General features: G+C 30.1%; 9 protein-coding genes across 9 annotated transcripts in view; 2 read left to right on the top strand and 7 right to left on the bottom strand.

The window, feature by feature from the left end:
• Positions 1-1,878: 1,878 nt before the first annotated feature.
• Positions 1,879-11,548, bottom strand: LOC123294196 (FMRFamide-related peptides; the record flags this gene model as incomplete). Its single annotated transcript, XM_044875305.1, has 2 exons — positions 11,518-11,548; positions 1,879-2,604 (listed from the first exon to the last, which is right to left on the bottom strand). A coding segment is annotated over exon 2 (720 nt), but the record flags the coding sequence as incomplete, so codon positions are not given.
• An 8,399-nt stretch (positions 11,549-19,947) lies between these two features.
• LOC123292244 (proteasome subunit alpha type-3) lies at positions 19,948-22,868 on the bottom strand. Its single transcript, XM_044872820.1, has 5 exons — positions 22,725-22,868; positions 22,450-22,651; positions 20,992-21,242; positions 20,276-20,388; positions 19,948-20,205 (listed from the first exon to the last, which is right to left on the bottom strand). Exons 1-5 carry the CDS (start codon positions 22,743-22,745, stop codon positions 20,028-20,030), a joined length of 765 nt encoding a protein of 254 aa, XP_044728755.1. The 5' UTR covers positions 22,746-22,868; the 3' UTR covers positions 19,948-20,027.
• Positions 22,869-23,977: 1,109 nt separating this feature from the next.
• LOC123293797 lies at positions 23,978-24,972 on the bottom strand. The gene is made up of 4 exons (XM_044874708.1): positions 24,751-24,972; positions 24,409-24,584; positions 24,145-24,216; positions 23,978-24,080 (listed from the first exon to the last, which is right to left on the bottom strand). The coding sequence occupies exons 1-4, from the start codon at positions 24,903-24,905 to the stop codon at positions 23,986-23,988; spliced, it is 498 nt and encodes a 165-aa protein (XP_044730643.1). The 5' UTR covers positions 24,906-24,972; the 3' UTR covers positions 23,978-23,985.
• A 1,200-nt stretch (positions 24,973-26,172) lies between these two features.
• LOC123294195 lies at positions 26,173-27,817 on the top strand. Its single transcript, XM_044875304.1, has 3 exons — positions 26,173-26,290; positions 26,549-26,800; positions 27,465-27,817. The coding sequence occupies exons 1-3, from the start codon at positions 26,173-26,175 to the stop codon at positions 27,815-27,817; spliced, it is 723 nt and encodes a 240-aa protein (XP_044731239.1).
• A 728-nt stretch (positions 27,818-28,545) lies between these two features.
• Positions 28,546-31,954, bottom strand: LOC123292293 (ubiquitin-conjugating enzyme E2 J2). The gene is made up of 4 exons (XM_044872887.1): positions 31,627-31,954; positions 30,567-30,801; positions 29,582-29,719; positions 28,546-28,757 (listed from the first exon to the last, which is right to left on the bottom strand). Exons 1-4 carry the CDS (start codon positions 31,746-31,748, stop codon positions 28,572-28,574), a joined length of 681 nt encoding a protein of 226 aa, XP_044728822.1. The 5' UTR covers positions 31,749-31,954; the 3' UTR covers positions 28,546-28,571.
• Positions 31,955-33,596: 1,642 nt separating this feature from the next.
• LOC123291576 (serine/threonine-protein kinase Pink1, mitochondrial) lies at positions 33,597-38,940 on the top strand. Its single transcript, XM_044871910.1, has 9 exons — positions 33,597-34,086; positions 34,577-34,691; positions 34,890-35,242; positions 35,510-35,692; positions 36,614-36,736; positions 36,808-36,950; positions 37,150-37,427; positions 37,777-37,878; positions 38,528-38,940. The coding sequence occupies exons 1-9, from the start codon at positions 33,761-33,763 to the stop codon at positions 38,741-38,743; spliced, it is 1,839 nt and encodes a 612-aa protein (XP_044727845.1). The 5' UTR covers positions 33,597-33,760; the 3' UTR covers positions 38,744-38,940.
• Positions 38,941-42,155: 3,215 nt separating this feature from the next.
• Positions 42,156-43,747, bottom strand: LOC123291577. Its single transcript, XM_044871912.1, has one exon. It carries the CDS (start codon positions 43,643-43,645, stop codon positions 42,494-42,496), a length of 1,152 nt encoding a protein of 383 aa, XP_044727847.1. The 5' UTR covers positions 43,646-43,747; the 3' UTR covers positions 42,156-42,493.
• A 1,568-nt stretch (positions 43,748-45,315) lies between these two features.
• On the bottom strand, positions 45,316-47,558 carry LOC123293473 (probable low affinity copper uptake protein 2). Its single transcript, XM_044874312.1, has 4 exons — positions 47,539-47,558; positions 47,190-47,454; positions 45,888-46,111; positions 45,316-45,510 (listed from the first exon to the last, which is right to left on the bottom strand). Exons 2-4 carry the CDS (start codon positions 47,447-47,449, stop codon positions 45,380-45,382), a joined length of 615 nt encoding a protein of 204 aa, XP_044730247.1. The 5' UTR covers positions 47,450-47,454; positions 47,539-47,558; the 3' UTR covers positions 45,316-45,379.
• An 11,590-nt stretch (positions 47,559-59,148) lies between these two features.
• The window catches only part of LOC123294194 (neuroligin-4, X-linked-like), a gene marked incomplete at its 5' end in the record, with an annotated part of 21,072 nt that continues 19,272 nt past the window's right edge, over positions 59,149-60,948 (bottom strand). The window contains 2 exons of the mRNA XM_044875303.1: positions 59,149-59,403; positions 60,518-60,948. The exon at positions 60,518-60,948 is cut by the window's right edge and continues 172 nt beyond it. Of these exons, the coding sequence (XP_044731238.1) occupies positions 59,156-59,403; positions 60,518-60,948 (679 nt within the window). The remainder of the gene's footprint in view (positions 59,404-60,517) is intronic.

Here is a 60,948-nt window from a genome sequence, read left to right as displayed (position 1 = left end):
ATGAGAAAATAAGAATAATTTATTACAAAATAATTTCTCGTCGTTCTAAGTTTGTTGTTTTCTTGTACGGTGTATTCTCGATAAGTATTTTTAAACAATTTTCGAAGTAAAAAAGTTCATATATTTTTTGTATTTTTCTCGACAAATAATTACCAACAGAAATTTGTGGAAGCAGTTGAATTTAAGGTATTTCCAGCATGAAAGTACCCCTACTTTTCGACAGATTTGAACTAGTTTTTTGACATACAGAGTGGGGCCATTTTAATCTATTACGGCTACTAAGTCGTTCTGTTGTTAACCAATCAAAAAAATTACTTAGACACAAGCTGCAGAATGTGATGGAAAACATCATGTTCTAGTATAAGATTGGACCCAGTTTTCAGGGTTTTCTCAAGGTAAGAGTCAGAATAACACTTTGAATTAGCAAGTTGACACTCATAAAAAACCTAACATTTTTTATTCAAAGTATTTTTTTCAAAAATCGTTAACTTTCGGTGGAAATGTGACATAAAAATATGTCATTATTGCATTTAATCGAATGAAAACACGCTAGCTACAGAAAAATGCTTTAGCTAAAAGTTTCCATGGCCAATAGAGAACATTCGAATATGTCCATGAATTTGTCCTAAAATTATCGATAAACTTTATACTTTCGATTAAATGCAATAATGACATATTTTTAAGTTGCATTTCCCCCGAAAGTTAACGATTTTCAATCAGAAGTTTTAGTTTTTCTATGACGATCAACTTTCAACCTTATAGGATCTAAATGAACTGTTAAAGCAACCCGAAGAACTAGGCCCAATCTGATGTCAGAACCTGATGCCCCCATAAAACTCTACAACTTTTTATTTAAGTTATGATCTACCCTGTACAAAAATTTTCCATGTTTTGATTCACTTAGTAGAAAAAAGTGTTCTAAAAAATATCTGCTCGCAATTATTTATCGATTTTTGTCCAATGGCAATTTGGTTTAACCGACAAAGATTTGTAATTATGACAAAAATTTTCCAGCATAATTTTTGTCAAATTTTAATGTAAACCAAAATTACCAAAATAAAAAGTATCTATTTTTTGTTTGTTTTTTAATTAGATCTAGCATTTTCTAACAGCTTTCAAAAGTTTTACCCCCATTTTATTTTAAGTGTTTTCTTATGTACTTGAATGCCAGTAATGAATCAAGAAAACAAAAATTTCAAGCGTCAGAGGATTTTGAATAATAACACAAGTAAAACACATGAAAATTAACTACCAAAAAAAAATTTAAAATTAAAAAATAATAACTTTGAAGTCTGCAATAGAGAAGTTGCATTGAAAGAATAATTTATCTAAAGTACATCTAAGTAATTTTTTTTTATTAATTATTAATAAAAAATAGTTATATTTTTAAATAAGTAAAACAATTTGTAATTGGTAGTGACGTATTTATATCCATTGAGGCTGGGAGCCAATCGAAATCACGCTAAATTCACATTTTTTCGCTTGTTTCCATGTAAAATTATTATAGTTAAGAAACAAACCATTTATCATCTTGCATGTTATTTTATAATTTTTTGTTCGATGGCGTTATTAAAGCGATATGTTGACGTCACTGACGTTTGAATTTACAGTTTAGAAAAACCATTTACAATTGTAATATTACATAAAAAATCAATTTAAAAAAGTTATTTAGTAATTTTTAGTAAACTTACGAAAAATTAATAAATTTAAAAACATGAAACTTCTCTTCGAAAAAAGAATTAAGTAGTGACATCCTGTTTTGAAGGTAAAAAATAAATAAAAAATGAACTTTTTTGTTTGATTAACTTTAATTTTATGCATTTTTTTTTTTTTTTAAATATCAAATTTGCATATTTCTATTTTCTATTAATTTTGATCAATTTTTTTATTATTATGTTTCTCATCAAAATTTTGCATTGGTGGTTGTTGTTGCAATAATTGATTTGATCCTAACCATAATGGAAATTGCGGATATTTTTGTTGTTGCAAACAAGCCTGAATATTATATAAGGAACATTTTGAGAAATCTTGCCGTCCGAATCGCATAAAATTCGAATTACGTCCGAATCGTAAAAAATTCTGATTTGATGCACGTTTATCATCATCCGTGGCTTCGGTTGTACTCCGTTTGAAACGTATTCCAGCTTTTGTGCTTTTTAAATAATCATCAAAATCTTGAATTTCTTCATCGTAATCTTGTGCGTAATCATGATGATTACGTTTACCATATCGCATAAAATTCGTTTGATCATTACCCCCACCACGTCCATACCGCATAAAGTTTGTGGAACTTGCTGGTTGACGTCCATATCGCATAAAATTATCATGTGCTGAACGTTTTATAAGGTTTTCATCGAAGTCATCGTAAGTTTCGTCCGGTTGCGATGGTTTGGAACGACCAAAACGCATGAAGTTTTTATCGGTAACACTACGTCGACTTGCTTCGATATCTCTGGTATCGCTGCCGCCACGTTCGCCATGTGAACCTTGCCCGTCTAATAAATACACCAATTTTTCAATGTTTCCACCTTCGTCTCGATGTGCGCAAACGTAATATTGGACTTGTAAAATGGCAAATGTTATGAACCACAAATACATAGTTATCTGAAACGAAGGAAAACTTTGTTATTAACCGTGGAAATTGAAAAAAAAAACTATTCTAATTAAAGTTTTAACCTTAATAAATTATTGAAAACAAAAAAATCCCGTTGTGCCCGACTAATTAACGATGTATGAGCACGGTTGTGGGGACAAAAATTAAAAAAAAGTAATTTTCAAAATATCAAAAAATTGAAAATTTTGTTTAATTATTTAGTTTTCGAAATTTCGAAAGCAAGGCCGACATCGAAAAATTGTATTCTTATTTTTCGTTTACATTCATGAAGGTGTAACAAAATTCATCATAGTTGAAAATAAGGTATAAATAATTTCAACCACAAGTCTAAAATTGCCATGGCACTCGCGTTTTAAAAGTTTTTTTCTCACTTTTTTGACGACATAAAGAAACTTCATAATCTGAGCAGTCTTTTTCTTCAAATAGTTTGTACAAGGTAAGTAATGAAAGATAATTGAAGCAACTATGTGAAAGTAAATTTCCTTATCTGTATGATCTTATAAAATATACAATCCTGGTACTATTTGTCAAATCTATTTGCCATAATATTCATTTGTCGTCACTATTTTAGCCACTTGTTGTAACAATTATACCAGATGTCCCCCCTCAACAAAATAGTGGACATAAAATATGTATAAACTGTGTCCACAAAATAAGGTGACATTTTAATTTAAACTGCGCGCGTATGTTGTGCATTATCAATTCAACAAGGAATATTATTTGAACGTTATGCGTCATTTACGTAACGCTATACGCCTAAAACGGCCGGAATTATGGAAAGACAATTCATGGTTTTTACATCACGATAATGCACCATTCCATACTGCACTCATAATTCGTGATCATTTCGTCAAAAACTCAATCCATATCGTTCCGCAATCACCGTACTCACCTGCGATTTCTGGCTGTTCAGCAAGCTCAAAAGACCACTCCGGGGACACCGTTTTGATACGGTAGAAGAAATTCAAGTCGCAGCAAAGTCGAAACTGAAGGCAATCCCGGAAAGTAACCATAACCAGTGTTTCGAAGATTGGGAAATCCGTTGGCATAAGTGCATTGCATCGGGAGGGAATTACTTTGAAGAAGATGAAATTGATTTAGAAGAATAAATAAAGAATTTTCAAAATAAATACAATGTCATCTTATTTTTTGGGCACAGTAGTACATTAAAGCAATGCATAAAATCGATTCTTCGAAAATTCTAACTAGATATAACCCCAGTAAAGTAAGAGACCACCCTATCTAATATAGGTAAAGTGAATATTATTAATCAAGATATATATTATTTATCTATGGTTTGGTGAGTTAGTGACGATCGCCTTGCGGTTATCTAAACTATTCCAACTAGAGATATAGAATGAATATCTATCTGGATGCATGAATGCGAAACAAATACTATTTACTCGAATAGTGAGTAGCTCGAATTTGAAGTGTGTATACTGACTGCTCTGTCAAGTCAACTCTAAATACTCTAAAATGCAGTATTGTGGAAATTATTTGATTAATTTTCAAATATAACACACCTGATAAATATATGTATATCTATAAAGATAGGGTGTCCTTTTTAAGTTAAGATATTCTTGAAACTCGATAAATAAATTTAATCGAGGAAAAATTTTAGTTTCAACGACATACATCTTATACCGGCATCGAATTTTGATCTAAGCTTTCAGGTTCAATCAAAACCTCATTCTAATTCATAACTGACAAACATTAGATGAACGCTTTAAATTGGAAAGTTGTTCTTTATAAATACACAAACATTTTTTGTTTGAAACATTTTTTTGTAAATCGAATAGTTTTGACAGTAATTGATAGCAAAAATCAAGCTTTTAGTGCGTTTGTTCATTCAATTTGACCAAAAATGGTCTTTTATTAGAAAAACAAATCAATTTTATTGGATTTATTGGAAGAGTGTCTAGATTTCGGAGGAAAAATTATACGAAATAACAATTTTGGGCAAAACTTTTCAGTCCATTTTTGCCTAAACTATACAGTTTACGGGAAAATGTTTCAACCAAAAAATGTTACTTTTTTAATCAACAACTTTCTAACTGAAAGTGTTCATCTATCGATTACCAGTTATGGAACAGACTGAGCTTTTCATTGAGCTTGAAAACCTAGGTCAAATTTAATATTTCCGTAAAAGGTGTGCCTACACAACCAACATTTTTCGCTTGAAACACTTTTATCGATAAAAGTTATTTTTAGAGTTCCATGTATATTGTCAACTTAAAAAAAGACGTTCTGTATTGTACATGTTACTATTTGTTCATATAATATCTTCGGCGAAACCAATGTGGGAACAGATACATTTGTCCTTCTTGGTCGAATTCCAAGAATTGATAAGGGACGTTTAAAATAAGATTTCTATGGATTTCTTATAACTATTGTTATTGAAACTTCTTCATTGTTTCACCATATTTTTTAATTTTATAATACATTCGTAAATATTGGGTGATCCTTAAAAAAGGGAAGAAAAATTAAAAAATTATGAAAAAGTGGTCCACAATTAGCGCAAGATTTGTATGTTTATACATTGGCGTGATAAGTTGTTGGCAGTGAAAAAGCAACATCTAGCATTTTACAAAAAATTTATAAATGTTTTTAACTGATCATAGTGCCCGACAAATTCCCTGCTGCGTTTTTTCAGACTGATCTTGTTTATTTAAAAACGCAGTAATTTCGAAAAAAAGTCGTATAGGGAAAGTTTGATAGACTCGCCAAAAGAAAATCGCTTATTGAGTATTAACACAATTCATCATTTATTTTCCTATATAGATAATGGTTCGTCGATGTGGTCCCAAATGAAGGTTAAAATCCCTTAAGAAAATGAGGGTATAGTAAAATTTACTTTTTAAATATTTTATTTAAAAATTAATTGAAACAAAACTTTTTATATTCAAACTAAGCAAGTTTACAATTTAACTACTTTATCAGATGTTTTACAGTGTTTTATCATATAAAATTGAAATTTATAGACCGTGTGCTCATAAAGAAGTTCATTCTTTGTCTGCCCTTTAGAGGATTGATAAAAATAAATTATGGTAAAATGGAATAATGAGATTTTAACTATGATTTCGACGAGTTTTTTTTTTAAACAAATAGCAAACAGCTTACAATTGTCAAAAAGATTGAAAATTCGTTTTGTGGGACACACTTAGACCATAGGGTCCGTTGTGATACCGTAAAAGGGTTGGTCCATTCCCGGCCACTACTCCATGAACCATTTATAGCTGTTTAAGAATAGCAGGAGAGCTTTGACGTTGACTGACTTTAGGTCGGAGAGGTCGTCAAAGAGAGGCTGGCTCAAGTAAGTCCATCTCTTCATGACAAGAGCTGAGCAGTGGCAGAGAAGATGAGACATTGTTTCCTCCTCTACACCACTGTGACAGCTTCTGCAGTAGTCTTGATACACTGCCAGGCCTAAGCGTTCAGCATGCTCGCCGCCCAAACAGTGTCCTGTGATAGATATGATATGAGAACTTCGGAACGCCTGCGATTGTACTCAGACCATATCTGTCTTGTAGTACCACAAGTACGTTCTTCCCTCGATCTAAGATTGGCCTTTTTCAAGATATCCTCTTTCAGGAGCAACTTGCAGTTGGCAAATGGAACTCCCGGGTATTTATTGATGCTTATATCCAGCAGCATTGTGTCATTTCTGGCAAGTTCGTCGGCTTCACAATTTCCTGGAATGTCTCTGTGTCCCGGTACCCATACCAGGTCTACATTCATTCGTTCCGCCAGCTCATTTAAGGACGTATGGCAGTCCTGTGCTACCTTTGACGTTAGATAGACTGACCTGAAGGATTTTAGAGCCGCTTGGCTGTCGCTGAAGATTGTAATGTCCCTGTTTAGTTTTTTAAACTATTATTTTAGAAATTGCCCAGCAAAGCGAGTGGGTATCTGTTAGTATAATATAAATGTGATTTAAATTGTTGTGTGTGTGTGTGTGTATGTGAAATCTGATAAAGTTTTTATCAGTATTATCAATATTAGTTGTTTACAGATACAAGAACTTAATATCTAGATATAAGATATATTATAATGCATATAAAAGTTTATCATGTATTTTTATTGTAAAATTAATACCGAATGTTAAGTTAAGTTTATTTGAAAACTAAAACTTTTCTTTACAATTTGCTATAAGATTAATAAAATATAATTGTAATAATAAATATTTTTTAAAACAATACTTAATTAATATTATTGAGAATAATAGTTCTTTATTTACGACAAGAACGACAGTTTGGAAAAACTATAAGTAGGTGATTTCGTTTCTCGAAATCACCCCTCAATCAAAAAAAAAAAAAAACTTTATTTTTGCTTCAAAACGAATTGAATAGGTTTTCTACAGATAATCTCAATCAATATTTTATTAAAAATTAAATTTCTTTGATCGATTAAATCTAAAACATACGGAATTCATCTGAAATGTAATTTTTGTAAATGAAAAATTAAATTTTCAAAAATCAGTGCTAGATGCTTGATTTTCAACCCGGAACTTTTCGCATTGGAAGTGATTAAAAACTTATAATGGGAAAATATGTCTTCAAAACACTGCTAGGTACTTTGAGTTTTCTCCCACAGATTCCTAATTGATTTTAAGAAATCAATTTTCTCGATATATATTGATTTTGAGTGAAAAAAGATTATGTCAACAATAATTTTGTATATAGTAAGGGGTTAATTGTATATTTCGCCGGCTAGTTGTTTTACTCTTGCTTTCTTTTAACTTTTAATAGTATTATAAGACATTTTGATAAGCGTATAATAAATTTTAAGTTTAGTTTTTATGACGGTATTCAAGTATGTCAATACGGGGAAAATGATCCCCTTTATTTTGGATAAAATGATCCCTATTTTGTGTGTGAAATTATAATAAGAAATGATCCAAGATAAAAGAACAATTAATATTTTTTGTGAACTGATAAAAAATACAATGAGATTTTTTTACCCACCCACATCTTACAAGATTGGTAAAAGGATCCCTTTTGAGAAACATTAAATAGTTCTCAAAACTTGAACAAATTAAAAGAAATTGGCATGCTATAATTGCAACACTCGAATAACAAAAATTATTAGGGTCATTTTAGGACACCTTCTCCTACTCAGTTCCTCCATTTCTATCCACGCTTTTCCTCTATATGATCTCAGCATATAAATTAACACACGGTATATTAACGATACTAAATACAAAGAAAATATTCACATTATTAGATCGAATACAAAAAAAAAAGCTTAGAAAAACCAAATCAAAATAAATTGAATGATCTAATACATAAATTATCATACATAAATTTCCGTATTAGTACAGTAAAAGATGTTACAAAAATCGATTAATCGGTTAATTTTTTTCTTAGGTGCCAAATATCATTCCTATATCATGAATTATTTGCGAGAAATTAAATGAAACAATCTATGCGAAAATTGATTTAAAAATTTACAAATAGGCAACTTGTATTACGAATATGTGATATAAGTTGCCTATTTATTAATTTTTAAATCAACTTTTATGTGAAAAGTTTGAATTAAGTTAGGCAACTTGTATGACGAATATGTAATACAAATTGCCTATTTGTTAAATTATCGAAATAATATTATACATGTATAACTAATCCGTAAGACAAGTTGCCTATTTATTAATTTGTATATCAACTTTTATGTGGAAAGTTTGAATTAAGTTAACAATTTATTGTTTAATAAATAGAAACATTTACACAATCAACTTATGGTTTACGAATGTCATTTGACGTTGGTTTTAGCAATTTCGTTTTTCTTAATCTGTTACATCATTGACTGTACTATATCTTTTAAAATAGAAAATATACTTCGAATCGAATAAGCATACGATCTCGACGTAACTAACTAAGTAGGCATTGTAAACGACCGATGGGAATTAAAGAAAACCGTAAAATATACATACCTATCTATTTACAAAACTCTTTTTACATTTCATATAAATTTTCTCAAAAAGTTTTTGAGAAAACTTGATTGAGAATTATTATGTGTCTTTAAATGATATATAGATATATCTTTTGTTTTGTTTTGGAACTTGTTGCAACATTATTCACTTATTCAAAAACAGAAACCTTTCGAAATGTCGAAAAGCTAGCTAAAAAGTATTCAATCTTTTGTAAAGGATGTTCCAAAATAAACGCAAATAATTTTTATATAGGAAACTTAGTTTTAATTCATAAAATTTGCAGTATGGGGCTATGTATAGAATAGCAATTACTGGAAAACTTAAAGCATATCAAGTAAAATGCCAAGAGCTTGATGGCACAAAGTTTTTTTGTCGAAATTTTCCTTGAATATTTTCATGTAGCTGAATAGTGACGATAAAGATCTCAGACTTCGAAAAACTCCAATAGTGATAAACCCCAATGATTTGGGTGGTCTATCATGGCCAAAAAATGTCAAAAGTGAATAGCTGAATGTTAATACTTTCGAAAGCAGAGATTTTTTTAAAAAATAATTTTTTTTCGGAAACTTTATAATAGAAAAGTTTTCTATATGTAACCAACTTAGCTAGACACCCGGTATACAATACAATATACCTTTTTCTAAATATAATAAAGTTAATTTTCAAACAATTTTTGTTTTATCCCTAATTTGACACGTAAAGGTGAGTGGAGTGTAGTTAGTCCTGTTGTAAACTATTTTAAGATTTGTTTTTCTTATTTTCGATACATTATTACGAATTATTTTTGTTATTCAGGTATCTCGAAATTTTCTCCAACCTTCGTAGAATTTTAAGTATATCAACAATGTTTGATTTAAAGGGTCAAAATTTTTTTATATGTAGACTTTTGTATTCAAAGAATATGTGGTTAATATTTTAGCTTAGATTTCGATGAAAATTTTTAAGAAAAATCATTGAAAATCGACAAAAAATACATTAATCTTATGGAGAAATCTCGAAAAAGGATTGATTTGGAAAGTTTTTGATAATTTTCATTTCGAACGATTGCAAAACAAATTTTTCTTGGAAAGTAAGAGTTTAATCACGGGGACATCATGTTCTGACATTAGAATGGACCGAGTTTCTTTAATAGCCTTTTTAGATGACATCGAAAAGAAAAAAACCAAGTGTCTCCATCCATATAAGGAATGTACGAGCAGAGTAGATTTAGGGTTGAAATTATTTTTATCTTATTTTCAACTTTGATGATAAATTTTCACTTCATGAATGTAGACGAAAAATGAGAACAAACTTTTTCGACATCTCAATTGGTTTTCGAAACTTCAAAAGCTGAATAATTAAAGAAAATTTTCAATATTTTGAAAATTCTTAATATATAACAATATTTTTAATCCTAATGACAGAAAAGGAAATATTTCCCCTTTTTTTGTCAAATTTTCGTCTAAATAATGAAATGACATCATAAAAATGTCAAAAAACAAGCTAAAATTTTATTTTTTTGAACATTTTCATGTTTTTTCTGTTTGAGAAATTAGTTATTTTTTATTAATTTCAATAGATCTATCCTATAGTTCGAAATGATCTTTATCATAGTCTAATTTTAGAACATTTGCTCAAAAATTTGTTAAAAAGCGAAAAAAAGAATTTATAATTTCAAAAGTAATAATACGCATTATCTATAAATAATTAATTAATTAAAAATTATTTTGTATATTAAAGTGTATAAAATTTAATTAAATAATTAATAAAATTAGTCCCGGCGTTGGAATCTTTTGTATATATTATAAAGACAAACTTAAAAAAACTCGCTGAAGCCAAAAACTGATTCGGAAAAATGATTAAAAAACACGAAAAAGACTCGCAATAAATGAATTTTCTTTGCCCAGTCTACAGGAAAATTGTTTATGAAACTTTTCATTTTACTCTAATAGTTAAATTCATTGAAAAATAATCAAATTTATAAAGACAACTTAAAAAAACTCGCTGAAACCAAAAAATGATTAAAAAACACGAAAAAGACTCACACAATACGAGTTTTCTTTGCCCAGTCTACAGGAAAATTGCTTATAAAACTTTTCATTTTACTCCAATAGTCAAATTCATTGAAAAAATAATCAAATTAATTAGTAAATTTAACACAAACTGTTTCTGAATTTTCTATCTTTTCCCGCAAGTGTAAAACAATTTTGATCAGAAATATTGTACATTCCAAAAATAATGAATCTTCTGTAGGTTTTGAAAAAATGTTATTTTCCAACTTGGCATTTTAATCTTAAAGTTATAAGACAAAATTATCAAGTAATGAAAAATGACGTTGAAATTAGGTTTAAGTTTTAGAAAAACTCGTAGAAGATGAAGCTAGGAGCCCATCCAATCGTAACTTTTAATTTTTTAATCCGTATTTTGGGATAAAAGTATTCTTCTTTACTTTTTCACATCCTACCAGAATATTGAATTTAATGCCAGACAAATTTCTAAAGCATATGGTGCGAGAGCAGTTTATTTTAGGATGACTGAATTTCGGATATTTCTTTCTTTATTGAAATTAGGAAGGAATGAAGAACGTCTTACATCTGAGATCGGTTGCGTTAATTAACGATGGATTCGCGCTAGTAAAGCAACATATTTTTGTCTGGCAAATTAAAATTACATTTAGTTTAAGTTTCTGTCTGGCACTTATAATTGATATTGTTAAAAAGGCATGCAAAATTGTCTTAAAATGATTTCAAATTTAGTAATTTTAAACGCTGTAAATTCATTCCTACCTAATTTCAAACACAAAATAAATATCCAAAAATCCAGCCGTCTTGAAATCAACTTTTTCATGCGATGCACTTATATTAAATATGTACAGAAATATTTTCCAAAAATAATAGCTACTTTAATCGCAAAAATGTGTCCAACGCCTGGACTATAATTTCAGAACAAAATTAAAAATTAATGTTATAAAATTAATAAAAAATTTAATACATACCTTTTTTATTTGGAAAAGTTTATATAACTCGATTCAAACAACTTAAAAATAAAATAATTTAAAACAATAGCGCTCCGCGAAAACAGATTTTGATTAAAAAATAAAAAAGTTTGTAATTTTTTAATCTCTTCTATTCAACAAGTTAAAAAAGTCGGAAAATATTTACTCTTGAATTGTTTTTTTCACCAACAATACATAAAAAAAAACCGAGACGAAGCGCGTTCGTTAATCAGCAACGTAATAACGGATCAGAAGATATAAAATGTATGAGAACAAAGTTTTTCTTAACAAAAAAAGAACACCAGCTTGTTGCTGCTCGCTTGTTGCCGATCACTGTTGCTGGCTATATCTTATTCTTGTATTTTATGAGGGTAAATCTCTTCTAAACTCTAGCTTGACTAAGAGATTAACGCTGATTGTAAAACTCAGATGATATAGCATATATATAAATTTTCTCCGTTTGTTTTCCTACCTCCCATTTTCTTTTCTAACTCCATCAAATAACGTTTTCGATTGGTTGAAATATATTTCCTTTGAAAATGCGTTGTCGTTTTAATATTATTATCATCTCTGTCGGCCCTAATAAATGTACGCGATATATATTCCCATACAATACGTATATATGGGCTACGAGTGAGCTGGTGGTTTTTTAGGCATATTGTTTTTTATTCCTGCCTATATAATAATTTGAAATATTGATACAAAAAAAAGACAGAAATCAGAATTAAAAATTTTGGAATTAGAATGTTTTTTTTTTTTATATTTTAAAATTAAGAATGTACAAGCGCCAGGGCAATTTTGGAAAAAGGATTGATTTTTTTTTGTAAGAAGTTGGGCTAAGTCTAAATTAATTCTGGAAATTTGGGGGGAGGGGGTAAAAAGATTTCAAATGGCAAAATATTTTTGCAAGACGTAAATGCAAAGAAATGTTAAAATTCTAGAGAATTTAAACATAGCAATGAACATTTAAAAAACTCAATCCCAAAAATTTCTATTGGTTGTTAATTAAATACTCAGCGCAATCCCCATTTATTCTGCCATATTACTGCTCCATCTATGATCATCATTCTATTCCATAAATTAAAGATTTCTGTAAAAATTTATAATACTAAATGTTAAACAATTCATGGCCTTCTTTTCTGATGTACTAAATAAATTATGTCTATTATAATAATTACATTCTGGTCGGGCAAACAACGAGGGTAATTTGAAATAACCCATTCTGGGCTCGTGGACATTTCCTGATCCTGCAGTCGAACAACCACCAGTTCGGGTCTTCGAAGTTTTCCCTGACGATTTTCCCGATCGATCATTTAAGCTAAGACCCTCCCAAAACGCATTACATTCTGGTCAGAGAAATACCCGGATTGGTTAGTCAGGCCCTAATATCAAACCGGGCAAATTCAACGAAACCCTATCAGGTGCCCCAAATCATTTCTACCAAGGGTTTTACACTTTAAAAAAATTGAAAATTTTAGCTGTGGAAAACAATTCCTTTGAGTTTAATGGAAGGAATAAGTGAGATCAAGAGAGGTGGAGGTCATAAAGCCGTGGTTTTTACTTTTAAGCCCAGGGAAGCGGGCGAGTCATCAAGCTAGGTTAATAATAATTACAGTCATAAAATAGAATCAGATAAAAAATTCGACTACCAGCTCACTAACTAATACACGAAATCCTAATCTACATAATATTAAAATCTACCTACATATCGTAGGCATTTAATAAAATGGACTGAATTAAGTGTAGGACTCTTTTCCAGGGGAAAATTTATTATCCCTTATAATATATATATATTTTAAGTAGGTTAATAATTAAAACGTCATTTAGTGAGATGCGATGGCGAAAATTTATTGGAAGTAATTGTGAAAAAAAAATATATTTTTATTTCGTTAGTTATTATTTGTCTGAAAGAACAAATCATTAAGGCATCCTTTTTTTTAAACCAAAAAGATAAAGAATAATGGATAAAAGGCTTGATTTTTTTAATTAAGGATGTACTAGCGCCACGACAATTTTGGACAAAAAGCCTCATTATTTTTATATGAAGTCTAAATCAATTATAAAAATTTTAGGGTAGTTTGCCTGATTATTTAAGGATGTACGAGCATGACAACAATATTTGATTTGAAGGCTCAAAATTTGTTTGTAGGTAGTCTTTTACTCAAAGAATATGTGGTTAAAATTTCAGCTTAGGTAACCGTGCAAATTTTTAAGAAGTCATTAAAAATCGATATAAAATACATCGGCTCTTATGGAGGAATCTCAAAAAAACGACATATTTTGGAAGTTTTTGATAATTTTCATTTGGAATGAATGAAAACAAATTTAAAAAAAACTTTCTAATAGAAAGTAAACATATTAGCAATGAATTAGAAAAGAAAAAAACTAAGTGTCACCGTCCATATAAGGGATGTAAGAGCAGGGTAGATTAACGGTTGAAATTATTTTTATCTTATTTTCAACTTTGATGATGAATTTTGTTATAACTTCATGAATGTAGACGAAAAATAAGAATAAAATTTTTCAATATGTGTCTTGGTTTTCAAAATATCGAAAGCTAAATAATTAAACAAAATTTTCAATTTTCGATATTTTGGAAATTAAGCCAGATATCGAAAAATTGTATTCTTACTTTTCGTCTTATATTGTCAAGTAATAATATAAATTTATCATCAAAATTGAAAATATCTATTTTTAAATTTGTGCCTCCACTACCATGCTCATACATCCTTAAATAAATAAATGACTTCAAAAGTATGATATGATATGTTTTCATAGATTTCTTCAAAACTATATTTTTGTTTTCCATTCATGGTACACTTTTTCATGGAATCACCCATATATGTAACATTTCTATTTTTTTACTATAACTCTTATGTAATAAAATGAATGACATGGTAAAATATACAAAAGATCGTATTTACAGTAATTTTAGTAATTTGCTGTCAAATAAAGTAATATTTTATTGAAATTTGATACACAATTATTAATTATTATTAATATTATAATATGTAGTAGTTAGTTAGCTTAGCATGTGCTATGTTTTATTATATTTAGTACAGAATGTCCTTCTAACTCTCTCTTTTAAGTTTGACCACAGTTTCTTTTATCTTATACAGTTTTCATATTTTTTGGCAAAAAATGGAAAGATCATAAATAAGTTTTATAACAAAGCTGTTTTTATTTTTTCATAATAATTTTAAAGTTACAGGCAGTTGTTGCTCTCAATTTACCGTGTCATTCAATTTACGTTTACTGTGTTTGTTAGGGCAATTAAGTAAGTATCCTTTTTTTACATTGAAGACGAAAGATTGTGCTTTATTTATTAGTATTTAAAGTGAATATTTCTATTAATATAATTAAATATTTGTGATTCATATTTGGTGTTAAAAAAAGTTAACTTTTTTTCATTAAATTTATCAAACTCAAAGCTTTTTTGTTTATGTGTCCCTTTTTGCCCGGTAAAATTTTTTGTAACAGGGTAAAGTTTAAGTATTCTATAACATGTTTATGAAAAAAAAATCGTGCTTGAACTTGCGCCTTTTCTTTTAAGACTAAAATAAGGATAGAGATTAAGATAGCTTAAGTCAAAAGTCAAAAAAGGAGCAAGCGGTTTTCCAGTGAAAATTTGTAACTTATAATTCCAAAATCACCTTACGTGAAAACAAAAGCGAGCATAGATAAGAAGAAAAAAGCTCATTTTTAAATCAAGAAGAAAATGAAATAAGTAAGTTTGAAACAAATATGACTAAAAAAAGGTTTTTTTTTATTATTGCCAAACAAAAGATACTTTTGATTCTAAGCATCTAAATAGTCTTTTGAATTAATTTTGAGCATATAATCCCTTCATTTTATTTTATCTGGAAATTTGATATAAATACTCCACTGCGCTTAAATCGGGGTCCAGAAAGATACAGTGACATTCTGTACTGATAATAATAACATGAGTCTTGTTGATGAGAACTTTTCTACAATAAACTAACTATACACCACTAGTAATTATAAAATATGATATCTGTCTTGACTTTATCATCCCTCATAGTTCATAGCTAACCTAACCTAACTGGTAGGCTACTAGGCTATGGTTATGGCCACTACGACTCTAACATCATACCTAGTCTATTTAGTACAGTCAAACATGTACAAAAAGTTGGCTAATAAAGGAAAATCAAATAAACCACTCGCTTTTTACTAAAACCTGGTGAAATGTGTTTCTTAAGTGTCCACCATAAGTTAGTTCTAAGTAATAGTTAACTAAATAAATTATTTAATAGGCAACTTGTGTTGCGTTTATGTTGTACATATACGTACATAAGAAATGCCATGAAAAACACCATTTTTATACATGTATAGCATATAAGTAAAACAAGTTGCCTATTAATTAATTTTTTTCCCCATTTTTTTTTAAAAAGCTGCTCTTTTGTGAAAACTTCCGATCAAACTTTTCAAACGTCAGTCTTTTAAATGGAATAAGCTATGTTTTTTATTTCCTTTTTTTCAATATTTGTGCTAAAAATACTTTCAAACTAGTGTAAAATCGCAAAAAATTACAAAAGTAACTTCATTCTAAACTTTCAAATAACCATGCGTTACAAAAGTAGTAAACCAATAAATATATCTACGAAACATTTTTGTCTCTGCTCTTTTTTTAATTATTAAAACCATTAATTTTCGAACGAGTTGTCCAGCCTAAGGCATCTCATTGTGTGTATACATAATATTATAATTCATAATTATTAATTTTAATATTTAATTAATAAAATAAATCAGATCAGATATCAATATATATATACTCTTAATAATAAACAGAATTGATATAAATCACAATTCCGATCATATATTGTTTGTAATTTGGTACGTTTTGATTAGGCTTTAATAAAGGCCAAGCAGAATATACGTATACACACACACACCCACATTTACTGGAAATACAGGGTTAGTAACAATTATTACCAATAGTTTATTTGCTTGCTAATAAATAACATAAATTGTTTATTAAGAGGAGTATTTATTCCAAATTTCCGGACAAAAGTCAGAAAAACTCAACTCTTTTGTTTTGCATTGAAATTTGTTTTTAAATAGTACTGATTCAAATGCGAAATTTCGAATTCCATTTAAGTGCAATTTTACGGCCACAGGCTCTAGGACTAATAATTAAGTGGTACTAAAAAAACTATTCAATTATAATTTTAAAAGTTTAAAAAGGTGGAAAATACCTTTAAAAAACATTGAAGAAAGCTTCTTGTGCGTTTTAAAATTTGGATAATTAGAACGCAGTTAGTTTTGTTTAAGATAGAAATAGGTATGAATATTAAGTTTTGTATTTAATTGAATATGTTTATGTAATTCATTCCACGTATCATTTAAAACAAACATGAGAACATTATTTCATTCAAATCTGTTAGAAATCTATCTTAGATACGTAATATTTTCATGAAAGTGTTCAGGGTGAATTCATTGAATTTACTAAATCCATTACAAAGTGGTTAACGATTCGATAATAATCATGATAATACTATTTCTAATTTTTATGTGACACAAGCTTTCAACTAGTCAGCTAGGCAATTTGTATGACGTAAATGTAATAACATGCTATAAAAATATCGTAAAAGCATTAAAAACCAAAATTTTTTTATGTTTTCATTTTGGAAAGCGCCTCAATCACCGATTTATTTTTGTACAATTAACATTATTGTGAGTTCTTTTGTAAGGTAGTTCTCCAAAACTGTGTTTATTGTGATCAAGGAACTTTGAATGGCAGATATTTCAAAACTAGAAAACTATTTTTTACAAACGATACTATTCCTAATTTGTATGTGATACAATCTTTCAACTAGTCAACTAGGCAATTTGTATGACGTAAATGTAATAAAATGCTATAAAAATATCGTAAAAGCGTTAAAAACCAAAATTTTTTATGTTTTCTTTTTGGAAAGCGTCTCAATCACCGATTGAGTTTTTGTACAATTAACTTGATTGTGAGTTCTTTCGTAAAGTAGTTCTCCAAAACTGTGTTTATTGTGATCAAGGAACTTTGAATGGCAGATATTTCAAAACTATAAAACTATTTTTAAAACTATGTTCTCCTAATATAGACAATTTCAGCAAAATTTTTGTTTTTTAACTAACTAATTTTCCACGAAATTTATTGTAGTTGTTTTTATCCACGTGTGCAGAATTTCGAACGGTTCGAACTAGTTATTATTATTCTCTATATCTAAAAAAACAGCCTGTACACTCTTATGTATGCTTCACGTATAAAATGTTATCTAATCGTCTTAAAATTTTCAAACAAAATAAATATTAACAAACTAATTCAATTTATATTCGATGTGTACGCGAATGACTGCTACCAAAAGATTGATTCGTATGCGTATAGAAAAGGCTCCAACGTTTTTCATGAAATTTAATATGCAGGGTATTTTTGAGGCGAAAAATCGATCTAACTAGGTTTCATTTTATGAACGGTAGTTTTATCTGGGAAACTTTAATCTCGAAATAACGAGCAATGCTCGGACATTCTCGGTACTTCTTTTATTAATTGATAACAATATTTTTAATCCTAATGACAGAAAAAGAAATACATATACTTTTTTTTGTAAGATTTCCGTCAAAATAATGAAATGACATTTAATTTATGAAAACAGAGTGATATGCTTTCAACAAAATTATGATGAGTTCAAACACATGTCTTGCATATAGTACATACACTATTTTATTAATTATTATTATACTACTTTTAATAATGATAACTATATACGAACGGACGGAGCTTGAATGAGCGTGCGTTTGTGTTTGAGACCAAGACATAATAAATAAAGATTATTATTACTTTTGTGATAATAAAAATGACACTAAACCGATTTTAATTTTTTATTTATTTATACTTTGATACAATACCCATCATTCAGGTTGTTTGTTAGACGGGTCTCTAGATCGTAAAAAAGGTCGGGATTCTGATCTGGACTCACACAAACTCACATGAATTGTTAAGACGATTGATGCTGGCTATGAGCGACACATTAGGTTTTCATCTAGCAGAAAAAAATAGAACTATGTGCAGCGTCAAATTTAAAAGATGTAACTTCATGATGACAATTGACGCTGGCTTTGAGCGTCAAATTAGGAATCCACCTACCAGAAAAAAATAGAAGTATATCCAGCGTCAAATTGTACAAAAAACCGACAAAAAATTTTACTAATTCATAATTTCATTTTATAATCAGACACATAATCGGAATTCAGAGTATTCCCAACCCAATTTTCGGCCTAGGAACTGATTTATTACTGCCTCTGTTCCGCTGCTTGGCTAAAAAAAATAACTATTTTTAACTCCTTCTGTTGGTGGTAGCTACAAAAGTCTATTGTTCTCAAATAACTTTATTGTTATTACTATGTTCTTAGAATCGAATATATGTGATGATATTTATTAAAGAAAATTATATACCGAGTGTCAAAGAAAGTCTGGAACATGCCAAGAACACACAAATTACTTTCTGGTTTCAAAAAATGGCATATTATCTCTTGTGAAAATAAATCTGAATATTTAGTTTGAAATTCAGAAAAAGAATATGTGAAGTAAAACTATCTCTGAAAAAGTGTGAAAATATCAAATAAAAATTATTAATCAATCGTTTAATGACAGAATGATAATAGATTGGGATTCTTTCAGAAGAAATATTCTGAGTTGTCCTAGAAGACTATTTCTGAATCAGAGATTTTATGAAAATTTATTTAGCAAAATAAGTATGAGTAAGACTTGTTCTGAATTAATCCACAAAATTTAAAACATTTTACATCTTCGAAAAACTAATTACTGTAGAGTTTACTTTATAGTTGAAAAATGAATTTAAATTTCAAACTCTAATTTTCGAAAATATGGCTTATAAAAGAACGAAAATTAGAATCGATAAACTTTTTTAAAATAAAGATATTTTTATGGTTGAAATACGAACTAAGAAAAAACAAAATCAACTAAATAACGTAATCTGACATCTAGTACTAAATGAAAGAAACAACAAAATGGACGTAATTTTGTTTGTACATAAACCTGGCTTATTGGTTGTACTATATCATTAGTTCTAGCACTCGATACTAGATGGTTCTGTTTTGTAAGTCTAAGGTATTTCATCAACTGACAGCAATTTATTTTGTGGGCGCACGGGTTTTCTAGACAGTTACCTACTCGCCCAATCGTTCATTCGGCCATGAGTATAAACTAGCAACGCAATTTTATAGGTCCATTGAGAGAGAAGTTTTGTATTTTAAAAAGATTTAAAGCACGGCTTTGACAACATTCCTCTTAGTTTTCCAGGTGTTCTGAAAGATCTACAAGATACATTTGTAATTGTGGGCTAATAACAGGATAATAAGGATAAGGGGTTATTATAAAGGGTTTAAATAATTTTATAATTTTTTTTTAAATTTTGTCATAAAAATTGTGTTTATTTATTTTAATCCGTAATTATTCAAAAAAGTGTAATTAAATTGTGAACTTATATCAAAAACATTTACATATCCTCCGTATCAGAATCGGAATCATCTTCCATAGCAGCTTTGGCAGATTTTTCAGCTTCTTGGAATAATAATTCTGGAACACGTTCATGTTTACCTTTTGTTTCTTTACATACCCATGACATTTCTAATTCAAAATTTTTATCTTTGAGTTCATCATGAACTAAATATATTCTAAAAAGAAAAAAAAATACAAAATTATTATTAAATTGAAACAATTGAAATTCCTCCTGGAATAACTTACATTCGTGCTGCTTCTTTGATCAATTCTCGACAATTCATTTTAGATAATTTTAACTTTTCAATTTCAGTTTTTGCTGCTTGTTTCGCCTTACCAATAGCACATCCATGATAGCCCTAAATTAAATCATTTATTTAAAAAAAAAAAAATACAAGTCATACAAGTCAAGAAAAAGAATGAAGAAAACGCGATTTTTTCGAGATAAACCATGTTTTTTCGTAAAGTTTCAATCGAATTTAACTTCAACTAGTCTCATATTATAAATATTATCGAAGATAATAAATGAGAACTCTAGGATATTTCGAAATAAATTTCGATTTTTGCCCCAATTTCCTAGATCAGTTTTTAGTATTTTTAAAATATGTATTTTCGACTACCAAGTAGGCATCATCAGTAAGAATTAGCTAGTGATTACTCTTATTATGAATGTTACTCTTTGCTAATTTGGTGGCGGACTGCACAACGATACTTTCGTGTGTCTACAATTTATACTGTTCACAGTATCTGTCAAATTGTAGTATCTGTCAAAGTGCATTCCGCCACCAAATTAGCAAAGAGTAACATTCATAATAAGAGTAATCACTAGCTAATTCTTACTGATGATGACTACTTGGTAGTCGAAAATACGTATTTTAAAAATACAAAAAACTGATCTAGGAAATTGGGACAAAAATCGAAATTTATTTATTAAAAGCTTGTTGAATACGGTAAATACTTACATATGAAACACCAGATGGTTCCATCATATATAATATAGGTCCATCATCTTCACAGGTACCTAGCACAACACTACATCCATATGGTCGTACAGCACTGTACAAGGTGTACGCATGCATGTACATACTAACACGATCGTTTAAATACTTTACTGGTATACTAACACCATATTGTGAACGATAATTCGAGGCTTCTTTTCGTGCAATATCAACGATTTGTCGTGCATCAGATATTAAACCAGAAACAGCCATACCTAACATCATCATCAAAATACATAAAAATTTAGTATTAATCGAGGTAATAAAAATCGAAAAATTATCCAAAAGGTCCACAATCAGGCCAGGTGCAAACAGTTCGTATGGGAGTATGTAAAAAAAAAAAAAAACAAGTGAAATTTTAAAAACAATCCCGATAACTTTTTCGGGTCCGGAATTCTAAATTCGCATCGTCATAGGAACAGTTTATGGCCGATCCCGTAAAAAATATGAGCTATACTATTAAATTTCAATTTTAAATGCCTCATTTTTTTCAAATACAGTAGAACTTCGATAACTCAGACCTCTCAGTAAGTCCGTAATCCCCTAAGTCGTAGTTTTTAAAATATAATGACCTGAAAATCGCTCATTTCTAAAACAAAATTTTAGCAATTTAATTCTCTGTAAAGAAGTTGTGAAGCCGACGAGCTCGCCAGAAATGGCACGATGCTGCCGGATACAAGCATCAATAAATACCCGGGAGTTCCATTTGCGAACTGCAAGTTACTCCTGAAAGAAGATATTCGGAAAAAGGTCAATCTTAGATGGAGGGAAGAACGTACTTGTAGTACTACAAGACAGATATGGTCTGAGTACAATCGCTCCGAAGTTCTTATATCACTTCCAAGGGCCTCTGTTCGCAAAGTTGTTGCGGCTATCACAGGAAACTGGCTTGGCGGCAAGCATGCTGAACGCTTAGGCCTGGCAGTGTATCAAGACTACTACAGGAGCTGTCACAGTGGTGACGAGGAGGAGACAATGTCTCATCTTCTCTGTCACTGCCCAGCTCTTGTCATGAGGAGATGGACTTACTTCAGCCAGCCTCTCTTTAACGACCTCTCCGACCTAAAGTCAGTCGACGTCAAAGCCCTCCTGATGTTCTTAATCAGCTTCAAATGATTCATGGAGTAGTGGCCGGGGATGGGCCAACCCATTTACGGTATCACAACGGACCCTATGGTCTAAGTGTATCCCACCCCAGGACAGCCACTCTAACCTAACCTAATCTTCTGTAATTGAAATATTTAGTCGAAAACTCATTAATTCGAAATTTTTTGCATTTCCCTTGACGTTCGAGTTATTGAGGTTTTACTGTATATGAAAAATGTTTTTCAAAAACTTTTCGTCTATTTCTAAAATAAATCTACCGGCTGATATTATTTAATCTGGGCAAGATTTTAAAGGCAAAATACAATTTTTACTAACCTATATGTTGATCAACATTAAATATACGTTGATTTGTACCCGGTTCATACAATTTTGATGTGACTAATTTTTCACATGCAAATACAACACCATCCGATCCACGTAAACCAATAACTGTGCTACTATTTTCAACAGCTTTTCCAGCATATTCAACTTGAAATACACGACCATCGGGTGAAAATTGTGATGCCGACAAATCGTACTACAAGATAAACATCAAATATTAAAATTCAAATTTATAATCATAATTTATTGTAAATTATATATTTACGTACCCCAGTACCAATGGAACTCATTTTTCAATTATTTTTTCGATCTAATTTTACAATAAATATACAAAAAGAAATTCTTAAACTTTTGTCAAAAACTTTTGGTGTTTTAAATTGATGATTGTAATGACAATGCTATTTGAGTAATATAAAAACTAACCTCAAATATCATTTTTAACAGTTAATGTTTGATATTTAGTGACATCTATCTGTGATAAAAACAAACATTTGAGGCGGATTATTTAAAATATCCAAGAATTATCGATGTTTATTAGTTTAAAAGATTCTAAAAAAATTGCGAAATTATCTTCCCAACCGTATTTAACTCCGAGAAGACCAACTTTTTAACCAACTTCAAACAAAAACGGAGGAGGTTATCAATTCGACTGTATTTTTTTTTTGTTACCTCAGAACTTTTGACTGGGTGAACCGATTTTGATGATTCTTTATCTATTTGAAAGCTAGTGCTTCCCGTGTAGTCCCATTTCATTTTGATTGAGTTCTTATAACGACATCCATGAGAAAATCATAAAAGTCTTAAATTTGCATTAAGTATGCACGACAAGAGTTAAGTATGCACAATAACTCAAAATCACGCCAACCGATTTCGATGATTCTTTTTTTAGTGATAAATTAGTTAGTGCACTTTAAGTTCACTAAAAATCACAAAATAAAAAAAACTTTTAACAAAAAGAAAACCGACTTCAAAAGAAAAACTTTTCCAAAACAAATTAATATGCACTAAAAAGTAAAAAAATAACGATAATATAATGTAGTTAAAATTATTGTTATTTTTGGAGTCGGTGTCAGCCAAGCTTATGTAGCAAACAGTTCTGTCAGAGTTGTTTCCTTGGCTGACAGCGACTCCAAAAATAACAATAATTTTAACTAAATTATATTATCGTTATTTTTTTACTTTTTAGTGCATATTAATTTGTTTTGGCCGACTTCAAAAGTTTTTCTTTTGAAGTCGGTTTTCTTTTTCTTAAAAGTTTTTTATACTGCAATTTTATAAACTAAATGGGTGCAATCAGTCTAAGTTAGCGATTAGTAACTTTTTAATCAAAAAGTGCTGAATATTTAGTGTCAATTTAGTATTTAGAGTCCATAATAAATCATTATTGTAAATATTTTTTGCATTTTTTTTATTTTTAAAAAATTTTTAAGAACATAAACAAAATAAAGATTTATTAATTATATTAATAGAAAAAAACCATAGAAAATTTTATTAATTCCCATCATTTCATTTATTTTTTAAGGTAAAGCTTCACCATAACGGAGTTGAATGGCCTCCAGGTGGCATTTTACCATGTTGATGTGACTTATCTTTGTCGTAACCTTCACCGGTTAACGGATTTCCATCTGTGAAAAACAAAAAGTATAAAATTTCACAAGTTTTATCAATTCTTACAATATAAAAGCTTACCAGTTTTTTTCCCATAAAAATGTGCTTTTTCTATTGTTTCGGGTATAGTATTATCTGAACTGTTTCCCCTAACTTGAAAATTCAAATTATGATTAATACAAATAGCGCATTGCGGAGTACCTAAGTAACATTGATTTTCATATTTCGACAGTGTCATTTAATAGCCGCCATGTTATTACGTCATACGGCTGTGTTTTCATCAAATTACGCGCGAAATTTGAAAAGGTAAAATTTAAATTTGTAGTGTATGTAAAAATTACGTACATGTAACAGTAGAATTCTTTCTAGGAGATGGTTGTGGGGTGTCATCACTATCACCGAAAATTCTGCTATGTGTATCTGCCATGCATGGATTATAAATGGAACGTTGTATATTATTTGATGAATGTTGACTATTTACAGGAGACGGTGTTGGTGTTATCGGTTCATCTGACTCCATTCTAAAAAAAGTTTCATTAAATGTAAGTCTCATAAAATTGAATATCATTGGCTTAAAAGGATCACGCGATTCACTCTCAATGACCATAAGCACTATTTACCTGATCGAAGCTGATTTGTAACTTAATTAGGGGCTGATTTGTAACTTAAACTTATATAGATACTTACTTTTGATCAGATAAAAAATCTCCATTTTCATTTTTCACTCCTATTGATATATCACTATCGTTTTTCTCAGAATTATTATCTGTTACATCCTTATTTTTGAATAGAATCACTTCCCCACTACCCTGTTCTGTATTATTTTGATTTTCAGTATTCATTTTGTGATTGATGAATTTTTTGAAGAAAATTAAAAATAAAATTAGTTATTTTAGTTTTGACAACTAAATATCTTGAAACATTTGAATTAATATTTGTAATTCAATATTTTATGTTGTCGCTAGGATAATTTTACAAGGAAATTTACAAAATTAAAAAAAAAAAACCGACAAATTTGGTTTCTTTAATCCCCGAACAATAAAAAGGGGCTGTTGTAAGTTTGACCACTATGTATGTGTGTCTGTGTGTCTGTCTGTGCATCATAGCGCCTAAACGGATGAACCGATTTTGATTTTTTGTTTAGTATGAAACGTAGTTTCATGGAAAGTGTTCTTAGCTATGTTTTAAGTCCGTTTTTAGGGTCCCGTACCCGAAAAAATATTGGCGATGATCTTCAAAATTGGCTTATAAAAGGCTTACTAAAAAAAGGGGTGTTGCTATGTATGTGTGTCTGTCTGTGCATCATAGCGCCTAAACGGATGAACCGATTTTGATTTTTTGTTTCGTATGAAAGGTAGTTTCATGGAAAGTGTTCTTAGCTATAGCTAACATATATGTTTGAAATCCGTTTGGGTGTCCGTTCGGGTACAGAACCCTAAAAAACATTGGCGATGATCTTCAAAATCGGCTTATAAAAGGCTTTAAGAAAAAGGTAATTTTTTCCAGATGGCACCATGGCCTAAACTGACTACGCCACCTAATTTGGCGCTCAAATTCCATAAACATAGAGAATGCGGACTGATAACAGCTGTACTGTAAATAAAAGCAGAAATTTATAAGAGAGACAAAGCTGCAGGCCTAGCTTTTATGCTGCAGGCCTAGAGAAAAGAGACAGGTATTGGCCACACGATCGCTTTTTCTCTCTTTAGAGTGTGGACAATTTCTTGATGATATTGCTTAATCCATCAGAGAATATATCGGTAAAATCCATTCTCTATGTCTATGTCAAATTGAGAGTCAAGCGTGAGCATGAAAATACACCGTTATCAATTCTGGCGCGAAGGACAAATAAAAAATAATCTTGGAATAATGCCTATATTATTTTTTATAATTTGTTTATATAATAACCATAACTCTAGCAAAATGACGGATAGTTTTGTCAAAATTTCTTGTAAAATGTATTTTCTAATTTGAATAAATTTTCTACTCGTTGCATTATTTTCAAATATCTTCTAACATGGAAATCTATCAAGTTGAAAGTTTATTCTACATGGAATATAAAATCACTTTTTAATCAATAAAAAAAAAACTCTTAGAAAAAAAACTGCAATGCTTTACGTAGAAGTTTTACCAGCAATTACAAATGAAAGTTTAACAGCTGGAATTTGTAAAGCATTATTAGAATATTATGTATACTTAGAAAATCCTTCCAGCTATTATATCGAAAGTAGGTAAACATAATTTTTCTAAAACTTTCTAAGTGTATCAACACGATTCTGCTAAAGTTTTCCCTTTCCCCAGGGAAAGTTAAATTTTCATAAAATCTCTAATTCTAGAAGAGTTCAAAAATTGTAATAACGCAGTCTTCAAACAGCTTAATAAGTTTTACATAGATCATTTCCAGAATTTTTTAGACTTACTCATTCTTCTAGAATTCGAAGTCAACAAAAATTCATCGTTATAATAAAACTATATTTCAAATTAGAAAAATTAAAGTATCCAGAAGATATCCAAGTGTATTCAAGTACTCGTAGAGATCGCAGGACATCGTTCAGAAGTAAAACAATAATTAATGAATTTGCAGATGTAAATCAACCAGGTCCTAGTGGCATGAGTGCAAGTGGTCGAGGACACGTCGAAGAGGCAGATTGGATGGATAAATTATTTAGTGTCAAAAAAAAGAAAATTGTTCGACCAACAAAACTGGATGATCGACAGCCTAGTACCATTTCGAAAAGTAATCGCATGTACAATATAATATAATTAGGTCATCCTCGTGAAAATTTTGGTTCATTTTCTATAAGACTAGAAAAGATTTTCGAAAACAATAAACCAAATAAATGGCGGTCGAAAGGCCACCATAATTTCGTTGTTTTTTTAACTCCCGAACTAAAAAAATGGGTGTTATAAGTTTGACAGCTATCTGTGTGTATCTATCTGTCTGTCTGTGACATCAAAGCGCCTAAACGGATGAACCACTTTGGATTTTTTTGTTTCATATGAAAGGTAATTTAATGGAGAGTGTTCTTGGCTACGTTTCAAGTGCGAGGTTAGGGGTCCATACCCGAAACAACTGAAAAAAGAGCTCTTCAAATCGGTTCAGTTTGTAAAAGGCTTTAAGGAAAAAGATAGTTTAATGGAGAGTCTTCTTAGATATGTTTCAAGAGCGGGCTTAGAGTTCCGTACCAGATTTGCCGGAGTTTTTTTAAATTTTGTAAATTTCACTTATTTAAACACTTTCCATACAGGGTATTTCAACAATTAAACTCAATTTGCCAATTATTATTTTCATTTTAATAGAATATTTATTCTTCAGTGGAAATTTCGCTCAGTTTACGCAACGCCTGCATGGCGTATTTTTTTCTATATGTCTAATTAAATTCATTTCCATAATATTATAGAAAAACATATGTCGTCTGTGTTGCGGATAAAACAGAGAGTAAGTTCACGGAAATCGTCACGTGCATGGGGAGAAGATAGCCGTGAACAGTTTTTAACCAAATTAACAAAAGAAAGTTCAGAACATCGTAAAAAAGATTATTTAAAAAAAACAATTGGAAAACATGATACAGAAGTTATGGGAATACAGATTGTACCATTAATCGTTCCAAATTCATCCAATGAAATCAATAATCGAGAAATAACGATTGAAACAACCAAACCTAAAATTAATATTCAAGAGCCATTAAAACCAAAACAATTTGATCCTAAAACAACTATTAAAGTAGTCGAACGAAAGAAAATTGGAAATTAAATTGTGGAAAATTATGGAAAAGTGATATCTCTATTTTGATTCCTGTAAATTAAGTATTCCATTAGATTTTTATTTAAATAAACAAAATTATTACGAAGCGTTTTCAAAAATTTTTCTCTGATCTGAAATGTATACGGGATGGGGCATTTTTAACCCCCGAACTAAAAAAAGGGTTGTTATAAGTTTGACCGCTATGTGTGTGTGCCTGTCTATGCCTAAACGCATAAACCGATTTTGATTTTTTTGTTTCGTTTGATCGGTAATTTAATGGAGTGTTCTTAGCTATGTTTCAAATGCGAGTTTTGGGTTCCATACCCAGAAAAACTAACAAAAATCGGGGAACCTGATGTCTTAAAATGCTCGTAAACTATCACATAAACAATCAAAATAAATCACTTAATTAGCCCTTGATTGTGATTGCAGCTGCAGCTGCAGTACACGCAGGGACGCATCATAGACAACGCTTGCATTAAATTTCATAATAGCATTATACTTACTTAAGCGTCGAACGCAGTGTGACAGCTGCAGCATAACTGATTAAGCATTCGTCCTTCTTTTAGAGAGATCTGGTTTTTCGATCCGTTATTTTGCGAAATTCGATTCTTTCGAGGACAAAAGCCTATTAATTAACCTTCCCGCAACTTTCTGGATTAACAATAAATGAAATAAATACACAAAACAGTAAATATTTTTTTATTAAATATTTTAAAATAATATTAAATTTTCTTTTTTCTTTTTAATTACATTTGTTATGTTAATCTGTTCCCAAACTTCTAATCACATATTTAACCGTGTAAGCAAATGCAGCAAAACCTATGATCACACATAGATTTGTGATTGCTGCCTGAAATGAACTTTGCTCTGTATTGCCTTGTGTTATTTGCTCTTGACAATTATTTCGTTCAGCTGCTTCCATAGCATTTCTTTTTAATATTTCATTCTACAAATATAACAACAAAATTAAATAAAATATCATGGTTAGTTTAGGTTAGAGTGGCTGTCCTGGAGTAGGACACACTTAGACCATAGGGTCCGTTGTGATACCGTAAGTGGGTTGGCCCATCCCCGGCCCCTACTCCATGAACCATTTGGAGCTGTTTAAGAACAGTAGGAGGGCTTTGACGTCGACTGACTTTAGGTCGGAGAGATCGTCAAAGAGAGGCTGGCTCAAGTAAGTACATCTTCTCATGACAAGAGCTGGGCAGTGACAGAGAAGATGAGGCATTGTCTCCTCCTCGTCATCACTGTGGCAGCTCCTGCAGTAGTCGTGATACACTGCCAGGCCTAAACGTTCGGCATGCTTGCCACCCAGCCAGTGTCCTGTGATAGCCGCAACAAATTTGCGAACAGAGGCCCTTGGAAGTGATATGAGAACTTCGGAACGCCTGTGATTGTACTCAGACCATATCTATCTTGTAGTACCACAAGTACGTTCTTCCCTCCATCTAAGATTGGCCTTTTTCAGAATATCCTTTTTCAGGAGTAACTTGCAGTTCGCAAATGTAACTCCCGGGTATTTATTGATGCTTGTGTCCGGCAGCAAAATATCATGGTAATAAAAAAAAAATTAATGCATCTTTGAAAAGTTTAGTAGGTTTAAAAAGTTAAACTTTCAGGGGTATACCTAACCTCCTTTTTTGGGGGGTTTTAATCAGTTTTTTTTTTTAAATTACAAAAACATTATGTATCAAACAAACAAAAAAATTTGACATTTAGATTCCGAAATGAAACCCTAAATTGATTGGAGTATAAAAGTGTGTTTACCTGTATTTGGGTAACTGATTCTGGAAATAATTCACAAAACACTTTATCATTTAAATTAAAATCTAATGACTGAATGGCAAATTGTCGTTTTTCAAAATCCGATGTTTCAATGCTACCTAACGTTGGACTCTTCTCCGTCTAAAATTAAAAATTATTTATAATTAATTACAAATTATATCAACTTCGAAATTATTAATATATACAGCTAGTGTTCCAAAAACATTTCTAATTAACCCGATGATCTTAAGTCGAAATAAGTAATAAACCTCGAAATCAAAAGGAATATGCTGAATTTTTGTACAAACCTTTATTTTGATGGTACAAATGTTGTCTTAAAAGTCACTTATTCAAGGTCAGGGGTCTCGAAAATCAGTTTTTGGTGAATATCTCGTTTCTTTTGCCTTCAACCGTGTCAACAGTTATTATAAAAGTTGTAGAGGATAAAATTTTCTACAAATTTGCCTGAAACTTTTTTTTGTAAGTTGAACCGTTTTTGAAATAGAGGGCGCAGAAGGAGTTGCACTCAGCTGCATGTACTTCAGCTCTGAAGCCTGTATTTCAAAAACAGTTCAACTTACAAGAAAAAGTTTCAAACAAAATTTGTAGAAAATTTTAACTTGTACAACTTTTATAATAAATGTTAATACAATTGAAGGCAGAAGAAACGTGATATTTACAAAAAAACTGATTTTCGAGACCTTTGACCTTGAATATCTAACGACGCGCACGTGTGATCACATTTATACTACCAAAATAAAGGTTTATACAAAAATCCAGCTTATTCCATTAAATTCCGGGATGAAACCTTAAGATGATTGGAGTAAAAGACTACTCTAGAATATTAATTAAAATCTAGCTAGAGTGCCCCCTTCATACTTTGCGTAGAGCAACTTGTATGCTGTATACATTAATCACGACTCTAGCTAGATCATTCTTTACGTTTGATTGGGTGGTATTTGCATAAAAAACATAAAATAATAATTACCATAAAACTAAGTAATCCAGTTAAAATAGTAGAAACACTCCAAGCTGGATTCCATGTATCTGGATGAAAATCTGATATACTTAAACATAATCGTGTATTCGTTTTAAATCGTCCACTTGGTGTTATCATATATATTGATGGTGGTTTAAATGGAAATTCTCTAGGAAATACTAATTTACCATGATAGAGACCACCTTCATATGGTGTATTCTCTGGACCGTGTACTACATAATGCCTAACAAAAAAGAAAATATATATATTGATTGAAAAATTGACTCCACTTTACAGGAGGTAAAAACTCTTATTAAGCTTTATTTAAGATTAGTGGGAAAATTAGGCACAATAGACGGACAACTCGAAGATAAATATCAATTTTCAACTTTCTATTTCGTGTAGATTCGAAGAACACTTCTGGAAACTTTTGCAGTATGGGGGACAGAAATTTTATTGCATTTTTGAAATCGAGGTATTCTCAAACGTAAAGTACCAAAATTTTGAGGGAATGCCGAAGAGGTAATATTTTTATACCCTAAAATCTTTCGCTAAACACTTCGTATTTTCACCAATAACACGGAAAGTAATGACTTTTCGAAATATTAAATGACATTTTTTACTTAGAATTCGTCCCTCTTTCGATTCCCGTTGTCCACCCATAAGAAGAGCTGGTTACAACTCCCTGGACAAAAAAAACACTACTCGACGTCATATAACTTTTGTTTCTTGGGTTTTTTCTATTTATCATCAAATTTTCAAGTCAATCGAAGCTATACGAAAGTATTTAGAGATTTAATCCTCGTTTACTTTAGTAATGGGCAGTATTAGGGAGTGTTAACCTTGGACGTAGGTTTCTAATTTGACAGCTCTTAGACAAACAAATACCAGAAAATTGAAATGTTTGACACGATGTCAATACCTCGAAATTATAAAATCCATAAGAATTTGAAATATAAATCGTTAAATTAAGCAACAAAACTATTCTAAATGTTCCATACTGCTTAATTAAAGTACTCGAATATTATGTTTTTAGGAAATTTGAAGGGATATAGAACATAATACATACCATTCTAGTATATTCGAAGGTACAGGTTCTGCAGTTATATATGGAATTGGATCTTTTTTAAGTCTTAAATAATCTTGTTTGAGTCGTGACGTTGCACTGTTTGGTTTTCGATTAGCCATCATTCACACACACACAAATCAATTCTTATTGATATAATAAATAAATCATTTACTAAATTAAATAATTCTTGTAAATAATAATAAAGATTTTTTTTGGGATAAAAATATTTTGGTTTATTTTGAATTATATGTTTTTTTATTTTTTTTTTAATAAATATCACATTTGTTACTATTTACTTTTGAAATGTACATTTTAATATTATTTATATTATTATTCTTTTTGACATGTCAAATAAAAATCTTTTACTTTCTCTACAGTTCCATGGACTTTAGTAATCAAAGATTGGACTGTTGTCAAATATTAAATTTAAAATGTCCCCATCTAGATTTATTTATTATACGCCATTTTTTTTTTAGTTTTATTGGTTTTATATGAAAATAATAAATTGAGGTAAATATAATGAGCAACGAGATAAAACATAAAAAATAATGAAAAATATAATATTGCTTTAGTATATCTTTCCATAAATATCTTTTTTTTTAATTTTAAATCAAAATAAAATTTTGAATTTGAGGTTATTTTATTGTTTCAGCCATTTTGTTTAATCAAAACATTAAACTAAGATAAATATAATGAATAACAAGATAAAGTGAAAAAAATAATAAAAAATATATTATTGTTCTAAGTCTTTCCATAATTGAGTTAATATTTTTAATTATATTTCAAAATAGAACTTTGGAATTGAGGTTATTTTTGTAAGACTTGTTGAATCTTGTTTAAAAAAAATAAATAAATAAAAAAGAATATTGTAAAAGCCTACTTTTGGAAGTTTTCCTATGACAGTATTATTTGACTACAGTATTTATTTCTTGTAAAATTCAATAAGATGAAAAATAAAAATGACTTTTTTGAAGTTTAATATTTTGAAATTTATTTTATTATCTCCCTGGATTCTACCCAGGTTGAAAAAATATTTGAAGAAAGAATAAGTCTTAAGAACTCTGAAAAAGTCTTAGGAACTCTGAATTTCTCAACGTTTTTGGACTGTCTAATTCCGAGCTATTCAGACTTATTCAGTTTGAATTAGTCCAAAAAACGTTGGGAAATTCAGAGTTTTTGAGACTTGTTAAGATTTATCCTTTCTTCTTATATTTTTCCACCAGTTAGGGTGATTATAGAATCATACACTGAAACAGAAAGTGTTGTTATTGAGTCATAAATATCATGAGTAAATTAGTAGGATCAAAAAGGGCAAAATCCCATATAGACGTCAAAAAATTGTTAAGAACTTTGATAATGTCTCAATATATAAGATTTTCTTAAGTTTCTCAAGTTGGCTTTCTGATTAAAAAACACGGAAAGCTAATAAAAAACAGTTTTTGCCAAGTACCTTCTCAAATAGTCATTTTAACTTCTTGAATATTAGAATTAAACTTTTAATTTTTATTTAACTCGACGAAACCAAAAGGAGGCGTATGATTTTAGCATTTGTTCCCTCACAATATCTAAGTTGAGACAGTTGTCAAAAGAACTATTCAATCTAAGAAAATCGTATATATTTTATCTTAATCAAACAGCGCTTTTTGACCAGAATAGAAGAGTCATTCAAAAGAGACAAGAATCATTTTGTAAATGAAAAGCCCTATTGAAATAATTTTAAATTTTTTCCTGAGCAACGAAAGAAGAGTATGATTATGGCGACTCTTTCTTGTTTTTGTAAAATTTAAAAAAAACAAAATTTTTGTGTGTATATAATCGTATCGAACAATAACTCCATTTTTAAATAATGCGAATATAATTAATCAAACAAAAGAGAATTTCGAAAAACAATTTAGAAAATTCAATACACCCACGCTAATTTAGTACCAACCCCTTTTTAATACGATCATAATAAAAAACTACGTCATGTCCCTAAAATTAGAAATGTCAAAGTTAATCGTAGACAATGATGAATAATAAATATTACGTACTTGTTTAAATATTTTTCCAAATAAATTTTTGTATATTTTGCAGTTACAAGCAAAATATAAAATAAATTTATTCCCAAATATTTTTGGGTGTGTTGCGTCCAATAATGTCGTTACGTGCAATTGTAAGTCGAATATATAAACATGGTACATTGGCAATCAGACATTTCACAACGACAAGAAATTATAATACAGCAACAACAATTTCGGATAAAATCGTAAAAAAAAGTAGTGCTTTGCAAACATCAGCTACAACAAAAATTGGTGACAGTCAAACAACATCGATTGTCACAAAATCGTTACCAAAACAATACGGTTTACGAAATGTTGGTTTACAAGTGGGACAACATGCACGGCGATTATTTGTTGATAATGTTTTAAATCGTGTTACAAATTCACTTTCATCAGAGTTAAAAAAACGTGCCAGACGAAGGTAAGTGAAATTCTTGTTTTTTTTACTTTTCATTTCATTTTGAAAACTTGGTTTTTTCTGTAATATTAAAAGTACAGGGTGGTCTGCATCAAATCCAGTAGTTCTGATTTTTCGCAGACTTGTTTATGATGTTTGTGACCTCGAGCGCCGAACGCAACTTTATCTAAAATTGAAAAATCCATGAAAATTTTGTATTTTTAAAGTAGACTAAATTTGCTACAATATAAGATTAGAATTACCTCTGTAAACCCAACAATTTCCTAGATAAAGCCTTTCAAAGTTAATCAACGTAACTTTATGTATCACAGTTTTATGAAATGTCAAAAATATATATCTTTATAATTTATAGCTCATGTGTTATTCTGATTTATGAGCTATATTATTGTCAAGTTTCATTCAAATCCATTCAGTAATTTTTGCATGAGAGCATCACAAACAAGCAAACATACATCCTAACTTTCAGTTTTATAATATATAGAAACTATTTCAGATTACTTTTTGGTGATTCTGGACCATTTTTTGCATTAGTTGGTGTAAGTTTAGCCTCTGGTGTGGGCATATTAACAAAGGACGATGAATTAGAAGGTGTTTGCTGGGAAATACGAGTAAGTTAAATTTAAACTTCGAAGTAAAAATACATAGCCGATAATAAGAGGAAGAATGAATCGGAATGAATTGGAAATTTTTTTCCAAATGAATCCTATTCATTCCGATTGGTTGAATTGGGAAATTTCCGATTTAGTAATCGGACTTTTTTATCAATGTAATTATTAGATTAAGCAGAGTTAATTTTTAATAAATAGGAAGCAATATCAAAACTAAAATGGAATGCAGATGGTGATTTAGTTGATGACACCAGAAAATTATTGGACAATGAAGAAATTACATTGGCCGATTTAACATTAGGCTTTCCAATTGCAAAAGGTTGTTCAGCTGTGGTTTACGCAGCGAAATTCAACACATCCAATCAAAATGATCCCAAATCAAATAGCATGGAATCATCGAATTCCAAATATGATTATCCATTTGCGTTAAAAATGATGTTTAACTATGATATCCAATCGAATGCATTGGCAATCTTAAAAGCAATGTATCGGGAAACAATACCGACACAACATTTTTGTACACGGAATAATGAAATTCATTGGGATCAAAGGTACGTGCGGAAATTATAGATAGTTCAGGGCTAAATCGATTTAGGAAAACCCGAACTAAAGATAAGTTTTTAGCAGTATGTAGTTGGTCGGAAAATTTAAAAGAGAAGACCCTATTCCGGGACTCTTTATCAGGGTTTCTCCATTTTTTTTTCATTCATTTATAAATTTGTGCTAAGAAAATTTATTTTCTCAAATATATTTGGCCCTGGACTAAGAGGAATTTGTGGAGAATAATTTTTTCTAATGTCGAAATTATGTTATTTTAGTTTGAATTTAGACCGTAAGCCAATATTACCATCACATCCGAATATCGTTCAAATGTATTCGGTGTTTGCTGATTATGTACCAAATTTACACGATTCCTTTAAATTATATCCGGATGCGTTACCAACACGAATTAATCCAGATGGTTATGGCCGTAACATGTCATTATTTCTTTTAATGAAAAGGTTCGTATATTTTGTAAATTCTTATCACGTCCGTTGGGTTGTGGATAGCATTCGTCGATTTAGGAATAGAAATCAAGGAAAGAAGGAAGAAGGTTGTGCTCAAGGAAGGCACGCAGAGTTTGCAGCTTCGAATCCAATTCTTTATTCCACTGGCTGAAAGATCTCAAACCCCATATAATGAGTCGTGGGAAATATCTTTATGTATTTAAAAAGAGATAGTCAGTAATGGGGACTGTCGATCACGGAAGTGAAAACTTAAAACTTTAGAATAACTGTGTTTTTTTTAAAATAAATTCTAAATAGTATGAATAATATTAAGCGGGGGGACCTTATAATAGTAAAATTTCACTGAAACGAATTTCGAAAATTTGGAAAAGGAATCAATGCTATTGTACGATGGGTATAATATGTACTAGGTGTGCTAGGATTTATCCTGGCAGAAATATTTTTTATATTTTTATTAATTACAAATATTCTGAACTTTCATGGAAATTAATTTGTAAGAGACCATTTTATTGCAAATTTTATCTAAGAAAATTTAGTGTGACAGCTGTAATCGTGATAGAAAGGTCTGTCACATCGATTTTTAATATATAAATTTTTACCCTAATTGCGGAACTACTTTTTCTTTTTAAATTTGTTCGTTTTAAGTTCTACTTTTGAAATATTTCGGTGTGACAGATCAAAACTTGACCAAAAAATGTGAAACCAGTAAAAAATAAAAAAATCTTGGTAGTAATATTTTTTGCCAGGATAAACCCTGACACACGTAGTCCATATTGTACCTATTCGCACCGTGCGTGAGTTTTATTGGAGGCGTTTAAATTGATTCATATGCGAAATTTCGAAATCCGAGTAAGTGCAGTTTTACTGTGACGGATTCCAGGGCTATTCAAATCCTAAAATGTATGTCTCTTTTAGGTATGATTCGAGTTTAAATGAATATCTAAAATCGAATGAAATAGATATTCGAATGTCAATATTATTATTGACCCAACTGTTGGAAGGTGTTGCTCATATAAATTTATATGGTATTGCACACAGGTATTGTCTCGAATGAAGATTTCCTAGAACTCATAGAATTATAATCGTCTTTTAATTTTTTTTTTATTTAGAGACCTCAAATCTGATAACATAGTTGTGGATATGAATGATGATGATACAACGCCAATTCTTGCGATTACAGATTTCGGTTGTTGTTTAGCAGATAATGTCCACGGTTTACAGTTACCATACAATTCTAATGAAATTGACAAAGGTAAGGCTAATCTTATCCCACACTAGGTTAGAGGGACTGTTTTTGGGTGGGGCACACTTAAACCAAAAAGTCGTTCTGATTCCGAAAAAGGATTGGTCTATCCCCGGCCACTACTCCATGAATCATTTGGAGCTGCATAAGCATCAAGCAGAATTCCTATGAATCGAATTTTATTTGCTGTTTTTTTTCCCTTCTATAGGTGGAAATGTTGCATTAATGGCTCCAGAAGTAATATCACAACAACCAGGCATGTTTAGTGTGATTAATTATGAAAAATCTGATTTATGGGCTGCAGCCACAATTGCATATGAAATATTTGGTGTGGAAAATCCATTCTATTCATGTCGATCCGATGAAAATAAATTGAAATTAAAGAGCTCCGATTATAATGAAGATGATTTACCGCCATTACCTGAAACAGTACCATTAATTATACGTAATTTGATTAAGGACATGCTGATACGAAATCCATCCAAGGTTTGTATTTGATTCTTTTTGAGCTTAATAGTTCATGAAATGGCCGCTTGAAAACTTCTGTATTGAGTAATTGACATTACAAGAATCATTTTCTTCAATGGCGGAGCTTGAAGCAGTTGTAAAAGGAACTAATATTTAATCCTTCGATTTGTCATCTTTCGTACACTTTCCTCTAAATCATTAAAACTTGTGATCATGAGAGAAAATCACAGGTTATGGTGATGAATGAGGTTCTGAGGGTTCTTAATGTTTTTAGTTTCTTTGTTGACTGCGATTACGGATAAGAAAGAAAAACGCCATATATTTTGAACTACAACCCGTAATCTAAAGTAATTATGATTGTTTACAGAGATTATCAGCGGAAGTTGCTGCAAATATTTGTGAATTATATTTATGGGCACCAAGCAGTTGGTTTAAACAGGGTAGTTTTAAAATGCCTTCGAGTACAGAAGTAAGTTTCATTTGATGCGAAGAAAATGATGCCAATCATTTCATTGTTCAACTATAGTACAATGAAATTAAATATCCACCTCTCTTGATCTCACTTCCATAACACTTGAAGGGATTGATTATTTTATGCAGCTAAAAGATATGCACAGTTTTCAATTTTTGAAATTGTAAAATAGTCATAATTCATTGAGTATATTAGAAAAGGTGGCCATGATTTGTTTGACATTTACTGTTTCAAATTTTTACAGAAATCTTTAATTTATGGTTCAAAATGATGATCATTTTGCTCCACCTGTTATCATTATTTTGAACCATAAAGTAAAGATTTCTGTAAAAATTTAAAATAGTAAATGTCAGATTAAATCTTTATAATTTATAACTCATGTGTTATTCTGATGTATGAGCTATATTGCTGTACAGTTTCATTAAAAACCATTCGCTAGTTTTAGCGTAAAAGCGATACAAACAAACAAACAAATATTCTTACTTTCACATTTATAATATATAAGGATATTTAATTTAATTTTGTTGTGCTATTAGTATTGGACCAAAAGTGGTGGCATTCATATGAACTCTTCCTACATCGAGCATACCTTGTCTAGTTCTACCATGGTTTACACATATTTATTTATTCATTTATTGTTTTATAGATTCTACAATGGCTGTTATGTTTAACAACAAAAGTGATGTGTGAAAGTCGTTTAACAAATGCAAAATTCAATTGTGAATTATTTGAACCTGTGATAGTTAATAATTATGGCGGTCGACGTACTTATCCAGAATATTTACTCATCTCGAGTTTCTTAGGTCGTGTACGACTTAGTGAAATTCGTGCTGCATTATATTGGATTCATGATCATATGTAAAGGAAAAATGTGCAAAGGTCAATGCTTTGCATCCGTCCATATATATATAAAAGACGGAAAGGTTTAATAAATCAACGAGTTAAGAGCCTAACCCCATGAAACACCCTCCTCCCGTTCCCCGTATTTTATTAATCTTTCATATTCTATTTTTGATAAGGTTTAAATCTATTCGTATAATTATTAATTTGGGATTTATTATAAATGTAAGTTATTAATTTATTGAATAAATAACGAGATTGTATTTAATCCTGAAAGGAATATATTGACAAAATTATATAAAGGAATTACACTAAATTTACAAACAAAAACATACCTGAAAGGAATAAATTAAATTACAACGTTATTTAATAGAATGTCCACTAATAAACGTTTATGATTCTAACACAATATAAATTATAAAAATCTTTAGTTCAGGTATGTCAATTGAAACAAAAGTAAACAATTATATCACTATGGAAGTGATAATAATTTACACCTTCCCCCCCGAAGTCATTTTTTGCGAAGTAAAAGGTGACAGCTTACTGCTATGAAAATAATTTGATTCACTTCTTTTCTTGCCACAATCAACTTCATAAAACGAAGATGAAATCCGGCTTAATATTTTAAAAGGCCCAAGGCGAACTTTGTCCATTTTATTGCGATTTAATTTGTTCCCATTCTCTACGTACACAAGATCTCCAATTTCAAATTGAAAAGTTGTTCGATTTTTGTCAACTCTTTTTTTATTTTCCATAAAACTTCTGGATGAATTAATGAAAGCTTGCTGGCGGTCTTCAGCTAAATCACTAGGTGGTTCATATATTGGCGAAATGTTTGATTTCTTGCCTAGGAGCAGATATTGTGGCTCATAGTTAGTAGAGCTATGAATCGTTGAGTTATAATTTTCAACACATTCAGCAGCAATCGTAGGCCATGCTCGTTTATCTCCATCAATAATTTTACACCTAATTCTATTAACTAGAGTTTGATTTAAACGTTCGTTGAGACCATTTGAACTTGCACAATCTATGCTTGTAAAAACAAGTTGGATACCTCTTCTATTTAGGTAATTTTTGAGTTCTACGGAATTTAGTCCAGTATATTGATCGGCAAGAATTAACTTTATTTTATTATTTTTAGCGATCGGATGTATAAGATTTATAAAATCTTTTGCGCATTGGCTTTTTGTAGTAGAAATCCAAGCATACCTGCTAAAATGATCCACTAGTATGTGCATAAATTTCTTTATAGACTTATTTCCGGCAAAACCACCCACTGTATCTATGGACAATATTTCATAGGGTTCTGTTGCAGGTCCAATTCTTGACAATTTTCCAATCAATCTTCCTCGGCGAGTTTTACTTTGCCTACATGTCACACAGCCTTTACAAAAGTCAATGATAAGTTTATCTAAATTTTTGAAATAGTAGTGTTGTCGTATTTTGTTTCTCATTTGTGCAACACCAATGTGACCATAGTGATTGTGCAACTTGTTAATTATTTCAAGGCCTAACTTTTCCGATACAAAAATCCGCTTTCTTCCTTTTAACATCTTAAATATAATATCGTGTCTACGCTCAGTTCCCTTTGCAGTTGTAAGTTCTCTTTGATTTTCATATTGATCCCTCTTTATTTCAGACAATTCTATTAAATTGACCACTTGAATGACATCTTCATTTTCGAAATATTCTAAAACTGGTTGCCGTGATAGTAAATCAGCGATAATATTTTCTTTTCCTTTTTTATATATTATCTGGAAATTAAATTGTGACAAGTAGTGGACCAGATCGCCAAGAATCTCATCAGTTCGTGACTTTGTTCTTAAATTTTCCAATGGTTTATGGTCACTACAAACGAAAAACTTTCGTCCAATAAGATAGTATTTCCAGTATTTAATGGCTTCTTTTATCGCCTTGCATTCTAAATGAATCGTTTCCATTTTCTTTTCTCTTTCTGACAGTTTTCTAGAAAAATAAGCTACAGGGTGTAATAGACCATCTGACTGTGGTTGCCTCAAAGTCGCTCCAAGTCCTTTTTGACTAGCGTCTGTGTCAATGTAAACATCTTTTTCGACATCATAAATTGATAAAATTGGACGGGAACACAGATATTCTTTGATCATGGAGAAGCTGCGTTCACATTCTTCCGTCCAAATAAATTCAGTATTTTTTTTCAGCAATCTGTGAAGGGGCTCAAATTTTTGAGCACTATGATCGATATATTTTATAAAGTAATTTATTGTTCCTAGAACACTTCGAACCCCAGATTTATCTGTAGGTCTTTTCAAATTTTTTATTGCCTTTAAATTTTCTTGTGCTGGTGATATTTTATTTTCTTCAATGTAATGGCCAAGATACTTAACCGATTGGGCTGCAAATTTACACTTTTCGAGCTTTAATTTAAATCCTTCTTCTCCTATTACTTCAAGAAATCTTGAGATATGTTGCATGTGATCTTTCCAATTGCGTGAGAAAATAAGACAGTCATCCATGTAGTTGACGCAAAACTCATCTAGGTTATTTCGTCTTATAATATTTGAAAGTATGCGTTGAAAGATTGCAGGAGCATTTTTCAATCCAAAAGGTAATACTTTGAACATAAATTTCCCGTACTTTGTAACGAAAGAAGTTTTCTCACGGTCCTTTTCTTTTAACCTAATACACCAAAAAGCGGAGTTTATATCAACAACAGTAAAGTATTTACATTTCGAAACTTTTTCCGTTATATCATTTATTGTTGGAAATGGGTAGCACTCTGGGATAGTTATTTTATTTAAGTTTCTAAAATCGATGCAAAGCCTTGATTTTCTTCCATCTTCTTTTTTATATGCGAGTGTTACCGGTGATGCGAACGGTGAATCAGATTCCTCTATTAGATCGGATGCTAGTAACTTCTGTACTTGATCTTTGATTTCACGTTCATCTGGTATAGAACATTTATAAGGGCGGGCCGTAACATATTCATCTCTCATTAACTTTATTTCGGCCTCTCTAGACTTTACTTTACCGACATCAAATTTATTTTTGGCAAAAATTTTCTTGTGATTTTCAATAATATTTAAAAGTTCTACTTTTTTTTCATATCCATCTATGTGATCTAATTTAGGTTTGAACTGATTTTCATTAGTTTCTTCTTGATGGTAAATTCTAATATTTTCAGTGTTTTTCTCTTCTTTTTCATTTTCATTGATTTTACCTTCTTTATTAAAATTTTTAACATCTTTATTATCTTCTTTCTTTACATCTCTATTATCTTCTCTCTTTACATCTCTATTATCTTCTTTATTGACATCTTTATTATCTTCTTTCTTTACATCTATATTATCTTCTTTATTTTCATTTGTAATTATTTTGTTAGAAATTTCACAAGATTTCTTCTGATTTTGATTACTTCTTATTTGGAGCATCTCATCATTTTTAGGTTTTTGGTATATGTTTAAATTCTCGTCTTGAATTAGTTTAAATTTTTTAATAGCATCTAAACCTAGTAACAGGTCATAAGAAAATTCTGAATTTTTAACTACAAAAGTATTCAAATTGTTTGTAATATTTCCAATTTTAAGCTTTATGTTTGCCCGGGCCGAACTAAAATTGAAACCATTAATTGTCTTGAATGCAGTGTTATGCTTTAACAAACTTGTTTTTAATACATCTACAACTCTTTGATTAATTAGACTCACGTTAGATCCTGAGTCATACACTGCTTTTATTTTCATTTTATCATCAATAATTACGTTTACATGAATTAATGGAATCAAATTATCCGGGCTCTCTAGTTTAAAGAATTTTGGTCAATTTCCATTTTCATCATTTCAGCCTCATTTTCTGAATCAGATTTCGTTTCAATTAAATTAGATTCTTTTTTCTGAGCGTACAGTATTTTATTTCGGCATTCGTTAGAGGGATGAAATCGATTTTTCCAACCAAGAGCTTCACACATGTAGCATGGTTTTTTCAAGGGTATATCAATTTGTTTCTTTTTAGTCGATTCTCCTAATTTTGTTTTTTCATGCCGATTATCATATGGTTTATTTTCTTTCGAACGTTTATTATATTGACCATCTAGCTTTCGGAGTTCATTGTATAATTTTTTTATAGTGTTAATGTCTTCGCGATCTAGCTCATCTTGAACTTGAGATGGTAAACCCATTACAATCAAGTTTATTCTGGAACTCATAGTACTATCACTTTCTACTTCTAAACATAAATTTTCTTTTGTTAAAGCGTAATCGATCAATGAGCCGCCTAAGTATTTATAGGTATATGCTTTCCTGACAGCTGTCCAACCTTTGTCAATAAAAATGGAAAAAAATGAATTTCGCCATTCAGACCAATTAGTTAGACCAAATTTTTTCAAATTTCCTTCATACCAGTGTTTGGCCGATCCAGCGACAAAAAATCGTAAAGCTTCAATCATCTGGGTACCACTTTTTATTTTATTTCGGTCACATTCACTTTCAAATTTAGAAAACCACTCAGAAGGGTTTTGTGTTTTGTCATATTTATCAAGAACAAACTTCTTTTCTATATTTTGCAATTTTATCTCATCTTTGTCATTTAATTTTAATTCTAATTCCTTGATTCTTTTAATTAAAAAATTTTCTTCTTGGAGTTTTTCACTCACATCAAAAAAAACTACAGATTCCTGTAACGGATAGTTTTTGTAGCTAAGGTTTCCATCTTCATCAAAATATTCTTTTTTCAAATCCTCATCTAATTTAATGCCAATTTTTCGGAAACCATTAATCGGTTTAATAGCAGCAATTGCACTTTTAATGGTGGTTTTTGATGATAATACCTTATGTTCATATAAATTTTTATGTTCATCTGGTAAGCTAAACCATAACCGCTTATCTTCGGATAGTCCAGCTAATTCAAAATATTCATCGCTTCTTCTTATTAAGTGGACAAACAATTTTTCCATCTTAAATGATTGTAATTTAATTTGTAAGTTATTAATTTATTGAATAAATAACGAGATTGTATTTAATCCTGAAAGGAATATATTGACAAAATTATATAAAGGAATTACACTAAATTTACAAACAAAAACATACCTGAAAGGAATAAATTAAATTACAACGTTATTTAATAGAATGTCCACTAATAAACGTTTATGATTCTAACACAATATAAATTATAAAAATCTTTAGTTCAGGTATGTCAATTGAAACAAAAGTAAACAATTATATCACTATGGAAGTGATAATAATTTACATAAATATTAAATAATTTAAGGAAATTCATTTTGGAAATTTTTGGATTATAAATTGTGCTAAAGTTTTGTTGATTTTTTGTACCAAAATTATTTGAAAATTTCTTTTGTTATTTTATTATTTAAAAAATTTAATTTATTAATAAAATTGTGATCAAATAAAAATTTAATTTGAATATTTTTTAAATATAATTTATTTTAATTGGAGAAAGTTCACGTTATTGGAGTTCACGCATAATATATACATAATACCATAGAGCTGTAAAGTCAGCACCAAGCGGTTGATCGTAGTAGAGAGAGACAGATAAAGTAGGCGAGTATAGCTGCCATCCTCTCACTTATACGCCTACAAATTCTGTCTCTTTCTACATCTCTCACTGCGGTCAATACAGCTCTATGGTATTATCTCTGTGAATTCATCTTACATCGTATCCCTAGTCTATGAATACTTCGAGGAATTGAGCTGCCTGGCTCTGAAAAACAGAATCAAACTAGTCACGGGTCACTCTGACATCGAAGGTAATGAAGCAGCGGAATCCTTGGTACGAGAGGAATCGTCTCAAACACTCATTTCATCCGAGAGACAACGATAAGTCCATCTTGATTACTGTGACTTTGGGCAGGGCATGCGAGAGGCCAAACTGTATAACCACAGCTCGGCCATTCGACTGTTCTCGCTTGAAACTCAATAAAGCACAGTTGAAAAGTGTTGGGACTCTTGATCTCTGATGATCCCGCTTGTAGAGTCTGTATATAGGGTTACGGAACCTCAATACATGTTACTTGTACCAACAGAAACCTGTAGGGCGTGAATTGTAGAATGCTTGCGTCCGAAACCTTAGATTCAACTATCCTGGGAGAAATCCCGGTGGAGAAGTTGTTGGTTTTCTGCGTAGCGTTTGTTACCGGAGACGCCACGCCTTCATGTGACTTTTGTCCACAAGGAGAGTACAGAGGGCCCCTTGGTCTAGGTGTTACGAGCCCATTTGCGGTAATCCCAGCGGAGAAGTTGTGGGCTTCCTGCGTGGCGGCTAGCCTGAATTAAAATATCATCTCTTACACGGAGACGTGTCGCCTTCGGATGACGAGATTGTTCTCAGGGAGAGCACAGAAGACTCCATGGTTAGGTGCTAGGGATCCATTTTCGATATCTCTTATTTATTATTATTATTACATCTTACCCCAAACCTGTCAAATTTCCACATTGTATATTTCAAACATGGATCGAGCGAAGACCTGCTTAAGAAAAATTTTTAAATTTGTTAAAGTAGTGACAAAGAAGTGTGGCAAGTGTGGTTTTTCTAAATAAATGAGACCAATTTTAGAAAAAATTAAAATTTTTGTTTATCTATATAAAATTTTTAAAAATGTAACAATAATTTAATAAAAATATTGATTTTATTGATTTACAATATCAAGATCGAGATTGCATCACTTGATTCATTAAGCGACATTCATATTCGAGTGATTGTGAACAGTAACAATATGCTCTTGAGAAGACATCGATTCATCGATAGAATTATTTACGGTTGAGTTCGGATTCTGTTCAGCATTCACTATTAAACCAGCATTATCTGAAACAAACAAATTTAACGTTTAAGGTACGTTTCGCTTTCTGTTACGGTCATAGAAGGATTTTAAACATATGCCGTAAGGATTTTGAAAGCTGCAATTCCAACTTATTATAGTAGTCCTTTCAATGGTTGGAAGTAAATGGGAAACTTTTTCTAATAGTTTTCTGTCGATATCTTTAACCTTTTCTGACGCTAGGAACTTAAACTTGCACTTGAAACATAGCTACGAACACTTCCCATTAAATTACCATTTAAACGAAACAAAAAAAATCAAAATCGATTCATCTGTTTAGGTGCTACGATGCCACAGACTGACAGACACCTTTTTTTTTGGTTCGGAGATTAAAAATTGAGAAATAAGAATGATTGCTTCTAACCATTTTCGTGGCATGTCATAAAACATAAACTTTCTTTCTTCACTGCACAATTCTCTTTATTAATTTTTAATAACGTTTGTCCAAATAAAAAGTAACCAATACCAGCACCAATTCCAACAGCAATAGTCATGTAGCCATTATACATCATTACGGATAACATTAAGCCATAACCAATTATTTCTTGAAAAAACCATAATGAAAATTCATTACAAAATATTACGTATCTGAAAAAAAAATTTAAGAACGTATTTAGAATCGAATATCACTTAGATCATAGTAGAATTAGATAAGGTATGCTCTTGCGCAGGTAGGAATAGAATGGGAACATACCTTTTCTAATTCTACTATGATTTTGATGGGAATATTTTCTCAAAGGAGCAATCAGGAAGCGAATTCATTCTGTTATTATAATTTTTAACCCTTTAGACACAGGTCGTGTCTTTCTTACTACATACATTATTCTTCTGATGAGAGAAAATCTCATTACTCCAGGAAACGAGACTTAAATCTCTGAATTCTTTCCTATAACTCCAATTGACTTGAAAATTTGGGATTATAAGCTTTGTTCACCCTCTAGGTCAAAAGTTATATCAGATGTTTAGTGGTGCTTTTTTCTAGGGGGTGTTAACCACCTCTTCCAGAGGATGGAAAAATATATGTTAAAAACGAAACATAAAATAAAAGGTACGAGAAACATTCTTTTCATTATAACTCCGTTAATTTTCGTGGAAATGACTTAAAACTTTTTTCATTTTTAAGGATTAAAGCCTCGTTAATTGGAGTATTAATGAATTATGTCTATTTTACATTTAAAAAAGAAATTGAAAACTGTACATATATTTTACCTGTGTAAAACAATCCCTATCCCTATTTCCAGTGTTATGGAAAGGGGATAAGAGGTAGAACGAGGGAGGGTGGGTATAAAGCTAGTATATGATATATACGCGAAATATAACTGTTAAAGTAGCCCGACCGTCACGTTACTAGTCAATTTGTGTCAAATCCTCTAAAAATATCGTAAACTAGGCAATTTGTATCACGTATATGTAATAAAATACTCTAAAAATATCGTAAAAGCGTCAAAAGCGTTAACATTATTGTGAGTTCTTCTGTAAAATACTATGTTAAAAATCACAATTTTAAAATGAAATTTAAAATTTTGTGCTGCAAGAGACCCCAAAACTGTGTTTATTGTGATCAAGAGCCTTTGAACTAGGTCATTTACCGCAAACAAAATGAACATTCACTGTACTTGCTCTCAAACAGCCCGACTACTTTAACACTGTTAACGATTTTGCTTACTTATGTACTGGAGAAACATTATTTCTTCCACCCATTAACGATATTTCCTCTTTATTGTTACAAATACTTCGTAAATTCTGTTGTCGTTTACGTAATTCACTTTGTCTTAAACGAGCTTTTAACACTTTCATAAATTCAAAGAAAATCGCGAACGCACATAACATTAAACATGTTGCAAATAAACCAAAACCACTCGTTATATTATATCCTTCGAATAGAAAATTTTTCACATCTGTACTCCAATAATACCACATATGCATGTTTGCTCCAAAAAAAAAAAAAAAAAAACTATCCTAAATATTTTTCAAATTAAAATTTTGAGGGGAAAATAATTGAATATGGTACATACCTAAATTATTTTTAATATAAACATTTAATTAATTATTTTAATTGCTTTGATAGACAGAAAATAAACAGAAATTATAAAATCGAATAGTCAGCTTTGATGATAATAGAACCTTATCAAGAAATTAATTAAAATCGACGTCATTTATTTATAAAGGTCACTAAATCTAATTATTTCTAAATTTAATTTTATGGGTTTTTTGATTTGATATATTTTTACAAATCAATTTTAATATTAAAACAATTTAAAATCGAAGGAAATTAAAAGTTTTTTTTTTTTAAAAATTGTGTAATAATTTTAACCTATAAAAAATAAAAAAATAAATATATTATTGAATAAATTGATAAAATACTTTATTGATAACGTTTATCTACATTTTGTGTTTGCATAAATTAAGACTTACTTATTCTTACGTATTTATTATCAAATATTGTGTTTACATATTTATTTATAATTAATCATTTCTGTCAGATTTTTGACAGAAAACTGTTGTTTTCTACGGAAGCCTGAATGTCTCAATAGCTTTTATACCATGCATATATGTAATATGCAAGGTATACTAAGTTTAGTCTCAAGTTTGTAACGCTTAAAAATATTGATGCTACGCACAAAATTTTGCTGTAGATGTTCATAGAATCACCTAATTAGTCCATTTCCGGTTGTCCGTCCGTCTGTGGACACGATAACTCAAAAACGAAAAAAGACATCGAGCTGAAATTTTTACAGCGTACTCAGGACGTAAAAAGTGAGGTCGAGTTCGTAAATGAGCATCATAGGCCAATTGGGTTTTGGGTCCGTAGGACCCATCTTGTAAACCGTTAGAGTTAGAAGAAAAGTTTAAATGTAAAAAATGTTCCTTATCAAAAAGTAAACAACTTTTGTTTGAAACGTTCTTTCGTAAACATCACTGTTTACCCGTGAGGGCGCCATTTAGGCGGAAATTTTATGTACTGTACTTGTATATCAGTTATTTATATGTCACATATATGTATGTATTATTAAAGAAATCAACACTGACTATGCATGGTATTTCAACAATTAACTCAGGCAATTGTTTGTTTTCACTTGTTTCTTTTAAAGTGTCTACGTTTCATTTATAATTTAAACCATTCCCCTCCTTCTTTTTAAGTCCTGGCGGAAGATCAATTCTTAAATCAAAGACCCATCTTGGCTAGGACGAATGCAACTCTTGAGCGTTTAAATTAGTAATCCACCTACTACTTGGTGTACCACCATTTTTTATGTTAATGAACAACTACATGTACGGAACACGAAGGTGTATACGTTGAGACACGTAGAAACTGTCTTTATAATAAAAGATTTTCCTTTTGTAGTCGACGATGTATGTTGTGAACCCTGAATGTGTTTTTTGTTTAATTTAATAGAGCCCTAGTAGAATGCTCATCGGTATTGTTTAATACTTGACGATCACTCAGGCTCTTCCAAAAATTATGCAATCCTTTTCATTGGATTGACTATAAATATGACTCCCAATTATATTAATGGTACATTCAATTACGTGCTTTAATATATACACATACATTTAACATACTTCTAGCGCGAGCTGAAATAAAAGTTACATTTGTGTAGAACCTTATGTATCTTCCTGCGTGCTACCTCTATGTTTCACTTATTGAACCAATAATAATAATACAAGTTATCAACATTTACCAACCAAGCAATGTATACATTGCTTGAGTTTTTTGTAATGTGAAAATACTACCACTAGCACTTAATACTTTCACCAAAAAACAGGTGAATTTTAATAAAATTTTTTTTTTATTTTTTTATGTGGGATATTAATTAACATCAAGAAAGGATGCAGAGCGGAGGAGAAAAGTACGGAAGCCTGAATGTGTCCATAACTTCTTTTAAAAGTGTCTACCCACAAATATAAAACCAACTATTTCACTTTAAACAAGTGCACTTGTGACTTGTGGGACATTATGGAAACAAACCTTTTTGAAAATGTCAGTCGGTAATGACTATTCTTTAATTAACCACTTCCGAAACTGTCTGGAATTATTAATAATTGTATGTCCGGATTTAATGATAATAATTAAATTTAATGATAATGTTTATAATTTGTCTTATGTAGTTAGTTAAAATTTTTTATTAATATTATTTAAAAAATATAATGTTTTAATTAGCCTTTTTCCTATGTTTTTATTTCCTGCCATCTATCGGATCTTTTAAGGAAAAAGGCTAATTCAAGCATTATAAACTAACTAACTAACTAACTACGTAAGACAAATTATAACACTTAGTAGACACTTTTAAAAGAAATTCAGGCTTCCGTACTTTTCTCCTCCGCTCTGCATCCTTTCTTGATGCTAATTAATATCCCACATAAAAAAATAAAAAAAATTTAGTTTTTTGGTGAAAGTATTAAGTGCTAGTGGTAGTATTTTCACATTACAAAAAACTCAAGCAATGTATACATTGCTTGGTTGGTAAATGTTGATAACTTGTACTATTATTATTATTGGTTCAATAAGTGAAACATAGAGGTAGCACGCAGGAAGATACATAAGGTTCTAGACAAATGTAACTTGTATGTCAGCTCGCGCTAGAAGTATGTTGAATGTATGTGTATATATTAAAGTACGTAATTGGTTACATATGATCTTCATTTGAATTTACGTAGTCAATCCAATGAAGAGGATTGCATAATTTTTGGAAGAGCCTGAGTGATCGTCAAGTATTAAACAATACCGATGAGCATTCTACTAGGGCTCTATTAAATTAAACAAAAAACACATTCAGGGTTCACAACAAACATCGTCGACTACAAAAGGAAAAACTGTTATTTTAAAATCAGTTCCTACGTGTCTAAACGTATCCACCTTGGTGTTCCGTACATGTAATTGTTCATTAATTATCATAAATGGTGGTACACCAAGTAGTAGGTAGATTACTAATTTAAACGCTCAAGAGTTGCATTCGTCCTAGCTAAGATGGGTCTCTGATTTAAGAATTGATCTTCCGCCAGGACTTAAAAAGAAGGGGGGGGGGGAAATGGTTAATATTATAAATGAAATAAGATAATTATTTTCATTATCAAATATTTTTATTGGAATATATTTTCTATGTATATTATTTATTATATATATATATAATATATTATTTATATATTTATAATTTTTTGATTCAAAACGAAAGCTAATTTTTTACATTTTAAAACTTAAATCAAAACTATTTATTTATTTCATTCATGTTTTTTTTTTGTTGATATTTTTACCCGAAAAAATAGGGTAATTACAATATATATATATATATATTACAACGTGTTCTGTTATGGACTGCAGAAACCTAGTTTCCGAAAATAAGGTCATCAAGAGAAACAAAAAAAAACTCTTTTCCAAATTTGGATCTGTGATCTAATTTGGGAGATACGGATATGACAAAATTGATACATTTGTTCATTCACTGACAGAGTTTTTTGGTTGCTCTTGATGAGCTTATTTTCGGAAGCTAGTTTTTGCAGTCCATAATAGAACACGTTGTATATATATGTTAACATATTTTTAATTTATTATTATTTTTAAATTTTATTTATAAATTATGCGAATTAAGGTAAGTCAATTAATAATGATTTATTTTTTTTGTTCAATTCAATTAACTAATAAATTTTAAAAACATGAGATGTAGAGTTTGAAATAATGCATCACAAAAAAAAAAAAAACAACCGATGCCAGTGTTTTGTTAAGGGAGTAAAGTTATGCACTTGAGGAAGGTGTGTCGAGCATTACCAACTTTTAAGAAAAAATTTTCATCGAGTGAAATTTTAATAATAATTGCCACACAAGCATAAAAACCCTTTAATATTATGAAAAAAGTGAATAAACATTGCGTGATAATCATTGATTTATATATATTTTATTTGAAATTAATTGAAGTCCTTTTTATGATAAAAAATCTTGCAGCACTGTTATATAAAATCACGACGAATGTCAAGTTGGTACCACTGTTTATATATATTTATTATATAAAATATTTTTATCTAAAAAACATATTAAGACTATTTTAAATACAAATGAAATTTCGCGCTTATTTCAATGCCATGTGCTACCTATAGACATTTTAAAAGCGGTGTTGCTGTTGTTTCTTGTATTATATGGTCACTGGCAACTGATTATGACATTTTTTTTTTAACATTTTCCCTTATATCTAAATATTATTATTATGTTTATTTAGATTCATTCCAAATTTATTGTGTTTATTTACATGTTTATTATGGAATGTCATTGCATAAACAGTAGTACCAACTTGACATTCATCGTGATTTTATATATTACAGTGTTGCAAAATTTATTATTAAAAATACTTCAAAAAAATAAAATAAAATAAATATAAATCAATGATTATCACGCCATATTTATTAATTTTTCTCATTATATTAAAGTATTTTTATGCTTGTGTAACAATTATTATTAAAATTTGACTCGATGAATTTTTTTCTTAAAGATCGTAGTGTCAAAGATGCTCCATATATTTAGTATTGGTTGCTTCCTCTTGCTTGTCCCAAGTGCATAACCTTACTCCCTTAAAGAAGTTTGGCCGTCATATGACTAGTCAACTAATTGACTAGGCATTTTGTATCACGTAAATGTAATAAAATGCTATAAAAATATCGTAAAAAAAATAAAATTTTCACGTCAATTTAGCTAGTTTTTAAAGTTTTTTTTTTTACAATTAACATTTCTGTGAGTTCGTCTATTGGTACTGTGTTAAAAGTAATAATTTCAAAATGAAATAATTCACAATTTGCCCGCAAGCGGTAAAAATCGACGTACCTTATTTGCAAACTATCTATGAACTATTAAAAGAATTTTTTTTACATGTATATTTTTTATATTGTCTAAAATCTCGTTAACAGAATTTACATAAAGTACATAATAAGGAATTGTTATAAGTATTCTTTTAAAATTATCAAATAATCCGGGATATCAGACACTTAATTTTATGTAAAGTTTTCTTTAAAGATGGCAACATTGTAAATAAAATATCAGAAAAATCAGAACATAAGAGGAAAGATTGTATACCATGTTCTTTCCACTGTATTCTTATTTTCATGGAAAAAGAAATACTATTAAAAGATTATAAAGCCGCATTTGCATGAATATACCGACGTTTTTAGATAAAGGTTCCGTTATCGAAATTTTAGTCATATTATTTCTTTTTTTTTTATAAATATTTTCAATGTAAGTACAATAAATTGTCGCTTTTTCAAAACATTGGAAATAACGTTTTTTGTTTAGAACAATTAAAACATATATATATATATATATATGTATATTTTTTTTTGAATAGTTAATTTGTGCTGAAATTAAATCGAGTTTTCGGACGTTTTTAATTAGATATACAAGTTTTCGTAAATAGGTTCAGCCAATTAACTGATCTAACTGGTCGTAATCATTTATTTACGAACAATATAGTCCAAATCAATTTCAGACAATCCAATCAGCACGATAACTAAAAATTGTCCTGCAAAGAATTATTGGACAAAACCGGAGAATTATAAAGATATGGAAATACAGTGTGTCCACGGATAGAGGTAACTAAATTTGTAAATTTTCTTATTTTGCATTTTAAGAAAAAAAGTTATTCTTTATAAAAAATTTTGTTTATTCTGAAAAGTATGTAGGTATATTTAAAACTTCGAAATAATGTACAAGGTAGCCAAAAATTTGGAGTCACTATCCGTGGACACACTGTCTATTGACTTGATAGTGCGAACAAAGAAGATATTAAGAGTGAAAGATTTTTTTGATAAAAGTACGTTACGAGAAATTGTTTTAATTATTTTGTGAATCTTCTAAATAATTTTCCATCAATTTGACCTTTTTGTGAAAGCTGTTTTAATAACACTGTTAAGAGAATTAAAATTTTTAAAATTTATTTGAAAGTGTGCTCAAAATGAAAAAAACAAAATGATTCCGAAAAAAAGTTCGCACTATACATACAAAAATAATTTGAAATTGGTTGCATTCAGATTAACTCGTCGATGATTAAGCTCAGGTTCGCATTGAATTTTTTTTTTTTTTTAACGCTGTTAAAATAGTAAATTTTTAATTTTGGGATTAGAAACTATATTGTGTGTCCCATGATTTGATGGACAGAGTTTAAGAGCGTGTTTTTTTTCACAATTTTTAGTCGAAAGTGCCTGATATACATCTGTCTAAAACCTAATAGTTCAGAAGCCTTGTGGGTTTGAAAAAAAATTGCAATAAGATCTAATCAAATCTGCCTGTGTAATAAAAAAATCGAATTTTTTAACTTTATGACGTCATCAGAATCTAAAACATTTAATTTTGTTCTATCACATTCAAATTTTATCTAATTTTTATAAACCAAGTAAGTAATCCTACTAAACTTGAGTGATACTTTTCAAATTTCCGATCAAAATTAACCAAGCTCTAATAGGTTTCAAGAATGTGGAGTCCTGATCCCGGAATTAAGCCCATAAGTGATAGGTAGCGAAAAATTGACATCACAGCTAAAAAATGACCCAAAATTAGTGGATTTCAAAAAATTCCAACAAGATCCGATCAAATTCGCCTGTGTTATAAAAAATAGAGTTTTTTAACTTAATGACATCATCAGAACCCAAAAAATTAAATTTTGCTCTATCACATCCAAATTTTATGCAATATCGATAAACCAAGTATGTAATCTTACTAAATTTGGGCCATACTTTCCAAATTTGTGATCAAAATTGACTTTTAACTATATGTTTCAATTAATAAAGCATTAATAGTGCACATAACTCCTTAAATTTTGGGTTTTGGACAAAAGTGTATAAGGCACTTTCAACTTAAAATTATCCAAAGAATACGCTCTTAACCTACGTCGATCAAATCTTGGGACACCCTGTATACGCATTCGTAAAAGACGTCCACAGACTTATCGTCGAGCTAGACTGAATTTGTTCAATTGATTGTAGGAATGTTTATTAAATGTTTTAAGGTTTTCTTTCTGAAATATTTTTTGTTTTTAATTATGGTTATTTTGAATATTTTTTTTTTTTTTTATATAAAATGGCGCCTTAGTCCTGAGTAAAGATATTTACATTATATTATAATGTTATTTAATAATTGGAAATTGTTTTTATTTTTATGAAATGTTTGATAATTTTTACACTAAAAACTTTTTTATTTATTTTTAAATATTCAATTTTCTTTTAAATATATACAAATAATTTTTTTAAAATCTTCCATTTTGTTTTTTTTTTTGTTTTTTTAATATTTAATTTTTTAAGATACAAATCATTTTACAATTAAGTACAGTGTACACATTTTTTTAAGGGGGAATTTTAGGATTAATAAACGGGCGCATACAAGACTTTTTTAGTTTTTTTTAGGAGATAGTGTGTTTTTTAAAACTAGATATTTTTAAATTTTTTAATTTTGAAAGTTTATTACTCTCTGTATATATTTTTCGATGCATAAATTCATGGTTTTTTTTTTATCTGTTTCTAATCTTGTAAATTTTGTCTACATTTTTTTTTTTCTAAAATAGAATTGTGACGTGAATTAAGGTATTTTGATATCGAAAAATATGAAAAATGATTAAAAAAAATTTGAAATTTTATTTATCAATTAATCAATCATTCTTTTATACGTCTTTTGTGAAAAATTCAGTGCTTTTATCAACAAAAAAAAAGTTATGCAAAGAGGTGTTATAAGTTTGACCGCTATGTGTGTTGGTATATGGTACATACCAAGGTATACTAAATTTAGTCCCAAGTTTGTAACGGTTAAAAATATTGATGCTATGAACAAAATTTTGGTACAGGTAGTCATAAAATCATTCAATTTGTTCATTTTCGGTTGTCTGCCTGTCTGTCTGTCACCTGTCCGTCTGTCATCACGATTACTCAAAAACGAAAAGAGATATCAAGTGAGTTCGAGTTCGTAAATGAAGACCCATGAGTGCGTAGGACCCATTTTGCAAACCGTTAGAGATAGAACAAAAATTTAAATGTAAATAATGTTCCATATAAAAAAATAAACAACTTTTGTTTGAAACATTTTTTCGTAAACATCACTGTTTACTCGTGAAAGTGCAAATTATGCGCAAATCGTATAATATGTTTTAAGTATATTTGAATGTTACAGAGCAATCAACACTGTCTATACATGGTATTTCAACAATTAACTCAGTCAATTATTTGTTTTTACTTCTTAATAATTAATTTACGTAAACCGTACAAAAGTATCGATTTGAAATTTATACAGAAGACGTATTAAATACTTATTAATTGATACACAAAATTTCTAGTTTTTTTTTTGCCACCACTTTCGTTTTGATATCGAAACACTTTAATGGTAATGTTTGACTTGAATCTCCCCTTAATATTCTGTTTAATTTTTTAATTTTTTTAAATTTTTTTAAACTGTACAATACATAGGCCCTAAATTAATTTTTAATAAATTATTTATAATTATGTATAATTGTTTTTTTTTTATTTATTTATATATTTATATAAATTTTCATTTGATTTAAAAAGTGTGTGTGAGTGTTTTACTATTTCTTATTTTTATTAATAATAACATTTTGGTTTAAATTAATTTATAATAATAATTTATACATATTTTCAGTCGTATAGAATTCATCGTTTATAGTTTAATAAAGAAATTTTCTATTTTTATTTTTTTTATTTTACAGATTATTTCCTTGGTTTAGGCGCTTAATTCAAATAGCACATATATATCTTCTCTTCAAGCTGTTCCATAAAGACGTTCCACCTCAAAGTTTCCCGGAAAACCCGGGAGATAATCCAGAAAGTCGAGGGAAAGTGAAATTTATTTAATAGAAATGAAAGAATAATTCATCTATAAGTATATTTAATTAAAATAAGTATAAAATAGTATAAAAAACTAAAAAATACGCTTTTAGCACGCACCAAAAATTACAAATGAAGCGTTTTGTCCAAAAATAATAGTTTAAAAAACTAAAAAACACGATTTTAGCACGCATTAAAATTACAAAAGTGTATTTCAAATAGTCTGTCCGCCATCTTGAACGTCCGCTATATTGGATTTAAGTCAGGTGAATATTTTTTTCGAATTCCTGATAGCAAACCCTTTCATTTGATATCCATATCATGGGGGTTGATTTCAAACAGCCATGTCGCTATCTTGGATTGCGTGTGCAAAATTTTATCCTAATCGAAGACCGGGTGGGTCAAATTAAGATTCCAAGATTTCCTTACATACATAGTCAGTTACTAGTGAAGCTAATAAAAGCATGTTAAAAATAGTTCTATTTTCGAATAAAAAACGAGACTTGTGATTGGTTGTGACGTTCTAATATCCCTTAAGGTTGGAAGCCAATCGGAATTAAGGGCTAAATTCACATTTTTCGGCTTGTTTCCATGTAAAATTATGTTATATTATATTGAGAAGTTCAGAAACAATAATTGTCATCCTGCGGAATGTTTTTTTATCATTTGTACGTGTAGAGGCGTTAGTAAAGCGATATATTGACGTCACTAGTGTTTGAATTTACAGTTAAAAAAAAACCATCTTCAAATGTAAAAACTGACTTGATTGAGAGTCCATTTTTTGGGCAGTAATTAAGTCATATAGCCGAGACACTTAAAATGTAAATCCCAACTTTTTTGTTGGAAACCTATTTAAAAAAATAACTGAAAGATTGCTTGCGCAATAGCTGAACGTTTTAAGAAAATTGATCGAGTAAAATTTGGAGGGAAAAAATATAAAAAGCGTTATCTTTCATTGCTGGAAAGGCCGGACTTTTTTATCAGGGCTTTTTATGAGCTGAAAGTTGTTGATATCATTATCGCATTTGAATCGATCCTATAATCGGGATATAATCTGTAAATTAAATTTTTTTTTTAATATATTTATATTTTTTTTACAAGAAATATTAAGTACAAGAGGACGATTTACTGTTAAATTTTTTAAACTATTTACGGCACGATATTTTTCATTATAATTTCTGTAAAGTAAATTCTTATATACCTGTTCGTGGGAAAGTTGTGACCCAAAAGTTTGGGATACTAGATTTTTGTATTCATTCATTCAATAAGAGGTTGTTTTGAGACTTTAAGAGGGTTAATTTCGCGAATATGCAAAATCAGATTTAAAGTCTCTAAATAACTACCCTTTTGAATGAATGAATAAAAAAAATCAAGTGTTACAAACTTAAGGATCAGCCTGTAACTGCACTGGAATGTGTTTCACCGTCTTGATTAAAATATTAATTCTGATACTTTACATGAAATAACTATGAAAGTTATCGTGATTGAATTTTTTTTTTTTAAATATAAATATTTCAAATTTGTTGTAATCCTTGATTTTTTTTTACTAATTAATAAAATTACTTACACGTAAAATGGATGCAATTGAACTAATAAATATTAATAAATTCGAAAAAAATAGAACAATAAAATTCACGATATACTGTTTTTGGATTTTTGGAGGGTTATGTTTCGATATACACTGTGAGTACTGCTTTGTAAAGGTTTTGGTATCGAAAACTGACCACTTAATCAGGCACGAGGTCCCTATACACTCTGACGCAAAGAGTGAATCTGTCTCTTTTCTGTATGTCATAAATCGAAATTTTCGCAAGTATTTTCTGGAATTATTTGCTCATTCAATCAAATAAAAAAAAAAAAATTGTCTTGAGATAAACCGTTATAGATAGAACAATACTTTAAATGTAAAAGTTATTCCTTATAAAAAAATAAACAACTTTTGTTTGAAATATTTTTTTCTAAACATACTATTTTCTGGCATTTTTATTGCTTTTCTAGTTTCCCTCACGGGTAAACAGTGATGTTTACGAAAGAATGCTTGAAATAAAAGTTGTTGATTTTTTTATAAGGAATAACTCTTACCTTCTTAAACTTTTGTTCTTTCTTTAACGATTTACAAGATGGACACATATTCATTAATGAATGAGAAAAAATAATTTCAATTTAAAATTGGCATATCTCGGTCAATTTTGAAGCTACGAAAACGAAAATGTCAACAAATATTTCATCTAGAATTTTTAATTGAATTTTTTTTTAATTTGAAGCATAGTTTTTTTGTAATTTGTAAAAAACTGATTAAAACTCATAGCTACCCCCCAAAAATGGAGGTTAGAGATGCCCCTGAGAGGTCGACTTTTTTTTTTCCAAAGTGTTTACAACCTAATAAACAACTGTAGAAAATTTCAAAGATGCATTAATTTTTAACATCTTTTGTATGCGTATGATCTTCAAAATACGAGATTGTAAACGACATTTCCGTTAAATATTATATATTTATGCGAGCTAACACCCATAGTTCTTTTTTCTATCGCTAGATAGAGTCTTTCTTAGTATTAAAATCCCATACCTGCGGTATTCAAAGGTTTTGTTTCGTAAAGAAAGTAAAATGGCCACCAAAATAACTTTGACATATTCGACCGAAAGTGTACTAGTACTGACCGTTTATATCGAAACATATTTTTTTTACAAGCATGTCGATTTTTGATCCGCTGTGATTGTATATGATGACGTGACGCATGTGATGTAATTATGTAATGATTTGATGATGATTTTTTTTGTTTGTTTGCAATTTTAATTATTATTATTTAATAAAAAAACGACAGATTTCTTTTATCACACTCGCATCTCACTCATGGCAGCTTGCGGTAGACCACGTAAATTGTTGCTACCTTTTTGCTGTTGTTGTTGATTATTATGTTGCTGTTGATGTTGCTGGGTAGCGGATAATAACGGTTGATTCTCCGTTGATGTTTTATTGGAACCACTACGCACCGGTGGCGGTGGTCTAGGAACATTTAAATGCATTGTTGGTATTGAACCATTCGGCGGTTGACTCAGACCATGTTGCTGTTGCATTTCCGCTAAAATAGAGAAGTAACATAGTGTTTAGAAAAGACATTTAGAAAATCAGTAACGATTAATTGTTAGCGATTGACTATGACCGAAAATCAACATCGATTCATTGTTAGAGATTGACTATACCAAAAAATCACTAGCGATCAAACTGGGAACCACCATGGCTCCCACTCAAGAAAAGCTTGCGAGGATGCCATACCAAGAAGGTCTTAACAGATTAGGAGATGATCTGAAAAACCAACAATTAAAGGCATGGATCAGCTACGAGGGAGGGCGAATCACCAAAAGCCTGTTAGGTGAAGGAAACTCGCTCGGTAACAGAGCCGAGGAGATCTTGAAACTAAACAGAGCTGATATTAGAGTCATCGTAGAGTTACTCACAGGGCATGATAACCTGAACAAGTTCCAACATCAGATTGGAAAAAGACAATCTCCCGCGTGTGACAGATGCGCAGAAAATTCAGAAGAAACATCGATCCACTTTCTCTGTTACTGCCCGGCGCTCATACAGCAGCGATGGAAATGGTTTGGTCCGGCCATAGTCGAACCAGAAGAAATTAGGAAACTCAGCGCTAGGCAAATCTTGGGTTTCAGTACATCAGTTGGTTAATAGCCACTGAATTAGTTAATTATAATAGCCACTGAAAAGCGTAGCGGGGATAGAGTACAAGAGTCTATTTGGCTAGGTGCTCTGAACCATTGCTTCGAGGCCCGATGCTCGATCATGGCTTACCCTACCCTATACCCTATACCCAAATTGATAGTGATTGACTACAACAAAAAATCAGTAGCGATTAAGAAATGACGCCCAGATATGATCTCTCGCAGGCAATTTTGTTCGATACCGCAAAAATTACTTGTACAACCGTCATAAAAATCCGATTTTTGTATCTTTATGTCTAAATTAGTCTAGAAAATGGAACAAATTTTTCCCGGTTTTAATCAGCATTTGAGTTTTTTCAATGGCATAAACACAATCTCCATTTTACCTTAAGTTTTACCGAAATTCCTCCACTCTTCCCTAGTGAAAATAGTTAGACTTCAATTTATTTTTTTGGGGTAGAAATTACTCCGCGAGCCTCTCTTTCTTGATCCGTCAAGGAATATCTATGTACTTACCAATAACATTTGCTGTATTATTCATAAGTGTAACATTTTTTGGTAATGTCATTAAATTACAATCGCCTGATCGACAATTTTGTGAACCCCCGGTATTTTTCGGTAACGTCATACAATGTTGATTCATTAACACATTCGGACTTGGAGGCGGTGCTTTTAACATATTTTGCATATTTTGTGCACATAAATGTTGATTTTTCGTTAAACTCCCATCATTATTCTGTTGTAAATCTTGTTCAACATCAACTATTACACTAGCACCACCGCCTATTCCACTTCCGATCTGTGTATGATGTATACCACCTCCTGCACCGCCCATATGATAATGTGCATGTTTGGTGATTGTTTCAAAATTCGCTTGATTACGATTCTGTTGCTGTTGTAATGATTTCACTTCTAGCCGAGTTTTATCACGTTGATAATAAACACCA

The sequence above is a fragment of the Chrysoperla carnea genome, chromosome 2 (assembly GCF_905475395.1).
Source record: "Chrysoperla carnea chromosome 2, inChrCarn1.1, whole genome shotgun sequence".
NCBI lineage: Eukaryota > Metazoa > Arthropoda > Insecta > Neuroptera > Chrysopidae > Chrysoperla > Chrysoperla carnea.
Note: the sequence above shows the minus strand (reverse complement) of the source record. Positions and strands in the feature narration are given on the sequence as shown.

Excerpts from the sequence above, each read along its gene's own strand:
- LOC123291576 (XM_044871910.1), top strand. The coding sequence starts at position 33,761 with ATGTCGTTACGTGCAATTGTAAGTCGAATATATAAACATGGTACATTG. Across the intron at positions 34,692-34,889 it reads GTGTTTGCTGGGAAATACGA|GAAGCAATATCAAAACTAAA; the intron begins GTAAGTTAAATT and ends TTTAATAAATAG. Across the intron at positions 36,951-37,149 it reads TTCTAATGAAATTGACAAAG|GTGGAAATGTTGCATTAATG; the intron begins GTAAGGCTAATC and ends TCCCTTCTATAG.
- LOC123293797 (XM_044874708.1), bottom strand. The coding sequence starts at position 24,905 with ATGAATACTGAAAATCAAAATAATACAGAACAGGGTAGTGGGGAAGTG. Across the intron at positions 24,585-24,750 it reads GATTTTTTATCTGATCAAAA|AATGGAGTCAGATGAACCGA; the intron begins GTAAGTATCTAT and ends AACTTTTTTTAG. Across the intron at positions 24,217-24,408 it reads AAAGAATTCTACTGTTACAT|TTAGGGGAAACAGTTCAGAT; the intron begins GTACGTAATTTT and ends TGAATTTTCAAG.
- LOC123293473 (XM_044874312.1), bottom strand. The coding sequence starts at position 47,449 with ATGCATATGTGGTATTATTGGAGTACAGATGTGAAAAATTTTCTATTC. Across the intron at positions 46,112-47,189 it reads AATGTTTCTCCAGTACATAA|ATACGTAATATTTTGTAATG; the intron begins GTAAGCAAAATC and ends TTTTTTTTTCAG. Across the intron at positions 45,511-45,887 it reads TATGACATGCCACGAAAATG|ATAATGCTGGTTTAATAGTG; the intron begins GTTAGAAGCAAT and ends TGTTTGTTTCAG.
- LOC123292244 (XM_044872820.1), bottom strand. The coding sequence starts at position 22,745 with ATGAGTTCCATTGGTACTGGG. Across the intron at positions 21,243-22,449 it reads TAATGTTGATCAACATATAG|GTATGGCTGTTTCTGGTTTA; the intron begins GTTAGTAAAAAT and ends TGATGATGTTAG. Across the intron at positions 20,206-20,275 it reads ATCAAAGAAGCAGCACGAAT|AATATATTTAGTTCATGATG; the intron begins GTAAGTTATTCC and ends TTTTCTTTTTAG.
- LOC123292293 (XM_044872887.1), bottom strand. The coding sequence starts at position 31,748 with ATGATGGCTAATCGAAAACCAAACAGTGCAACGTCACGACTCAAACAA. Across the intron at positions 30,802-31,626 it reads CCTTCGAATATACTAGAATG|GCATTATGTAGTACACGGTC; the intron begins GTATGTATTATG and ends CTTTTTTGTTAG. Across the intron at positions 28,758-29,581 it reads AATCAGTTACCCAAATACAG|AATGAAATATTAAAAAGAAA; the intron begins GTAAACACACTT and ends TTATATTTGTAG.
- LOC123291577 (XM_044871912.1), bottom strand. The coding sequence starts at position 43,645 with ATGGAAAAATTGTTTGTCCACTTAATAAGAAGAAGCGATGAATATTTT.
- LOC123294195 (XM_044875304.1), top strand. The coding sequence starts at position 26,173 with ATGCTTTACGTAGAAGTTTTACCAGCAATTACAAATGAAAGTTTAACA. Across the intron at positions 26,291-26,548 it reads TTCCAGCTATTATATCGAAA|AAAAATTAAAGTATCCAGAA; the intron begins GTAGGTAAACAT and ends ATTTCAAATTAG. Across the intron at positions 26,801-27,464 it reads GCCTAGTACCATTTCGAAAA|AAAAACATATGTCGTCTGTG; the intron begins GTAATCGCATGT and ends ATAATATTATAG.